A 72,089-nucleotide genomic window follows, 5' to 3' on the forward strand; every position below is an offset into this window, starting at 1 on the left:
GAGAATTCTGGCATGCACATGTACTTCAGAGACATAAAAGATCTCCTAATTAGAGACAGGATCATTTGTGGGACATGTGATTCCAGTTTATAGGAGGAATTGCTGAGAAAAAGACATCTAACCCTAAAGGAATGAATCAAAGAACAAGAGCAGCTGAACTGTCCAGGGAAAGGAGCAAAACGACGGCTGCTCTTGCAATACATAAGCTACGTTTAAACTGAATCCAGGAAACAGGGCAGAGACGGGCTCATGAAGGATGCCGCTGTGGTGGTGTGCTGGTACGCTCCTCTGAACACATACTGGAAGGAGCGTGGAAATCATCATTACTGAGGTCTCAGTGCTGCATTGCAGCCTCTTTTGTGAAAAAGCAGCTGTACTTAAAGTTACGGAGAAATTTCCAAGGTACGGGAGGAAATTTACAGCAAGGCTTAAGCAAATTCAACATCTTGTAGCGCGTGTCCGCTGCAGAAGGTGGTCGCCACATATGTTTTCAGCTACTGATAGCAACAACTGTACTTGCAGTGCAGTGGTGGATCAGCAGCCCCTCGGACGGCGGCGGGGCCGCTGGAGCCAGCAGCACTGCCGCGGGCAGTGACGGCAGCGCACTGCTGGGAGGCGGAGGGCAGGACTGCTGCGACCGGCTGGCGGGGAGGCAGCCACCCGGGACCGCCGTGAAATGAAGGCTGTGGGCAATGCACGAAAGCAAAGTAACATTAGGAGCTGGTGGGGAGGGGGTCACAAGGGTGTAATTCAATAGCGAGCAGCGGGACTGTGCAGCGTGTGTGTGTGGCAGACGCTTCGTGGGCTCTCCCGTCCTTGGCCAGAGAGAATGGCAGAAGGAAATCAACAGGCAGTACGGCGCGGCTTTGGCAAGGTGAAAGAAGTTCTGTTTTAGCCGAAGAGGAAACAAGAGGCTGTTCTGGAGCTCAGCATGTGTGAAGGAATATGAAATCTGGTCGAAGTGGGCTGGCGGGGAAGGCCAGCCTTTAGGTGTCGTTGGGTTAGCAGCCTCTGGTTAGTCGCCAGATGTTTGCGTGAAAAGCACAACAGCTGTCAGAAGGAGAGTCACGGTGGCCTGTCTGCGGTTCGGAGGAGAAGTAGGAAGATAACGTTTGAAAGAGGCACCAGGAAGTTAATCTATCTGAGCATGACCTCAATGTTACCCCCGTTTTTTGTGTTTCTGTACACCGTTCTCTAAAGAAAAGCCAATTCTATTTTAGAAGAATAGGGGCCTCTCATGTTGTTACTCATCACGTGGTACATGAAACACTAACTGAGAAATTGGGAATTAACCTTGTCCTTTCATCACATATGATCATCTCATCACTGGGCCGGTGACTGCTCAAAGCTGCCTGAAAATGGTTGGGCCCCAGACACTAAACTTTTATACATCAGTACAAAAGCAGCGAAGAAGATGAGAAGGAAAACTGATTGTCCCAAGGGACACAGCGTAGTGGTTTGGGTAGTTCTGCTTAGAGAGTCACTTGTGGCTTTTATAATGAGGAACTTAAGGTTTGAATTTTCAGACTTATTAGCTGTACATTTGTTTGTTTTTTATTAACTTAATATACTATGCGCCACATTTTCTTTGGGGTATTGAGTGAAGTGATGGATTCATCCAGTTTAGCTCTAAATGCATGGGCTTTCTTTTTCATAAAACTTTGAAAGGACTTGGGTCTCAAATTTCCTGAACTATTTTATTTTATGCCTGTGTATTTTTGGTACAGCAGCTAATGTTTTTCTGTCCGGTTTCCTTTCTGAGAATATTTGCTTCTGGCTAATGTAGAAAGGTAATGTAGTTTTTGTTTGTTCTCTTTCTTGACCCGTGAGAATTAGCGTTGTCGTCTTATATGAGCAGACACAGTTAAACCACAAAAGAATCACTGGAAGTTTCCAATCCCTTAGTGCTCTGCTCCAATAGAAAAGAAAAACAGGTTTTAAAAAGTCTGAGAAAGATACGGTTATTAAGCTAACACAGTATACTTCATCTAGCTGCTAAAATCTTGACTGTTACCAGTGATTAAATATAATTGCATCAGTAAAGGTAGTGTAAAAAAAAAAAAACACCACCCTGACTTTCAGTAGAAGCTATCTTTAGGAAACCCTGATTCCTTGAGTTAAAAAGTTTCATGTAACATTGCTGTTTTATTTTGGATAGTGCTTTGAAGGTTTCTTAAACCCAGGAATATGTAGAAAGAATAAATAAACCATAGCAGAATAAATACACAGTTCTGAAGTATTCTGCTAGGTTTCATTATATATCTGCAGTGCTGTGGTTTATTCAAAAAGAAAATTGGGTATAAAACTGAAAAGTTAGTGGAAAAATACTCAACCATCTTAAAGATCTGACCAAATAATAAAGATATTTGCAAGAAAAAACAAATTAACAAACCACCAGCTATGTGCCAGATAGAATTTTCATTGAATGGGATGGAAGGGCTCCCAGTGATTTCAGTTAAAGTTATTGAATTAATGGTTTTTAAATTTTTTTTTGCTACTTTTCAATTCAGAAGGGAATCTGTTCATTGTTTTAAGAGCTGAAAAACAAAGCTGCTAAACTTTTTCTCTTATTTTTATATAGTCAGAATCTGAGCTATGTCATGTCCTTGACACTACACAATCTTTATAGCGGTTGTAAAATTTCTCCGAGTTATGTGATCTGAAAAAGTTCTTCCTAGACAGTAAGATGTTAACAAATTAGGCCGTTTTGGTATAATGCAGAATACCACACGCTGTTCTGTATCCTTGGAGCTGAACTGGATATTTGCAGTTTTGGTTTTATTCTGTAGATTATGAGAAACGATGTAAACTTGAAAGAGGACTGTAAATCCTCCTTCAGTGAAATACTGAAAATTATGAAATAACCTAATTCTTCACTGCCAGTGTTAAATATTACTGCAAGTATTTATTGCAAAAGCCTCAGCTACTACTAAGACAAAAGTATAACAGTGAACCCTGTTTGCTTAGAGAAATTATACACTCCAAATGTGTTCCAGAGGAATAATCATTTATTTTTTGTGGGTATTCAAGAGAAGTGATAATTCTGAAGCAGAGAGTGCTATTGATAATGTTTCCACTGGGAAACATAGTAAAAACGTATTTAGCCGTTCCCCTAAACCAGCAAAGTTTAAGTCCAGATCTTGAGGTGGCCTGTGCTGAGGTGCTGAACTAAATGTAATGCTGATGCGTCTTCTCCACGTATAGGCGCTCTCTGCTTTTAGTTATTAAAGATACTAAAACCGTGAAAATGTGTTGATATTTAGGGCATTTAATGAACTCTTCAAAGAATGTAAGTGTGTAGATACAAGGTGGATATGCACTATACAAAGCAAAGATAGCGTGGATGATGAAAAATGAGTCCCTTGTGAGTTTATTATTCCTGTTCTGCTCAACTAATGGCCTTTCACTTTGAGAATCCCAGTGTGGCAAAATATTTTTATAATCTGTTTGGCATTTTTGGCCCTTACGCGATTTTGATTCATGAGTTGAAATCCTGTTTCCATGGAAATCAGCTGAATTGTTGATCAGCTTTGAATTTCTCCCACAAATTAAGGCAACTGGGGGACATCATCTAGGCTGATTCTGTCCATAATGTTGGCCATAGCATTTTCCCTTTTATGCCATATGAATGGGAGCTGTATTTTGGTGATGGTTTAAGTCGAGATTCCCAAGTGTTGCTGTGACAAATTCTCTTGTATCAAGAGAAAGACAAATTTACCAAGAACGCGAAAAAAATGGTATGACGTGTACACACCTGCTTGCCACCCTGGCAGCATACATGCGCTCAAAAAACCCCCGGGGACAGCTGTGGTCATCGTCACGATTACCTTTTAAGTTTCGACAACCAATCCACCTCGTTTTTAGTGAGGTTGAGTTGCAACTGTATAGCCTTCATTCACAGCCTGTTTCTCTTCCAGTTACTGCTAGGGTATTTGCCAGACATGTTTGAGTTGAAATGGACTGAGCATCGTCCACATAAATGCCCGCTGGTCATAAACCTCCCTCGTTACCTTCTGGACGTACTGGGCAGGAGGAGAAGCAAAATATGACCAAGACATGCTGAAGAGAATAGCAGGGGTTTTTTTCCAGCTTTCTAGAAGAGACAAAGCAAGTCAGCAACTCAAAGATGAGTAGAGGACAGGACAGTGTCCGCAGTGTCTCCTGATGACCGCTGTTAAAAGCTCATAGATGTGCTGCAATCACGTAATACCTGACCATCACAAGTTCTCAGGAGGGTACCAGGATAATGATAACAGAGCGCTGTGATCTCTCCGCGTCTGTCCTTTAAACAGCTTGGGCAAATAGAGCTACTGCGTTCAGATACTTGAGCCTGACAGCGTTCTCGGTAATTTTGTCTAAAAGTGGAAGTTGGGTCTGTGGGCAGTTACTGTCCAGTCGTCAGCATCAAGTGACTTCTTGTGGGACAGCTGTCAACAGCGTCCTCGGCAGGAGCCGGCAGATCTGCCCCGCTCCGGACTGTCACCACCCGTAATGGGTGTAGTTCTTCTCTGATGACTTTCAGAACGGCTGAAATAAAAAGAAACACTTTCTTTGTTAGAAGGTAAAAAAAAAAAAATAAAAAATCAGTGTTCGATGTAGGTTGGGGAGAGGGGTTTAAGCTAAAGTGACTTTAATTGGGTTGGTGTGGGGAAGTGAAGCTCAGAATGGCAGCTCTGTCGCTTCCTTCGCTCTAACTCATAGCTCAAAGAAATGGATGCGGTAGGAAGTGGCTGCGGTGCGGAGGGTGGGACAAGAATATGATTGTGTGCTGCTTTGAAAGTGTTTGTTCCTCGGGCATTCGGGTGGGAGGGTGACAGTGAAAACAGACCCTTCCCCGCACTGGAAATGCCAGGTGCTGTACTTCAGCAGCCTTCAGATTCTGAGGGTATTTCTGGCTTTCCTAATCTTTGATCCTGCCGTTGAATCCGCGGGGGTGCAAAAATCCACCCACACAGATCCGATTTTGAAATCCTGGCCTTAATTATTTATGGTTTGGTTTGGACAAATTACTGTTCTCTGTGCAATAACCACAGTCACTACCAGAAATACAGAACTATCTAAACCATACATATATACATTATGTATATATGTACGTATTTTTTTTTAAGATGTTGCCTTTATTAATGTGTTTGGAGGCTTAACTGAAATTCTCATTACTCAGTCTTGCCCTGAGCTGCTTTTCACCTGACCACACTGGCCTGGATCCATAGCAATTAATTTTCAGAAAAAACAGCTCATAATGTTTATAACCTGAAAGCAGTCCTAGAACTAAAAGAAGAACATCGAGCTTTATACACCTTGCAACAAGATCCTAGTGTGTTGTTAAACTGCAAATGGATCGTACTAATTTTTCTGCACAAAACAGGCCCCACTTTTTTTAATGTCCCTGGGCCCTATTCGTAAGACTAATCCAGCTCAAGTTAGATCATTTTCATCACCGTATAGATAGAAGGCGAATCTCTTAAGGAAAAACCCCTTTTAACCAGGGACAGCAAATTTCGTGAAACAGAAAGAAAATCAGAATTTTACAGCAAAATCAGCCACGCCAGTGCCATTACAGAGCCTGGAAATGGCAGCCAGGGCCGTTCTTTAATGAGAGTAAGGCAAACTTGGTGACTTTTATGTGTTACCCAAAGTCTTTTTTTTCCCGCTTCTTTTCACCATACTTTTTCCTGAATTTTTAATGATAAATTAATGCTGATATATTTGCTGTCACAATGCTTACAAATAGGTTCCCAGCACTTGAGTGTTGCTTTAAATTTGGATTTTTGTCTTCATTTTTGTGCCTTAATAGACCCAGGTCAAAGAAACGTACTCTCTTCAAATGTTCATAGATCGGGTATGGCGAGCTAGGGAATTTCAGCTGAAAGTCAACTGAAAATTAGCAGAAGCTCTCAGGTAGTTCCTGTGCCTGCTTTTAGAACTGTCTCAAACTTGAGTTTTACTTGAAGTTAGAAGTCTGCACCCCAGCTTTCAAAGCGCTGCTGTCCAGGGACTCTAAAAACCATTCCTAATTCTCAACCGGCTCGTCCAGTGTGAGATTGGCAGCCAAACCTGCTAACAGCTGCGCGTGGGTTTCTCTTCATAAGATTTCTAACAGTTGTCCTCCTAAAAGGTGGGGTAGAAGACTTCTCTATCACACCTCCTACGTGCTTCTCCGACCGGGGAGGCTAACCTCGTGCTTGAAGCAGAGGGTGCGGGCTGGGGCGGTGCGGGCTCTGCTCTCAGCTGTGCCACAGCCTTCCTCCACGGCCTCTGTGGGTCGCTTCCCTCTCTGCACCGTCCTTCCACCATCACGCAGTACACTGCTACTTCTGGAAGGTCTCTTGGTTAATGTTTGCTGAGCATGCAGATGTTCAGGTGGAAGACAACAGAAGTATAAAATACCATTCCTAAATGTTCTTCGCTGGCACGGAGAAATCACGTGCAAGAAGGCTGTTTGCATTTTATCTAATGAGATACTAGCACTATTTTTGATTTTCATCAAGTTCACATATGCTTTAGGATCTGAGATTTCAGTCCAGTGTGTTACGGATGTGGATTGCAATCCCGGTCTCAATGTCCAAAACAGTTGCTAGAGTCAGTAGCGGTATTTGTTTTGCACATGTTCTTGTTGAGGAAAACTCAATGGCAAGAAAAGTATTCAAGAATGGAAAAAAAACCCCTCTAGTAAAAATCAGGTTTGTACAAGTCACCTATCTGAAAATGACACAGCCTCACAAAGCACTGTATATTTGTCTCCTAGAAAATCGTATACTTGCCTTTCAATAAATAGTATTTATCATTTTAAAAAATAAAATACAGCATTCGCATTTTGCCAGGTTATTAAATAATGCAAAAGACTACTTCTAGTTTGGTACAGTTAGTTCATGCTTCCAAGTCATGGTTGTGTTCAGTGCTTCTTTAAAAAAAAAATTTCTCAAGCTTTTGGAATTGCCTGTTCCAGAGCTTTGGTATTCTGTTGCAGCCTGTGTTGGAACTAACTGGTTTCTAAGCCTGAAGTAAACCTCTTGAAGGGATCCTCAGTCTTCTCCTGGTGGAAAGTAATAGTAAGCTAAAGCAGAGGGTCTATTTAAGGCCTTTAAAGCCAATTGTACAAGGGGGAAGAATTTTGCCCGTAATATGTGTGTACAATGCGTTTTTCCCTACAGAATTGCCAGATTCTATCATGGATCGTATGGCTATTACAAAACAACTTTTTCAAGGTTGTGAGCCAAAGTTTAAAAATGACTTGTAATTCGGGAGATGTCCATGTTGGAGAACCAAACCTGAGACCTTCCCGAGGTTCCAAAGCCTTCAGCTCTGCGCGAGGGATCCGCCTGTACGGTGTCTCAGGTTGGGATACAAAAGTCCAAGCTCGGCACCTTTCAGCTTTTGACCTGCTTTAATTTATAAGAAAGTGCTATAAATATGTACTTGCCCATTAGTACAAAGTGATGCCTTCTATATTTAATAGTTCCCCACAGTAAAAAATTGTCTGCACGTATTTCTATATATAAAACTGTGGGGAACGTTATACAAACAAGAAATGTGTTTCATCTTTCAAGCTACGAGTAGATTATGGCTTTTCGAAATCTGCAGACTTTCTCTGAAAATTAATCTTCCACTGTCTTTTGTTGGTGTCTTTCAAGTTCTATCGGCTTCCAGCTAGAAAGCTAACGATAACGCGTCAGAATTGCACCCTTTTAAAAGAACAAAAGCAGGGTACACATCTGTAATAATAGCGTAATGACACCAAATCTGTGCATGTATGGTTTAGTATTATTTACCTAAATGCTCATTCATTGGCACGTAGACAATTTTTTTCGTTGCTTTATCTTCATATTATGTTTTGCAACACCAGTCTGGCATCATTAGACATCCACCCACAAGCATTTTAAAGATTTTTCCACACAGCCATAAAATTGCACCTTCCTCGTTGAATATAAAATCAAGTACACCTGTAATAACAAAGCAGTGGAATAGTATGCATCTCCTCCTGGATGTTTAACTGCATTGCAGTAGGGCTGTGGTGGTTTGCCTTCACAGACTCGGTAAAATGAAAGGTCGTCTCCGAATGTTACGTCTTCCTGTTTAAAATGAATAGCTTGTAAATGTTTATCTCAGCTAGAAGTGAGAACGTGGTCTACGTTTGTGCTCTCCGATTCCCATTTTGAGAAACCGTGCAGAAAAACAGCTGCATATCCTTTCGCGTCCTTCTGCTGCTGTTAAACGTTTACATCTTTGATTTTAGTTCTTTGCCAGGTTTCCCCCTCCTTCCATTTGGATTTCTGGTTGAAGCTTGCAGTAGTGCCGTCTAGATTTATAGTGGGTTACATTGTTTTCTGCAGAAAAGAGCGAGAGAAAGAAATAAATCCAGCGCAGAAGTACTGAGAATTCATGTACAGCGTCATACAGTATATAGTTTCTTTGTGTTCTGCCAATACGTATTTCAATTTAAAATGTCTTGAGGCTGGTTGGGGCTATTTCTATAGAGAGAGGACCAAAGTATACAGTGTATTGGCTTCCATTTTGCTGTTTTTGGACAGTCAGGGCTGCTTTCCATTTCCTACGATGTTCCAATATAACTAAATCACATCTACTCTGTAATGGAGGCTTCTGAGACCTGGGGCTTCTGTAAAATGTAAAAGAGCAAAGTAGTATTTATACAGTATAATATTTTGATTCGCTAATGAGCTGTGAGGTGGGTGTTATCATGAACTACTGTGCAGCAAGAAAGGTTCCTAAAACACGCATCAACTTACTCCATCTCCGAATCATTGCAGATAACACAGTGTTTAGTTTCTAATTAGACTTGTGTTGTGCTAATTCTCATGAGTAGTGTAAGTGATTGACGTTCTGCGTTTCACTGGCAAGTACCAGAGCAGCTGACTTCGGCTCGATGATGAAGCCCGCATACAGCTGCTGAGAAAAGCAAGCCCTTCGGAGAACCTGATTTGCAAGATTAACACACACGGATTGGTACGGCCTTGTTCTGAGGGGGAAGGGGGAAATAAGGCGCAGAGTCTTGATTTAGGCTAACGATATTCTAGTACTAAAAGGATTAGGAAAGAAATGTTTAACTGAAAAAAAACCCCAAACCTGTGCATAATGGTTCACAAATTATTTATTTACTTTGGATAGTCCTTTGCACTACTTCTTAGGAGGGGGTGAGCATTATTCTTCTTCCGTGGCTCAGTCCCCTGTATTTAAAATACAGACAGTTTGTCCTAACTCCTGTTTTCTGTACATGTGAGTAATAAGTGTAACCTTCAAGGCAGAATCTTGTGAACTATTTCTTGATGGAACATGCCAGAGCAGCATAGGCGTTTTACATGGCTAGAATTACTTCTGAATAATTTTTGCTAGCATGTTTTCTTTGTGACCATCTCAAGTCAGTATTTTTGGTAGTGCAGTTCCACTGTGGAAATAAAAATTGCAGTACGGATCTGATATAGACGGTCTCATTGAACTAGATTGGGTTATTGTAAGGTACGTCTTCTAACTTAAACTCTCCAGTCAGGTCCGAATCCCTTCGGTCGGTTTCTAAACGTTGAGTTCGGCTTTTCAGAATCATCGTAGTAATTGCATTCAGCACTAATAAAGACTGTGCCTGTGGCTCTTGGATGTTATTCCTGTAGCGTTTGAGTTTTTCACAGCCTGTAAAGCCTTACTCATTTCAACCATTGAAAGTACCCTGTGAGGTAAAGCAGTACTGTTATTCTGTTTTATGGACTGGAGACAAATGGCCACGGTTAGGTCCCAGGTACGTGCTACGGTTACAGGCAAGGGGCTGGCTTGGGAGTGGTGTTTTCTCAGGATGATCAAGCTGTGGCTTGCGGCAAATCCCATCTGCCCTCTCCGCGTGCGGTGTCAGAGGCCCTTCCAGGAACAGGCTCCTCGGGTGATTTATCTGCGTGAGGTTGCGGGTACCGGATCACTGGAAGGGCAGATGGGACACACGATGGCAGACTTGAACTAGCTGCCTTTGGCAGAGAACAGATCTATGGAGTATGATAGTCAACTTCAAGGGTCGGAATTTCTATTTAACTGGTATTCCTTGTGGATTTCATCAGCCAGTCTAGTGTAAATAGCAGTGGTACTCTGCAGCTGTTGGATTTTCAGAATTGCGAGGTGTGCGCTAGAGGCTGCAAAGGGTGTGTTTGTACAAATCATGAAACAAATAAAGGTATTTGCTTTTGTCTGTGTGCTTCGGCCTGCCAGCGATACTTTTTTTGCAGTCTGTGTAAATAAAGGTCTGATTTTGCTTTGTCAGTTGATGTTGGGGTGATTTAAGTTAGACTTGAAAGCCTCAACAATATCCCAGGTAATAAAACCTTAATCATGAAGTAAGAATGATCAAATTTCTCATCTGCTGGGTAAAGGAAGCAAACCTCCCATTTACTTCCCCTCTGACCCCCATTTCTTTTTTGTCTCTCTCAGAAAATGTAAAAAGAAGGCTCTGGACCTTGTGAGAGCATTAGGAAACTTGGAAAGAAAAAAATCATGTGGCATAACCTCTCACTTGACCCAACTATGGTCGACATGTTTTAAGTATATGAAATTGCAAACTGCTCACGCTTTATTATACTGAGTAAAGATCTGCTGCTGCTTTCTTTGAAGATGAAACTTGTCTTGGACTTCACTGGCAGTGGAATCAGGCTTGCTACAGATCCATGTTGTAGATTAGGTCATTTGCTTATGTTTCGGTTACGGTGTTTTTTCCAGTTTCTCTTCCACCGCTGTTCTGTTAAAGTAGTGCAGCTGGCTGCAGGGTGTAGGCATTGAAAGGGCTGGGGCATTAAAAATAGAAGCTTTGGGTCTTTTTCAATAGTCAAACAAATTTTTATATCCCAAGTGCAGTATTTCATGTTGCCCAAGGAAAAGGATATTGTTCGCTGCACTTTAAATAACGCAAAAGCTATTCCATCGCTCCTTGAAACCAGTGGCAAAACTCCACTTGCTTTCAGTGGGAATTTGCAAAAGACCCGTGATGCAGTTTCTGTCAGAGTAGAAGAAAGCTGTGAGTCCACAGTACCGTGCAAACGTAAAATGCATACGTTCCCTTTCGGTTTTAGTATCACTGATTCTTTGGTTACTTTCTTCAGAGAATATGGAAGTGGTTGGTCACAGAAGATAGCTGTAACAAGGATTGCTGAAACACCCCTGTTCCTCCAGACGGTTGAAGGGATGACCTGTAAAACAAGAATTTGCTGGCTGTAGAAAACTAACCTGATGACTGCGTAGGACATTGCAGTCAGGACTCGCTGTTAAAGCGCTTGCCCTGCCCGTTCAGCAAAACATTGATGCAAAAGGGGAGCAACTGTGGACATTAGGAAGAAGCAATCATATCATGTCTATTCTAGTTACCACCATGTCTTAAAAGAGAGGGACAATGAAACTCGGATTTTACAGCTAGAGATATATGATCCCTCTCAACTTGGTGTCATATTATGTGCATGTTTCGGAGAGAAACTGCTCTGTTTTTGGAGGAAGAATCCCATAAACCCGTTACTCAGGCACTTGGATGTCATCCAGAGAAAGGCGTGAAGTGTGTGACTGCATTCCTACCTGCTAGTATTTTGTCTGAGTTTGTATTAGAGCATAGGGAGGGAAGGACCACCTTCTTTTCCCGGGTGTTTCCTTCAATTTGGAAGGTGAAGTGTCAGCTACTGTTTGAATGTATAACAATCACCAATAAATCTCTAAATATTTGCCCTAATGAACTAATGTATCCTGAGTAAGGCAAAGCAGAGATTGAAATGCAAGAACTTCAAGGAAGAGGTCTCTCTCTTTAAAGTGAGTTTTCCATTGGGCTTCAGGACACGAGGTGACAGGCACAAACCTGGTCATAGGAAGTTCCATCTAAACATGAGGAGGACCTTCTTTCCTTTGAGGGTGGCAGAGCACTGGAACAGGCTGCCCAGGGGGGTTGTGGAGTCTCCTTCTCTGGAGGATACTCGCCTGGATGCATTCCTGCGCAACCTGCTCCAGGTGACACTGCTCTGGCGGGGTTGGACCAGATGATCTCCAGAGGTCCCTTCCAACCCCTGTCATTCTGTGAGTCTGGGATTCCCCGCCAGGAGACAGCAGAAGTTTGGCTGCCCCAGAGGCTGTTCTTTGTGCGCTTGCTGCTCCCTGTGCCTGAGCAGCCGTGCGAAGGAGAACCCAACAGCGAGCCTTCTCCATCGCTGTGGCTTCTGTGAAGGGAGGAACGTGTAGATAAACGTACCTTCCAGATACCCACCTCAGCAGCACGGCAGGAAAAAGAAATTTCTCATGTTCTCTCCACGTGAGATCGTCCTTAAAATTCTCCAGAACAATGAGGCTTCTCTGCAGCTGTGAAGAGCCCGAGGGCCTTGTCAGGCATTCTTGCACTTCTCAGCTTATTCTGTTGCACCTTGATAGAGATAAGGCTAATTATTAGATCCTCAGCTTTAGACTCCCTGCAGTTACTCGACGTACAGAGTCTTCTTTATCTATCCTTTTCCACTCTAGCCTTACAGTTTACTTTAATGAGATTATATACTTGCTGCTAATGGCAGAATTTGGCTACCAGGAAAGGACATGGTTTTGAACTCCGTGGGATGTTACTGATGTGTAAATCGTCTGATCTCTTCCAAATAGTGGCCGCTCCATCACTTGCCGCAATATACCTTGCCTTAAGATTTGAAAATAATTAGTGATTTTGGGTGGTCAGCTTCAGGAATCTTCAAAGGGACCCCAAATCCTCAGAAATTGCTGTTAGGGAAGATTGTATCTTCTAAAATCACATTGCCCCAAGTTTTGAAAGTTTCAGGCTTGCATCAATATTCATGAGAGATCTGAGCTCAGTGATATTTAATGAAAGAATACCTTTATGGCAAGTACTTTCCATGCACAATAGATGCATTTTAGAACCCATTTGAAACGTACATGTAGATCCTGATGTTACCAGAAAAGTAAAACTAAGCAAACAGCAGCATTTGAAACTGGGAACTAACATGTCAGTCTCCTGCTGCTGGAAGTGGATTCGAGTATGGTGCGTGCTGCTGTGTGAGCTTTGCCCACGTAACGCATCAGTCTGCCACGTGCTGCAATCGGGATCGGGTGATAAGGAGAGGTGGAGACAGAAGCAGGGGGTAGCGGAGCCTTGGACTGGTGCCCGTCACAGGCCCGTGGTAGTGCCTGGCTGGCAGGGCGGCTTATCTTCGATGACCGCTGACACTCATCCAGATGTTTTCTGAAGGTAGAAGAAACTTAAGGATTGTACACAACTACTAGTTGTAATTTGGAATATGTATTTTTTTAACAATCCAGTCACTTGCAGTAGATATGAGAGTAAGGAGTGTTAAAACTCAGATCATGCCAATTGTTATTTTTTAAGAGAAACGTGAACCTTAAAACGAGACGGCGTGTCGGCAGTAACTGCTGATGTAGGTCAGTTGGCGCAACCCGGCGAGAAGCAGTTACGATACACATGAGATGACTGTCCTAACCAGGTGACCTCCGGTGACAGAGTGTTCCGGTCCTGCACCGGGTATGTCTGCTGTGCACTCTGTACCGCAGGCTGGTGGGATTTGGAGGAAGCAGTGAGAAGGAGAATACATTTTATTTGATGTTCAGGATTTTGTTTTGAGGAGGCCATAGGCGAGTTGCTTCAGCCAGGGAAAGGCTCACAGTGGCCTGAGGTCTGAGGGTGTTAGAGGGGAAGACAGGTTTTGGTTTGGGTTTGCAAAAGGTGAGGGGGATGAAGGAAAATACAGAAGAACTACTGAGGTATACTTTGGATGTTCTGTGACATTTTCATTCTCATCCACATCTATGTGTAGTTGCAATATTTGTGTGTATTGATTTCTCTCTATGTGAACATCAGTGAACTGACTCACAAAAATAGAACAAACATTTTATTACTGGCCTGGAGTGAAGAGGGTTCTCTGGTGTTTATTCTAATGAACTTAAAGATACTTCACAGAGATTTTTAGACACGCAGCCACCAAATTCTCTGCATGTATGAACTGGCACAGCATCACTCTACTCAATGCAAGCTTATGCAAGTTTATGTGGCAGATGATTTGGCCTCAGTGTACAACAAATGGTTTGTTTCTCATTCTCCCAATTCCTGAGTAACCAATAGAGGGAAAGTTTTCATTAGGTTTTGAGGGTAGTTTTGCTATAATGTGTATACTCCGGGTGAGTAGTCCCAAGCCAGTGAGGTGTCTGTATATCGTAACGGCAATGTTGTTCTCAAACTAATAGGCTTTTCTGGTTCAGCTGAAGAAGGGGAGAAGGAGAGGGGTTGGCAAAGAAGCCGCTGAATCCAGCAAAGTGTCGAGCACTGCCAATAGCCGTGGGGGCAGCTCAGTTCAAAAAGTTCAAAACCACTGCTTAAAGGAACAGCGCAAATATTTTTCATCCTTTTCTATGAAATGACATGGTTTGTTTACTGTTTCTTGTTTATCTGCTCTGCATGATATGTCACATTTATCAGTAAAACAGACTGTAGGGGGTAACAGTACTTAAATGTTTATTTTATGATGTTTTGGCTTTTGCTGTGTTTGTTCTGCATTTTCTGACTAAATTCATACTCAGCTTTTTCCTCTGCTGTTACAGCGTAGCTGTCTCAGGCTGCCCCTAAAAAGATGAAGTAGTAGTCTGGCAAGATGAACTCAAGACACAAAGAAGACATTCGAGACTGATCTGCGAGGTGTTCAGGTATTTGCGCTTTCGTTATGTATCCCAGTAATTGGTGCACGATGTGGTGTACTCTGCGGTTTATGCACTTGAAGGAGAATGTTCTCGTTAACTCACGCAAGGTGGTGATAAAACGACATAAAATAAATGAAGTAGTAACAAGAAGGATTAAAGCTGTTTAGTCAAAATGCCACCATGCAACTTAAAGGTGAAGCTAGGGTTGAAAAGGTACTGTGTCAGAGTTACAGCTCAAAGTTCAATACACGCTCATGCTTCTGGATGTTCCATCACATCTGTCACCTAAGGCAGGTTTTACCGTCTGTTACTACCCAGAGCATCGATGGCCATCGGAGAAACGGTGGAGAAAGTGGATTCTTTCCTGACATTCACTGGAGCAAAGTGAACGGGCTCTCCTCTGCTGATAGTCTAAGGCACTATAGAACTCTCAGTGACCTCAGGAATTAGATCCTGGGAACTGTGTAAGCCCTGGGTTAGGCCTGCAGTGAGGGTGAAATTCATTTTGGTTCCTAGAGTTGACAGAAGGTCCTGTGTACCTTTTGCCAGGCCTCAAGGATTTCAGTGAGATTGAAATAGTGTGTATGTCCTGTATACAGTTGAAAGGAAATAAGGCATTTGTAGTTCTTCCCAGTGCAGAAATGGGACTTCCTAGTTGGATAGCAAGGGCAATCTAGAGAAAGACTGTAAATTTCTAGATTATAGGAAAATAGATTTTTGTTTTATGAGTACAGGGAAAAGTAGTACAGGTCTGTTCCGTCTATGTTACGTGTCTTTGAAGCAAAGAGAACAATTGTGTGATTACTTTTCAAAGCTCCTTCTGAGCAGGTGATGACAGACGTGCTATAGATGTGCAAACTGATAACTTAATAGCAACAAGTAATTACATACATTTTTGTATTATGATAACAGTGTAGAGATATTGACTGTACACAGCTAGGTCCCTTTATAGCTGATGAATTCAGTGAAGCAAATGGGATTGCTAACAGGTAAGAGTTGTGTTTGCAGAATGCATCAATACAAAGTGCATTCAGAGAAAACGTTTTACTCGTATAGTCATTACAATCTTACATTTTCTCATTACAATCATTAAATTGTTACAATTAACTTTGCAAATTATTGTTCGTAATTAAATATTTTAAACAAAACCACAAAAGCAGAGGTACCTCCTAAGGGTATATATTTAACCGTTATGTCACTAATATGTGAAAAACCACTCTTGTTAAATGTTACACTATATGTGACTGTCTGAAAAGCAAAGAGGAGTAAACAGCAGAGTCACTCTGAGTATTATTTTAATTCCTGAACCACACACTGTATCAGCTTCCAGATATTTATTCAAGTTCGTATTTTATTATGTGTGCATTCCCGTGGTTTTGGCAGTGTGTTCGTAGACAGTATTGATATACTCTTTCAGATTTTGCTACCAAACTGCTTCTTTGACAGTGCAGTTTGCTTCACCTGAGTGAGCCTCAGATAACTCATATGCAAAATTGATACTAAATCCCAGAGCACCAGGTTTTGCTACATGTAATACAGTTGTAACACATGGACCAGTGAATGATGGTGTAGCATAAAAGTAATAGTACTTTTCATTTCAGTATTTTGCCTTCACTGTCTGGGTTTTTGTAACATTGGTCCTCCGATGCAAGTAGTTGCTAAGCAGCGGCATTGCAAAATGCAGAGGCAGTGGTGGAAACTCTTGCTTTTCTTCCAAGTGTTTTTGAACCTTGAGTCAGATCATTGGCCTTCAGAAACATCCTCTCTTTGGAGCTACAGTTCTCTCCGTAAGACCAGGAAACTGCTGTCAGAATCTCCTAATGTAGATTTAGAAAAGGTTTCTCTTCAACTTTGAAGAGTGATACTATTTTCCTATAAGAAGATTAATTGCATCTAAATCATTTTAACTTTTAAGCCTTTTGAAAGTAAGTACGCTCATGATTAAAAAGTGTTTAACTACTCAGTTATGCAGTTCCTTCAGAGGAGTTAACACTCTAAGACAGGAGAAATGAGCCTTACACAAATTTTATTGACAATAGATAGGAAGAATAGTGCCTGAGAACATTCTGTAACCTGAAATTAAGCACTAATTCTGTACTCAAAGGTGATAGTCAAATCAAACATCCAGTACTGACCTTACTTAATATTCTAAAAACTCGTATTTATGAGGAAAATAGGCTTAACTTTGAATTTCAGGTTGTGATCGTTCCAGTACTTCTAATTCACTCAAAATAAGAAAAATCTGAAAGTCAGATTTTCTTCTTAGAAATTTCAAACTATGTATGATTTGAATAACTATGAGTAACAAGCTGCTTTAGAAAGGAAGATTTTTTTTTTCCTTCTTTGCAGAAAAAATTACACTTAATACTCGTTGCAAACCTTTCATGTTTCTAACTCTATCCCAATACACTATTTTCTAAATAAATTATGATTATAATATAACAAAGCTACTTACAAGTGTTGCTGTATTTGAGAGATGCAGGTTTTAATTCATTTTGCTTTTCACAGGAGTACTTTATTTCACAAATTTTCTGTAATTTTGGGACCTGAAAAACTTGAAATCAGTATATTATCACAGTCAGTATTTGTAGAAGATGATGGCGTTTTAAAAGGAACTTTTCCTAATTGGAAAACTTTGCAAAACTCTCAAAACCCTACTCCTCCTCATTCCAGAACACTCTGCACTGACTATAGGAAGAGTTAGTATCAAAATACTAATAGAGAATATGCTACGGGATTATTCCCGTTAATTGTGTTAACCACTTTCGTTCCTGTTTGCTGCATCTCGTAACCAAGGCAATGGTTTGAGAAAGTGCAGGCGTATTGGTTACTTTTTTTGAACATTGATTCTGTGTTGCGTGCTGACAGTGATGTCTGGCTGCTGTTAAGTTGATGGTGATGTTTGGATGCCTTTGTTTCAGAATGACGGCTTTGCCCCTGTTAAGCAGCCCAGGCATGAGCAGCTCCTACTGCAAAATGGAGACGAGGCAGCAGTGGTTAGTTGAGCGGCAGCTGTAAAATCTAAAATACAATGAAGACACAGGGGAGGAAGAAAATAAAAAATTAAGACGTGATGATGATTTAGTTGACAGCCTTCATGTTGGAAGTTCCTGAGCTCGTGGTCTGAAAGTTTGGTTTCCTTGATAACGTTCAAAAACATGAATTGATTTTTTTTTCTTCCTTTTTCTTTTTTCTTTTTACCTGGAGGCAGGGCATTCATTGGACATAAGTAGCATGTATTGAACAGTAATGTGGGGAGGGAAGAGGGTTGCAGATGTGAATTAAGCCGGAGTTACAATGACTCATAACTGACAACAAAACACCCAAGAAGAGACAAGAGACAGGCTGAGATGAAATGAGACAAGCTATGAAAGAAGGGGCAGATTTATGAGTTATCGGCCTACAGATGGAATGTGAAGATATATGAGTGGAGAATGAGATCATCACGGAGAAGTATGCTAGGGGAAAAGGAGGGGGTTCACAGGACAGATCCCAGTAGCCTCTTGCGGATAGTGGGAGGATTGATTTAAGCCACAGGAAAATTAGTATTAAAAATGATATAAAGATGGGTTAGATCCCAAACCTCAGAGGGGCTTGATTTTTCTCTCACTACACTTCAAAAAAACCAAGAAGCAACAGTTAAGATGACCCTGAGCTTCCAGCAGTATGTGGAGACCATGCGCCTTGATGGTAATCCCACCTAGCTAAAATCGCATAAACATGCTTTCAATGTTGGTAATGCAAGGCAATTTTCAGCATTTTAAGGAAACTGCTGCATTGCTTAGAATAAAGACAGGAGGCAAAATTCTCGCCTTCAATCTAAACAATGCGGTAGTTTTCTTAAAACGTTAAAATTTGCCTTTCATTTCTGAAACTGAAAGCATGTTTCCAAGTAACTATGTCCTTTGTGCTACACTGCAGCCAAAGCATTTCTTATGGATTGTAAGTGGTGGAATTGATTGTCAAGTCGATTTGAATGAAATTTCAGTTGGCACAATTATAATCCATTTCAAGGTTCAGCATCTGCAAATTTCCACCTAAAAGATGAAAATAAATACTTGGCTGCTCATGGAGTGTTAAATGGCACATACAGATCTGTGAAGTTTCTGTGTTACTTTAGTCGCGTCCCTCGCCCCTTATCTAATTTTGTTCTCATATCCTGTAAGGAGTGATTAGGAGGATCTGTTCAGAGAAGTGCACAGAAGTCTGGTTTTTAGCTGAATCTGCAGAATCAGTTGGCAGTCTCATGAGAACAACTTTTCTGGTGGAATTTCTTTTTACATCTGATGCTGGTAGGAATAGATAGGAATTGGGAAGAGACAAAAGAGTCTTTCTCACAGATTCAATCATTTTTGCTCCGTGTCTTAGCCAAGAATGGTAGGGAACATCTGTGCTGATGGTCAGATTGAATTAAAAGCCGTTAAACTCGGTAACTGGTGGGGAGAACTTGAGGTAATCAATAAAGCAGTTTCAATTTTGTTGAATGTCTTTAACTTTTTGTTTGAAATCTAATTTTGAATACAGAAGTGAACTACACTAAAAATTCATGAAACCGCTAATATTCTAAAACTGTATCTGGAGCTATTTAGTTTTGGGTGGAACTGGAAAAAAATAGATAGTTTTTTTTTTCCCTAAAACAGGAAAATTGAATAATGCTGAAACACTTCTGCTCAATTTGAGTCAGTAGGCTGCGACAGGATTTGGTTAAGCCTCCGTCTGTAATATTTTACATTTTGTTTAACTATTGCTGATCATTCACTCAACAGCAATGTGCAAGGAGCAGGACTTCCCTTTAGGAAGGGCTGGAACATCTAAGCGTCAGAACAAGCATGTGAGCTTGGTCCCAGGACTCATCCAGCTGCAAGTGGGTTGTCCAGCCGCTCGGACTGTCACCTGTCCTCGGCACTGGCCAAAACCAAATGCCTAAGGACGTGCGTAAGAACAAGGAAATTGTCTATCATGTTTCTACTAAGTAATGCCTTGGGTTTCAGCCATCCCAGAGACGTACGCAGCCAGGCATAGTTTTTTTCTATTTAGTAACCGCAGTGGATTTCTATTCTGTAAACTTGTGCGGTCTCCCTTTGAGCCCTGCAAACTCGGAGCATCCGCGTTGTTCTGTAGCAAGGAGTCCCACAGCTTAACACGCGTGTTATGAACAGCCACTTCCTTTTTGTTTGTTTTGCAACCACCTCCTGCTAGTTCGTGATGGAAGGATGCTTTATGGAATCTGACAGCAAAGCTGGAAAAGGATTACGGAGGTTATATTTTTGAAATGTGATTCATGTTTGGAAGTTAGATGAGTGTGGTAGATAGAACACAGTTAAGTAATCCAGGACAGGGTAGCCTTGTAAATGAAATAACTACTAACCTAAAAGGTCTGTACTTCAAGAGAAATTATGTCTTAGCAGCCATATCAGTTATAAGCATGGGCATATTTGGTAGCAGCAGAAAAACTCATGATAGGCTCCAGTTAAAGGAAGTATTTAAGCATATGTTTAAATCCACTGCCGTGTTTCATGCTAAGTATATGCTAGGGTATTTTTCTGAGTCTGGGTGTATTCTTGAGGTGCCTCTCTATTTCTAAAATGTAATGCTCCTGGAACGTGTTTCTTTTTTTTTTAATGTTTGCTTGATAATCACCATATGCTTTTAACTTTTTTATCATTTGATGTGTGTTGGATAGCCTTCGTTTTGTGTAGAGCACTGATCCTGATTGGGATTTCATTGCAATCGATGTGTTCAGTGATAAGAGAGAGAAGTGGGAAGAGGAGAGGAAAGGTGCATGATGAATCCTACCATTTAAAGACGATAGGAAGAACAAGAATCATCAGTCTGTTACATACTGAGACACAAGATCTCCTTGGAATGAGCTAATAAATGCTTAAATACTACTTAGCTAGACAAAGGCAATCAGAAAGACTTTAAGAGTTAAATTGTCAAATTTTCCACCCTGTTTGATGGTACCTTTTCTTTCCTGGTAGGACCAGTGTTTTATAAACACAGCCGTGGTTAATGAGTTAGGACATTGCCAGAAGTCACAAGGTGTGTTTAAGGTTAGACTGTTCTTAAACTCTTTTGGGCATAACACTAGAACTCATATAATGTACTACAGGTTCCACGTAGCTTCTGCCCATCACCGAACCCTCAGGTTATGGGTTAAAAAGAGGGAGCGGATTTATCTATCCTTCAGAACGGGCGTAGCGCAGAGTTGGAAATGAGCAAGTTGCAACTGCCTGAGCTGCTCTTTGTCCTCAGATGTGGTCACGCCTTTGTAGCATCTTCTGTTAAATAAAAAGAAGAGCTCTTTGCTGTCTTTGTAAAACACATTAAGAACTTCAAATGGAAAGCAATGGAAAGAGCAAAGTATTAAAATTACTATTTACCCACCGAGTTTTGCAGACTGCTAAGATTACGCTTACAAAACCAAATGACCAGCCGAACAAACATGCAAAATCATGATACTGAGAGACTGATTTTAACAAAATCACCATAAAGTCTTGCTGAGTGCGGGATTTCTTCTTACTAGATTTAATTTTGAGAAGGTTCCTTAATGCAAACAGACTTAGCACCTTTTAGTCCACTGAAACTGAGCCATCTTAAATGTCAAATCTTCTTTTTGGCCAATTATTATAGTAAATACAATGTATGACATTACGTTACGTAAAGTGGTATTCTTCAATGAGTCTTATAGTAGAGTTCCAGGTTAAAAGTCAAGACGAGCTGTGTGTAGTACAGTATTTGATCATCTATATCCTAAATTCCTTTTATGCAGAGATAAAGCCAGAACAGAAAGCTGGACTTTGAAAAATGCTCAGCTCTATTGGCCCTGAGCTATTCCAAGTATCTGATCATAAGAATTGAGGCAGGAACCAGTTGAAGCTGAGCTTGCTTGAAAATCTGACATCAGTGGTGGGCTTTTAGCACTGCAAAATAGAGAAGCTGTTCTGAAAATCTGTTTCAGTGCAGGAGATAAACCTGGATGCTCAAGCTTAATCCAGTGTTTTAAACACAACAAGTTTCTGGGGTTTTGGTAAGTTTTTTAAGAGGCAGACGGTAAAGGGGAAGGAAACAGAAAGAATAAAAAGCCATCATAACGATGGAGAGGAATAAAGACAACAGGAGGGAAGATGTAAGAAAATGCCATGGACAGTACATTGCAGGCAGTGGAAGACGGAACCCATGAAAAGAGATGTGAAAAGTAGCTTGAGATGCCAGAAGAGGTAAAAAATGGGAGTTATTATTCCTGCAGTGTGTTCCTGCTGAGCAGAAATCAGAAGGAAACTGTGAGGATCAATACATTCAGAAAATGGTACTGCCCATCAAGACATCATAAAAGGACACCTAAACCCCACCGTTACGGGATTGGCGTGGGCCGGCAATGACCAGCTTCGTTGTATTAGGAAGATCACCGATAGCTATATTTTTCAGAGAAGGTAGGAAATCAGTTTATTTCTAAATCGAATTGGCAGAATACTGTTATAATCAAAATAAATGCAGCCTGAGCAAAAAAATCTCAAATATCACCTTCTAAAATCAGTGACTTTATACATCTTCCAGAGGGCATGTATGTCTCGTGTATGCTCAGTGTTCGTACTGATACAGTGGAATTATCTTAACACGGAATACTTAAGTAATTCTGTTAATTTTCTTTCTTGAAGCTGTTTGCTGCATTTCAGACAGGTTAAAATGGCGTGTTTTTCTCACTCTTGGGACTGACATTCAGCTTTCCTATTATGTCTTATTAAAGGCTCTGTCAAGTTTGAAAATCAGTAATGTTAAAATAACAACAACGTCTAGAGAGAGAGGCACGATATGCTTTAGTTTTCCAGCCTGTTAGTAAGTGAAGAGTGGGAGGGAAGGCAGGGTTCACCACGGGACTGAAGGCTACTTTAGTCCCTTCTTTAACTGCAAAGGGGAAAAAAATGTTTATTTTTTAGAGAACAGCCTGTATTTGTATGTACTCAAAATACTGATTGATTTGCTGGTATTATTGACAGACACGGCATGCATTTCAAGGCATTGAACAACAATTGGCAGTAATTCTGTTTTCCTTTGTGCAGATAATTAAGGCACACAAACAGCTGTCTGGCAAACATTAGCGCTCTACTACCTGGTCCCAGGGGAGCAGAGGCAAGGCAGGAGTGATTTGACCAAGCACTGCAGTTACTAGATGGCAGAACTGGGGCTAGAAGCAAATCTTAACCAAGCCCTTTATGAGAAAGTGATGTATGTTATGACTGAGGAGGATGGATGCATAGTGGTTATACTTATGACATCTCATACAGTGTGCTACGCAAATGCAGACGAGAAAGTCGTTTTATGTGTAGAGAAAAAGGACACAGCTGTGCTAAATGCTTGACAAACATACAATAAGAGGAATCCTCAACTCGGCACTGCTCAGTCTTAACTAGCTAAAAGAGACGGAAGTCTCCTGTAAATTTCTTTTAAACCAAAAAACAAGGTAAGCACTGTTCCCACTGAGCAAGATTTAAGCACGTGTCTTGATTTTCTTCTTGAATCAAGACCATATGTATTAGTTAAAGAGGACACCTTTCAATTATAGGCGTACTTTAGTGCGATTTCTCAAAATGTGATGTACGTTGCATTATTTCACAGAATCACAGATTCGTTGAGAAGTCCAAGCTTCCTCAAACCTCATATGGTTTGTACAGTATCCTCCTCCTCTATAAATAAATAATATATGACCTTTGTACTGTAGAAGCCTAGTAAAGACCCTGGCAGGACATCACACAGTCTCTTAATATAACTTCCCAGCTATTTGTGGAACTCTGCCTCTGTGTCACTGAGAAACAGAGTTGGAGGTGACAGTTCAGATTTTGCATCCTCCTTCCGGAGGCCATTTCGATCACGCAGCCAGTTACGTATCTTACTCTGCGTTTATAGCTTAAGGAGTCATTTGCGGTTGAAAATAGTCCTGGGCACAGCGAAGATGGACATAGAGTGCAGGCAAAGGTACAGCTCTGTTACTGCTTTAAGGTACTGAAATTAAACATAAGTTCACTAGGTTTCTGATTCAGGGAAAATGATAGTAATAAATGTGATTACGTAGTTCAGTGAAGATGCAATTTAGAATGTTAAAATATTTATGTGAACTCTCAAATGCCACCCTAAGTAGGTGTTATTTTAAAATTGCATAGTCTACCAAAATAGGAATTTCCTTTCCCTACTTAGTGTCAGTTACTTGATTTTGATTACTGAAAATATTTTTCAGTTATTTTTCAATTTGCTGATTTCTCTCTGCTTAGATAAATAAACTTACAAGTTGAATGAATTTAAACTTAGAACCTTCAATACTTAAACTTCTTTCTGCTTTGATAATTAAAATGGAAAAAAACCCACAGAACAGAAATGTGTAAAATGGAGGCAGACCGTTTTCACATAGCCATGCTGTTTTCAGAGGTTCATCCACATTGCACTGTTCTGCAGTAACTTACTGATATTGGAGGAAAATACGTACCCCACTGTAGGAAGGCTTTCTTAAGTCTTTTTGTTGGGTGTCAGGGCTCAAGTAAGGTGTTTAGCCTGGGAGCATGAAGTGAGCAAACCTGAGCGTCCTATCGCACGTGCCAGTGGATTAGCTTTTGTGTGACGGAGCGGTTTTCAGACTTCATACAAATTCCGAAAGAAGAGTGGATATTTAGATCCTCTTCAGTCTTTAGAAAGACTGGCTTTCTGCCCCGCATGCGTGACCGTGCTCTCTGAGGCACCTGCCGCAGAGTTCATTCCTGTGTCCTCCTCGGGCCACCCGGCACGGCTAGCGAGCGGCGGATCTCACGCCACCCGGCTTTTTCAGCAGAGCGCGGATAATCCGCAGCCTTTGAGAGAAACGGAGGCGAAGAGGCTGCGGTCTTCTAGGCTCTTCCGTGCAGACCAGCACGTAGACCACCACAGCTAGCTTTCCTTGGTGATGGAAGTGGAAACTGGATTTGGGCGACAGACACACTCATCGCAAGGACGTTTGTTTTTCTCTTAACTGGGCTGCGGTGGTTTTTTGGTGACTGGTCAGCGTAGGCTTCTCTGAGCCGTGGGGAACCACTCGCATGCGTCATTTTAGTCGTTACGCCTAACCTTCTCAGGTCATTCCCGAATTGTGTTACTGGTGAAAAGTACAAAGTGCATTGCATTTGTCACATGCATTCTACTTCTTCAGGGCAGGAGTACGGTTCGGAAGCAGAGGTGAGACTCCAAGTTCTGTTTGCATTGCGCTATTCCAGTGACTCTTGCTGAAATAACACTAGTTCGAGTGCGGGTGGCAAAGCAGCCGCTTAATTCAATGTGGGATTCTGGAAAACGCAACAATATTTCAGGTGAAAGCAGCATATGCCATTAGCTAGTAAAAAGCAAAGATGGTGGTCATCTTGTAAACTAACTTTTCCTGGATTTTAGACAGAATTTGTGGTTTTTAAGGTTATACCTGCAGTAGCACTACGTATTAATTGGTACATTATTTAGTTTACATATTTCATCTACATCCTTGGAGCTAGAAACGGGTCTGTTAGCGTCTAGTAAGTGTCTACTCTGAGGATATTTTTGTCAATGATTAGACAAAGAAAATTGGAACTGAAGACTTCCTCTTAGACTTTGCGGTTCTTCCATCGTTTTGCTGTTGATTTAATGAACGCGCAGTGCAAAACTGCGACTGAAAACTTCGATGCCATTGAAAGGGAAACTCCGATAGGTTTTATGGATAGTTTGTTTTTCTTGCTTCCTTGTAATTACACAAACACTGTATCTTTTGGGAGAGTAAGCTAAAGTTCTAAGGGCAAATCTCCGAAACAGGACAGAGACGTGGTTTAGTCACCGGTCTTCGTGCAAATTGACTTCTCTTGTCTTCTCTCCTTCCCTGCTGCTGGAGCTGAAAATGGTTTGCAGCATTTTGGAGCCCCAGAGCTTGTGGCCTCAGTTATGAGGGTATATTCTGTGAGAATTCATAGTGCCGGTGGAATTCAGAGTTGATAAATGCTACTATTATTTTACAATTATATATTAAATGTTACCTGCATTACCCTCTCAGGACAACACACTGCACTTCCAGGGAAGAAACACATAACAGGACATGAAGAAAATGAGAACATATTTAAATAGACTGTCTCCGGGATAGTCTAGGGAGAGATTAAACTGGAATTCAGCTGAAGTCTTTTGTAGGTACATGCACTAGTGAAGAATTAACAAAATGGGGCAGCTAAAGGGATACGCTTAGCTTGCCATTTTTCCCCCAGCTGGTAAAATTTGGTATATAATTTCTAATATAATGTGTTTGAATATTGTGCCCTGTTTTGGTTTGCTTTTAGTTGCTTTGAGAAAATAATTCCAAGGCTTCTTTTCTTTTCCTGCTGTTGTTGGACAAGGTTTCTTTCAGCAATGTCTAACTGGTTGACTTACGATAGGAAAAAGTGCTGTGAAATACAGTGTATAAATAAACAAAACCAGAAAGGCTTTTTATATGTTTGTTCCCTGCTAACTTCTTTCTGTGATGATAATCTCAGTGATTATTTATAACTGTATGAAAACAGTGTCTATCTGCACGAATACCAAGAAGTCACGCCTGATTTAGTTGTGCATATGAAGAAAGGGAACTACATAAAATATTTTTTTATTCCTCTTGTTAATTCTTGATTGAAATCCATTGAGCGTTGTTAGTCTTTTGCTGGCAAGGCACAGACAAAAGAGCAGACTGTCACCAAAGACAATTCCTTAATTCATATTTCAGAGGATAAAAACGCAGAACATATTATTTTATGGATATATATGTGCATAGATAAATGTACTTTGATTATAATGGGTAGTGATACAGTAAAACTCCGGCTAGAGTAAAGCGGAGAGAAATCCCTAGTGGCTTTGCAATGCATAGATTGTGGTTGCAGTTAGAGAAAACCTGTTTAATCTGCCAAATTAGCACTTGCTGTCTGTAGGCATACAACGTACGATGTAAGCGCTGGCACTGCCTTTTCTCGGGGAGGCAAGAGGCTGAGGTGCTTTCCGTGCTGTAGGACACATATGGCATGTGAAGGAGGTAACCAGAACATAGCTGGCTTTGGGAGTTTGGAGGAAAGGCAAGGCAGTTTATGTGCGAAGGACCAGCCTCATGTTGGATTCTCAGTACTGGTGGCATAAAACTTTAATTTCCTTAAAGAAGCAGAGCAGTTTGAAGTTATAGGTTTGACGGTGAAAGCTGAGTATTGGTTTTCTTTTTAATTTATTATTTACAAATTAGAAAGTTGTTATTATTTTTTTTATCTTACATTATATTTTTAAAGTAACTCTTATTATTTAAAATGAGTAATGTTCGCAGTACAGATTGACACATATATGTATATATCCATTGTAGAAAAAAATCTGTGAAGAGAAGAAAGTAGATTAGATTTTGATCTGTGCAATTTGACAACGTATGTATAAGAACACAATCTATTCTTGGGAGCCTAATTTGTACCGATGATCGTAAAAATAATTTTGGGGAGGGAAAGAATGTATCTGAAGCAGTTTCTGGAAAATGTCATTAGCAAGACTAAATACTACTCCTCCCTTAGAAATAAAATCACAGTGAAGCACCCTGCAGAGAGTTTTGCTCTTTGTAGCCAAACCGTAACTGTGCACAGGCAACTGTTGGAGTCCAGGCGAGGAACACACTAATCTCTCGCTGCAGGGGGGCCAGCCTAGTTAGGCACACGCACAGCTCTCTCTGATTCTTTAATTCCTATGTGCGTTTTCAGTGCCGTGCTTTGAGGAGGAACAAATGGTGGGCCGAGCCAGTACCTGCGGCCGCAGGTGCTTCGCGGAAACCGTACCATGAATTATACCTTAGGACGCAGCTTCCTGGTCTGCTGCCTTTGACTTGCAGGACACAATCAGGCTAATTGCGAATGGGTTTAATACGTTTTAAGCTGTATCAGAACATGGTTTTTTTCTGGTGTTTTGGGGAATAACTATAGCAGCTGCTATTTTATTAATTTTTAGTATTTATTTAGTATTAATTTAGTATTTTATTAATACTACTTTATGTCTTTAGAAATGCAGAAATAGGAGAGAAGTTATCTTTTGTTACCTTTTTCTTCAAGATAGCAAGCCCCATCAAAACTTCTTTTTAAGGAGCCATACCCTGGGAGAGGTGAAAGAGTATGTGAATAATACAGCGATTACCACCGGCTGATGATATGTTAAAAAGCTGCACTTCCTTACCAAAATGGTAGGCACATCATTACTTGGAATTAGTAAGTTGTGAAGTTTTAGAAGCGGTGAAACACAAATCGGATTCCATCATGGGTGTGCTTTCCTTCTTAATTAAAAGATATTTTGCCAATGACATCTGCAGGCTTTTTCACCCCTGGATATGCTGCTGCTTGTGTCAGCAGGGGATTGTTGCGCAGCTCTCACACGGGAAGAATGAGAAAACGTATTTCTGCATAACGTTCTGAAGAGGTATAAAGTGAGAGCTCAGCCACTGAAAAGGGAAGGTATCATATCCTGAGTATAATTTAATCTGTACAGAAGATGGTTAGAATTTTTCAGTGTAGGTTTTGGCACTAGGTCTTCCTTAAAGCAAGGTTTGTGGAGGTTTTTTTCCTAACAGGTTTACAGACCTGAGTATGACCTGAGAAAAGACCATGATTATAATGTGTCCTACTTAGCAAGAGTGGTCCTAGTCTCCTGAAGCTGAAACTGCCTCCTCCACAACTTTCTAGCAGAGGAAGGTGGTGTATTTTTGCTTTTGGTACCGGGATGCTTGGAGTAGTTACAGACGTAGCAAACATGATTATCTCCATGATTGGATTTTGCAGCTCAGTGATGTAGTGTTAAATGCACTGAACAGTTCTGGTAGAACCCTTGACCAGTCCTGAGGGCGAATGTGGGATTGTTCCTAGGCAAAAAAGCATAGCGTAAAAGGTAGATGATTTTTTTTCCACCAGTTAGTTCCTCGCATCCAATGCAACAGGATTTCTTTGCTTCACATACTTTTGCCAGATCTTATGGCAACTGAGAAAACAGTTGATGATCAAAACCAGAAAGTCTAAGTTACAGAATTGTTGCAGAGATCATCAGAATACTGTGTTCTTCCTATACAGTCTGACATTGCCATGCAGTGACGGAGATTCATTATTCCATTATCAACTCATACGGATTCTTTCTTGATTTTGATAAAAATAGTGATCAGATTATTAATGTATAAAATCAAGGCCATGGAGATTAATTAGATTGATAGTTTGGGTTGCTGCCTTGCATGGTCACAAGATTCAGCTACAAAAAGCTAAAGCTTTTTGCTTTCATTAAAGTATTCCAATTAGTATGAAAATGCATGAGCCATGCTGTTCATAAATGCGACTGTGGCATTCTTCCACAAGGGAGAGGTTTTGAAATGGTCATAGTGAAAATCTGAGACTCAGAAATAGAAAATTTTCCAATTTGTTTAAGCAGTGGTCATATTTTGAACAGCATGCCACTGAAAACAGAGAAAATTAAGTGAGCTTCAGACTTACTCTTGGACATCAGCTGAAAAATAAGTGTTATGGATAAGAAGCTTTTGTAGATGAGACCTAATTTTTAAATTGCCTTCACTTAGATCCATCTTGTATGGAATCATTTGGTCTACTGGCTTCTGATGAGTTGGGATGTTGTCTTTGACAGCTCAGTGGGATTTTCAGATATGTTGGTACTGAAGTTTGACAGTGCTTGTGTTCCTTGAGGCATAGAGAATAAAAGTAATTCTGAACAAAATTCTTTTCTTTATTTCAGATTCATTGATAACATGCAAACCAGAGTCTGCTTACCGTTGTCTGTTCCAGATACGATGTCAAAGCAAACGAGGGAGACTTAGAAGCAGTGTGACTTAAAAAAGAAGTACTTTGGTAAGTCACCGACTGTGCGTTAAGAAGTTGAGAAAGTGATCTTTCATTTGAACAAATTTTTTTCTGCTCCTTTGTAGTTCAAGTATGCTTTTAAGAAACATTGCTACAAACACAGCTCACATTTTGGAAAATGTTTATTCTTTCAGAAGGCTACCGAATCAAAACCAGTACCTTCCTGTAAGGTATGCTTAGTTAGAACATCCTGCCACAGCCTAAACGTCTGGAAAACTTCGCATTCCCTCAGCGTTGCATTCTGGTTTTGGTCAAGTGTAACACAGTGCTCTTCCTATCTATGCAGCTTCCACATTCTTTCAGAGTTAATTATTCATATGTTTCAGTCAGAACATCTTTCTTGATAAGCCTACATTCCCTCAGCATGTGAGAAGGAATATTCTCATATTCAGACTCCATTGAATAACATCATCTGCTTGCAGAGTTTCTCATTGCCTTCCAAAATAAGTATAGATTACAGCAGGATTTAAATAAAACAAATCCCAACGCACACCTATTTCTTGTGTTTTCACTATCTAAATATGTTTTACAGGCTTTTAATCTCCTTCCTAAACTCTCAAAAGCTTGGTTTTTAATGTGATAACCATATGGCTTTAATACTATTAGTTCTTAAATTTACTGATGCTCTCATTCTAGCGTGCACAGTTCTCTTATACCTCAAGGACTGTTTAGTTGTGCTAATATAGCTAAAAATACTGCTTGACTGTATTAAAGCCTACTAATGTGTTTAAATGGGATTGAGAGGTCACACAGTTTCCCTTCACACCAGTAGCAATCAGTTCTGATCTGTATTTGCACATACTTACACTGATGTATATTACAGAATATCTATGCAGGTGATTAAAAGAAAAAGCTGTGTAGCTCTTTTTTTTGTCACTGGAAAGCAGGGTACAGGTATGTACCCTATCAGGTCAGGCTGCATATGAACACATAGATACCACGTAAAGATGAATTGCATATACATCTACAAGACAATTTCTGAAGAGGCAATTATTTTATATTGCCATGGGCTCCTGTCCCATTTTTATTAATGTCCCAAATTTGAGAATCCTAACTGAAACGGAAGATAGTTTCTTACTATAATGGCTGGGCGTGAGACAGAGAACACCCTTCCGAAGCAAAATAGCACTGTCTAAAAATAATTTGCATAAATTCTTCCTTATTTTCCTACTCTGTAGAACTCTTGTATCTACACCCCTCCCCCTTTTTTCCCCAGTGTTTCTTACAATCTGCTGTTTCAGTAACTGCTGCATGTTCTTGGTCTTCTTTATCCCAATTTGGCCCAAGTAATAAGTATAGACTAGAGAATTTCCCGTAATCATTGTATCTTACTGCTGACATCTTTGTAAGTAAGGAACAGATTATCACAGAATCACAGAATCATTAAGGTTGGAAAAGGCCTATAAGATCATCAAGTCCAACCATCAACCCAACACCACCATGCCCACTAAACCATGTCCCGCAGTGCCACGTCTACATGTTTTTTGAACACCTCCAGTGACGGTGACTCCACCACCTCCCTGGGCAGCCTGTTCCAGTGTTTCACCACCTGTAAAGAAATTTTTCCTAATATCGAGTCTAAACCTCCCCTGGTGCAACTTGAGGCCATTTCCTCTTGTCCTGTCGCTAGTCACTTGGGAGAAGAGACCAACACCCACCTCTCTGCAACCCCCTTTCAGGTAATTGTAGAGAGCAGTAAGGTCTCCCCTCAGCCTCTTAGTGTTGTACCACTGTTAAGGCATGGGAGTCTCTTCCATCACTTTCTAGCCTCCTTGATGTTCTTCTAGTCCCACTGTTCCCTAACCAATTCTAGTTGACGTTATGTGTCCTCTGGACTGGTGTGCACACGCTGTTCCCTGCCTGTATACGCTTTATCTGTTCAATTAGAGCCACAAAAGACATCTTGTGCACTTCAAAATAATGCTTCTTGGCACGAGAGTTGGAGGAACATTCATGACATCTACCATCGTCTGGGATATGACTAGAAGAGCAGAGGCTAGCTAAAAGCAGGGATTCCTAAAAACTTGGTGTATTTCTCATGGTACGCACAGAAAAGACATCTGAAAAACGCATCCAAATGCATTTCTCTTCTGCAAATGCAGAGCCTGGGACAGAATTGGAAACAGCTGTAACCCCTGCCTCAGTGAGCTACAGTGCAGCTCTGTTTCTATAGGGATGCTATCCCAGCAAAATAAATTGGGAAACTCCTGATCTAAGGTGTTAGTATTTTAGATGTTCTTCTGACACCCCCACATGACCATTTACATTACCAGTGCATCGAGAAAGGTCTTACTTGGTTAAATAAATAACATTGGTATTTTGCAAATGAGCAATTAAGTTACGAAAGAAGCCTCTCTTCATACAGCTGCTGGCTTTGATCTTTCTTTGCATTATTTAACACTTAAGGCTCTGGAGTGAATTGCTTTTGTCAGTTATGGAGCATAGCTTTGCTGTGGTAACATCTCGCGTGACCTCCTCAAGCAGGGACGGAGCAGACCGCAGGCTGATAGGAGTAGGTGCTGTGCTTCCCGATGGTGGAACTGCCTTGGTTGTCTTCACAGCCTCTCTGTTCGCTCGCTCCCATCCTTTCCCGCACCATTCCTTTAGCACTGGTTTCCTCTGGTTCCTGGCACAGAAGTCTGTGGTCTCAGCACAACATGTGCCCTCTGCAGTAGCTGATTTCTGTCTCGATTGGCTTTTCCGAGGCTCTCAAAATGTTTGCTGCCTTCCCCACACCTCCGCATTTGTACCTCTAAGTCAGAACAGTGCCTGCACAAAATACTTGGCTTGATGTAGGTGCCATGACGTAAGTCACGACGGAGAGGAGAGTGGTAAGCCTAACTTCTGAGGCTGTAAAAGCCGATTGACAAGTGGTAATGTCCCTTTACATTGCAGTTTATCAGAAGGTATTTCAGGAGGGAAAAAGTTAAAGAAGAATTCCTGTGAAATTCATAACTACTTTTTTTTTTTTAAATGAGTTAATGTTTACTGTAAAGTTCTTTTTTGACTACAGACTGAACAAGGAAGGAAACACAACATTTGAGTTCTCTCTGTAAGGCAGCTACTTTCTCTGTGCCTTTTTCTTTCCTCTGTTTCAGTCCCAATACCCTAGAGACACAGTTTCCTCCCTTAGCAGGGACTGTGACCTTAAAAATAGCCGGCTCCAAAATAAACACAGAAAAAAACCACTTCAATTGTTTCAAATACGTTGTGAGTAACCAAAACTGCGTCCATGCTAAAGCTGAAATTCATAATCTTTTGGAACGGCAACTGGGACTTTTGTTTCTCTGAGAGTTAGCATTCATTATTTTGTGTTCACGCTGCATGCCTGTCTCTCTCTCTCTCCAAAGAAATTTGTTCAAACTTAGGATGCCATTTGTAAGTAATTTCTCACTACTTTAACCACTCTTGCGAAATTTTTAGAGGGGACACTTTCACTTTGGACGAGGGCCAGGTGGGGCAGCAAACACCTAAGGAGGTGGTGATCCCAGGCTGTTTTCATGCCTTCTCCCGACGGGCTCTTTTTGTGCTCCTAGACATCACAGCTGCCTGGGGGCAGCTGGTAGAGTTGATGATTTATCAAACAGAAAGCTTGTTCTGTCACTTTTGCTTCTGGTTTTAAGACTCCATTCTCTGATTCAGCTGCATGAAGGAGGAGGCAGTCCAGCCTGGACCTCCCCTCCGTGCTGAGGCCACGGTATAACCCCATCCATAGGCTGTCTCATTGCCACTGCTGCCTTCACCTCCGTCCACAGCTGGACCAGAGTTCGCAGTTTCTACAAAAGCTTTTTCCAAGAAAAGGACTTGCCATCAAACAGATTGAATGGGGGCAGCGAACCAAGCCCCAGCCTATTACGTTAACAGAAGGCTCATGTGTCCAGATGTTAAAGCAGTTGTTAACAGCTGTACTGTACATTTCATGGAGGAGCCCTTGGTCATATATAACCAGTAAGGACAGAAGGACAGGAGAAAGGACATTCAAGTCGGCAAATTAAATCCCCTCTGACAAGCAAGTATTGTAGAGGAGTATTTTCAGAGTCTGGCCAATGCCCTTGCATGGAAAAGTTAGGCAGGTCTTACAAATCCCTCTCGCTGGGCAGAAGTGTCTTCTGCCCTTGCTTAGGAAGGCTTAAAACTGGTACAGATTCAAGAGTAACAGTCCATTGGGTCTCCAGACACATTTCAAACTCTTTTCCTGCAAACAGACACTAAATAGTGCCTGCGCAGACTGTCACAAAACACAGGGATTCCCTCGGCTTTTCGAGGGCTGAGTTCATGTTGCAGGAGGGAATTTTCTCTCTCTTCCCACATGAATATGCCAGCTGTATCTGTGTGCTGTAGCAAATATTTAGGCACTTGAGTATTTTCCTCTGAATATAGTCTAAAATCCTTCATTTATTTAGAAAAATACGTGTTACAGTGTTTTGAAGTCCCAGAATAGGACTATGGAACTTTTTTGATTAACGGAGACAGCTTGGTCTTTAGGTGTAGGGGAAAGAGGAACCAGCTAGAAAATGAGCAGGGGGAAATAGCAAAAGAACATTTTGTGTACTTTTCCATCTAAGATACAGCAGGGTTTGGGAAGGTTTTTTTAATCCGTCGTGTTAGCCTAATCCACAGGGAACTCATTTTGAAATTAAATATACCAAAGCATTTCTGATTTACAAAGAGGGAAAAAATAAAAGCCTGAAAAATATCTTGTGTTTGATCTATTTGTCACTATGAAAATATTGACAAAAGTAGAAAGAATGGCCTTCATTTAGCTTATTATTGTTGGCTTGATTTAATGCTTTCTTATTAAGGGCATTAAGATGTGAGATTAACTCTTTCACAGTTGCAAAGGAATAAAAGATGGAAACTTTGAATGTAAAACTCCTGTAAACAATGATTCTAAACTAGGTAATCTGTGATTCCTACTCAAAAGTATGTAATGTGGCAGAGGGAAGCTTTTAAAAGTAAAATATGTATATGGAATAGTTTGTGCAGAATTTATGCTTCAAAATATCTTCAAAAAGCAGCCTCCCATGTAAAATCAGAAACATGGTATTAATTACACTGTTCTAAAAGTATTTCAGAAAATAAATACTTTATGGGGAAAAAAAAGAGCATAAAAATCTTACAAACTCTTTGAGCGTGCATGTGTAAAATAAGGATCTGTCTTCACTGAAGTGTTAACTACAGATCCAACTCAAGTGCTACTAGGACCTTAACTTCATTCACCCACAAAACCCTCTAGTTTTGTGGAGTGGTGCTTTTCACTTGAGTCAGCTAGTCCTTCGGGAGCCTGTTTTGAAGAACAAGCGCTACTGATGTTTAAATTGGTAATGCAATAGAGAAGCGGTGAGAGACTTCAAACTTGAGTTAACACAGTGCATCAGCTGCTAATCCAGTCGTGCTGTGCTGCTAATCAAATCATCCTGGTAGTCCAAGCGCTGTTTTTCGGTGTAGTCGCTGTCACAGGAGTAAGAAGTAGGTTGAAGCCCGTGCCAGAACTGCATCTTAGCAGGACGTACCCAAACCAGCTGCTGGCTGGCCGGTCTGTGTCCCGGGTGCTGCGTGGATGTGGCACTACAGGAGATAAGCTTCTAAGGCAGATAAACCAGTCCCTTGCGAACACCATGCTGCAGTGGCTACGCTGCTGCTAATACGACCTGTGCTTGTTAGTTTGAAGCCCTCTTAGGTAGCTGAAAACTCATTAAGGTTGGCAGGAGAATGATTACCTAGCTCCGAGTTAGTAATGCGATGCCTAATGTTGCAGAGGAGGCAAACCTGAAGTTTAAGCTGTCTGTTGTCGTGGTACAGAGAGACAGATGTTACTGTTGCCAGCCCAGAATTCCTAAAAGAAATTGCAAATTTGAACTATTTATTCCATTAAATTCCCATTGAATTAGCATTAATAATGAAACTAATTGTATTGTTATCACTGTAGTATCTGAGGAAGCCTGTTGGCCAGAATGTCATATGAACAAGAATGTCTGTTGGGATATTTAATTTCATCTCCCTTGACAATGTGCGATTGTTCTCTTTTGTACATTTTCTGTTAACTATTAGTGGTCTGGATAACTTTGTGGAATAGGTAGAAGTCACTCCAGCCCAGCACAAAGCATACAGGAGTCCCTGTTTGAAAAACGCCAACATGCAGGGAGAATTAGAGTTGGCATTTCACTCCGGTGAACCACCTTGTTCGCATTTTCCTTCCCAGAATTTCCCACCAGGCTCTGGTTATTTGTACTGACCAATACACTTCCACATCTCTGTAATTAAGAGTAAACTTTAGGATTGCTACTTACACTGCAAGGACCTGATCCTGCAAAGCCATACCTCCTTTGGGCCATCTGTGTAGTCTTGTTTGAAGACTGTTTGCTCAGATGTGCACGATCTGCTCTCCCTTGGCACTTGACGAGCCTTTCATCACTGCCTCACATCAGATTTTAACTGTTGCCTTGGTCTCAGTAGATACAGAGCTCTTACCGTTTAAGACTGTATCCTCGCGCTACTTGCATGGTGCGTTGTGTTACGCTTATTTTATTGGAGTCCAATTAAGAGACACAGGTTTTGGTTAGTTTGCCGTGGGGACTCAGAAGGAAGCTGTGGATGTAGGAGGTATCGGTAATAAAGCTTATAATAATCAGTAAGCTCGTGCCTGGAGTTGTGGACCAGAAATACCGCTTCCATGCAAAATTAATTCGATGTGCAGGGTTCTCCTTTTTATTTTCCCTTGGCTTCTTTTTGTGTTGTATTATTTTGTATCTTTGGAGTTGTGGGGTGGGTTTCTTTGTCTCAGGAACCTGCGGTATTTAAAATATAGGGGGACATGGCTTTATTAAAACAATTCTTTTAGTTGTCACGGCAACTGGTCTTACATAAATGATGAAGAGAAGAGTAATGTATATAAAGAGATACATTAGGTCATAATGGTAAATCCAGTACTTTTTAAACAAGAAAGCACTCCGGGGTTTGTTGTTGCTGTAGTTCATTTTATTCCAGATGATTTTTATAACTTTAGTATTATCCGGGTTCACTGTCAAAAACCACAGCACTTGTATGCTCACAGCTATATCGCTTTGACTCTCTCTTGTCTCTATAACTATTAAGCTCCTCCATTAGGAAATAGATTTGTCAAAAACGGACTATATAATAAAAAGCCAGATGCAATACTTTGTGATTCTTCACAAAATATTTTTCTGCTCTTCTTTTCCAAAACTTCACTCAGTCAGATAGGCAGAAACGACAACGTTAGAGAGAATGCTGCAGTGACCCTGAGGTGATCTGATTAACCATTTAATACAAATGGTTAATTTTCTTGCAGCTTTGCTGTGTTAAAGGGTAATTGGAGACTTGGGGGGGCAGGGGTTATTATTCTAGGATCAGCATATATAATTTCCAGCATTTACAAGTGGTTAAGGAATAGTTCACCGAAGAAGTGGAACCCCAAAGACCAAAACTGTCCTGACAAAATTTAGGATTTTTCCTCTTTCTCTAGTGATTTAACAGTAGAATAAAAATTAATACTAACATTTCTTTACTGCTCAAAAGGTTTACTACACTTAAGAAAAAATGTGTCAAAGAAATGTGCCGTAATTAACACTCTTAGTCTTTTTATCCCCGTTACCTGATTTTCAGTATGATTTCTAAACCTTTCTCCCAATTTTTGCTGTTTTTTTTTTTAATCTTTATTCTCATCTGTCTGTAATCATCTCACTTTTCCTTTCCTATTTTACCTTTCTCTTTTTTCTGCTTACAGTCCTTTTCTTTTGTTTCCTGCATGCCTAAATTAATGTTTACTTTTTCCCTTACAACTGTATGCGCTGCATGTAGATTCTCCTGTTTTCAGTGCTATTAAGAAAAGCCCTTTCAAAATACAAAATATTATAAATTCCCTATAGGGTACGATTATTCCTATTCGAACATACAGCAAACCAGAGCTGCTGAGTTATATGGCTGTAGACCACTGGTGCCCATGCGAATGGTATTCTTCCACGCTGGTTTCCCTCTCTTGCTTAGAAGCTGCTCTTTATTGTGACCAGAAGACTGGGGATGCTCAAAGTATTCTGCATCAGCTCGCTAACAGACACCAAGTAGCACAGAGATCCACACCGTCGTGAACGAATATAATACCCCTCATGGAAGTGACTCCAAGCCAGTTGTTTCATCAGCCTTGAAAGGTCGCAGTTGTAGAGCAGATGACTGAAAAGTGCTATTTGAAGCAAAATACTGCTTCAGACCTTAACCCCACGTGCTTGTTTTGTCTTTTTAATTCCAGTTCTCCAAATTTAAGGACTAGAACCAACTTCTCTTTCATTCTCCTCCTGGTTGTTGAAAGTAAGCCTTGGTAGCTTTGGTGGTTCTAGAAAAGGGGCTGTGATACAGCCTGTGGGGATGGCACTGCGTAACTTCTAGAAATCAGTGTGAGTAGTTGCAAGAAGAGCAGTGGGCAGCGATCTTAACAGGGACTCCGCAGTCCACCCACAGGTACCTCACTGGGTAAGTCAAAAGTGTAACGCAGCTGTGCCTCTATCATACCTCCCTAATGTTTTTATTTAAATTGAACTGTAGGGTCTGTAGACTTTTGCGTTTTCAAATGTCAGCAGGTGAAACTCAGTATATTCTTCCCAGGAGCTCATGCGAACATTTTTTTCTTAATCTTTGTCTTGCTGTGTTTAAGTTTGCAGCTGCTGGATTCTGCTTTGAGTTTCAAGTTCAAAGGCACCCAGACACTCTTTGTGAAATATCACAGAAACCACTGAACTTCACCTGGCTTTGCAAGGAAATCTTGTCAAACCACGAGTTTCCCACGTTTCCAGTGTGAAACCTTGTGTTTACTCAGAGCTTTTTTCTCCCAGCTCGGCTTGGAGTTAGCTTAACTCTGGAGGATGACGACCGTTAGGGAACTTCTTCATGAACTTTGGCCTGTGTTCAGGGTTGTACAAAACTCGGAATTCTTCCCGCGATTTTGGGGTTTTGTAACAAAAGCAAGGGACAACTGTAATCAACGTTGCTTTTGAATCGGTTTTAGAGATGGGCCGTAACCTTTGCACATAGCGTCTGTGTAGTACGGATTTTGGCAGGTTTGTTGAAGTTTGGAAAGAGCTGTCCCACCTGTTGTCACAGCAGTGCGGCAGATTGCTGGCCCCACCGCGAAGATACGGGACGCTGCAAAATATGTTGTGGAGGAATAACGTCTCCCGAAAAACACAGAGGGCTATATTGTGTTGTAAGAGACAGCTTTCACGCGAGCGCTGAAGGGGGTCGTGTAGCAGCTGGAATCTTCAGACGCCTCTCTCTCAGGGCTTGCTGTAGCACGGTCTGGAGAGGGACCCCCACCATATGTTAACAGCATTGCACGTGTGCCCGTCCCGGGCAGCTCTGGCTCCGCCAAGGGTACAGATTGTTGTAATAATTCTCCTCCTGCCCTTTCATGTATGTACAGGTCTAGGTGGTCCAAACAAATCGCCTTTCACTCGCTGTGTCTCTTACTTGCTTGTAAGGGAAGGGTCGGTGTGTAGCTTGGAAATTTCTCATGTAAAAGCACAGAGAGGTACAGTGTTACTGGCAGATGTGTCCCAGTCATACGTAAACTATAGGCTAAATTCTTCCCTTTTCTGAGGACGTTTTACCCTGCTCTCTCTGGGGGCTCAGAGGAGTTTTCTTTCAAGGCAGTCAAGCACACCAGCTTTCTTCCATTTACCACCAAGAGATAAAGTTCCAGAATAAGCTTCTCCAGGCTGTTTTTCCAGGTAGCTCGTTCACTCTGCCGCCTGCGCTCCGGGAAGGGTTACCTAACGTTGGCTGTTGAGTGCCAGCCATTTCGTCCCGTTCAGTTGCCTGTTTCATGACCTGGTTTGTTGAATACCAAGTAGCAGCGTCACACTGGAGTGCGAGTCTGTAAGAAAAGAGAAGCAGGAACAGAGATGCGTTGCCTTAGCCTAATCTCTTCTAACGTCAATGTATCTGTGTGATGCCTGGGTTTTCAGCATGCCTATGACATTATTCCTTACCTGTTTTGTTGGTTTAAGTTCTATATTACAAGTCCCTCAAAATCAGCGATGCATTAGAATTAATTATTTTTATAATTTTTTTTTTAAATAATTCCAGGGTGGTTTTTTTTAAACATACATCTTCGTTTTCAAATATAACATTAGCCCAGCCTCTTTGGTCATTTTGTATCATTAAACAATGTAAGCAAACTTCCCTCAGCCATTTTTTATTTATAGGAGGGTAACAAAACCAGGTTTTCTGTGTTAAAAGTTGTTGTAGGTTTGTTTTTTGGTTTTTTTTGGTTTTGTTCTTTTTTCCTCAGGGAACAGTGTAAAAAATGTCTGAATCTTTAAACCTGAAATTTGGCAGGTACCTAAATCTTTAATGAGTAGTATGTACTTTGCAGTTTGTTCTAAAGATTTGCATATTTGCTTCTTAGGAGACATCGGTTGCCAATACTTCTAGGAGCAGGCTGGTGGGCGCACAATTAAAAAAAAGGAACGTGCTTATTAATTCTTGGGGTTTTTTGCTTTTATCAGCTACAGTATTACTTCGTTCTGCTTTTGCAGAGCTTTTCCCCAGCTTACTTCACATTAGATAGTTAAATGTGAATGAAAAGTTATCTGCAGAGATGGAGGTAGGCTCCATTCTTTAAATGCTCGTCTGCTGATTTTGTTGCAAGTGCTGTAAAAGCTGTGCTGAAGACTGTAAAGTTCCTGGAGCTGTAATAGAAAACATTAGTGTCTGGACTTTCAAGGGAAGAATGTGGTTAAGATTATAGTGACTGAGTCACTGTCAATGGGTGGTCTTGAGTCCATATGGCACACAGTAGACAGGGGCACAGAAGAGCCTTTGCTCAGATAGGTGACGAGCTGCACTCGCCGAAGTGAAAGTGTTTGCAAAGGGCCGTGCTAGACTATATTTTGCTTGCACGGGGGTAAAATACGGTCAGGTTGCTTCTCAGTGCGGCTTTGTTTTCACTTTGCTACGAAACGAGATAAAGGATTTGCTTAAAAGCTCAGTCGTCGCAATGCTCCGTGCTCCTTTTGGCTCCTCGGATGGCTTCTTTTCATTCGGCGCGTTTTCATTGTTCTGCTGGGCTTTTAATGAGACAGTTACAAAATGTCTGCCTCACTCGGACCGCCATTTTGTAGCCTGATTGTTGGATAATGAAGACTGTGAGAAATAGAAAATAAACAGCGTGGCATGGAGGAGATTTCAAAAGGAGTACAAAATCTGCATGTTTTATTTAGACACTTAATTGTTGCCGACTGGCTGCATTTAAACAAGCGACTTTACAGTGTCTGGAAGAAAACCAGCTCCCGAATTTGAGGAGCTGACCTTGGGTAGATGCCATCAACTGTTCTTTTCTATTGGCACGAACGTGCTGCTGGCAGGGTCTCCTGTAGCTGCAGTCGCTCACCCAGCTCTGAATCAGAACCTGCTTACACTGTACTGGGCCACCAAATTACGCCATTTATTCCAGATATGATTTGCAGCCCCTTCGATAACCAAGATTTGATCTAGAATATATAGCATATTTAAAAATCAGAACCTTCAAAACGGCTATGATTAAGCTTCTCCTATAGAGCAACACATAATGTTGTTCGGAAAAAAAGGAGGGGAGGCTACAAGTTTGTTGAAAGCAAACTGAAAATGCACGACAGGAGTTGAAAGGACTCTACGGAGTTGTTACTGTGGTCCTATGGATACAGTACTCACAGTGTGAGGAGTGAAGTTAGTGGCATTTACTTACGTCCTTTATGAAGAACTCTTTTGTGTATATAACGTGGGCAAGGGGGGATGGGGAAGGACGCTTTACATTCACAGTAGGGTGCAGCTTCGAAGCTGTTTTAAATTCCACCATATCTTAATGATAATAGTTAATCCCAGTATCAGAACAGTACTTCTATTTTTAAGATGCAATCAATCAATCATTTTAATACATTGCGCCCTTAGTGCCAAACACCTCAGAAAACGGTGTGTACGGCAGTAAAAATAAAGCATCTGAAACTCCTTCTGTAGAGTCGTTCTTCCTTTCTTCCTCACCCGTGCCCGTACAGCGAAATCTCAAAGCTGCAAGAAAAATCTGGAATTGCCTAACAGGGAGTAAGTCCTCCAAACAAGACTGATTGCCGGGTGGGGATTGCTGTTATGGACTGAGCGAGGAGGGACAGAGAAATTGCCACACCTGACTAGAGTCCTCTCCAGCATGTGCTGTTTTGTTCTTGGGTTTTGTTGGGTTTTGCTTTTGGCTTTTGTGGTGGGAGTTGCATACAGATGCTAGATTTTCTTTTAAGAGGATTGCACTGAAAATTGCTTCTTCCTGTTTTCTTCTCAGGACAGCTTCCTATGTCTACCATGGTCTTTCAGAAAGCTGTTCATGTAGGTGTAGTAGAGGTTGTAGGTAATTCAAGTTCCGTTTCTGCCCGTGTCCCAGGGATTCACACAAAAGCACAGAAGTGTCTTGTACATACATTCTTCACCTGCAAGATAAGGATTAATGCTTCCTTATCGTTACTGCTTATAAATTACTTTGAAGTTCCTCCAATATGCTGCAAATATACCTATCTCTGTTGTTAGTGATAAAAACGTGAGCTACATGACTCAGCCATGTTAACAATGTATTAACTGGGAAGATTCTTAACACAACTTGAATATAAAAGTATCAGCACCATATTCCAGCAAATAACCAACTACAGTGAGAGCATAGCTCTGTAAGTATATTACCTATCTTCCACGTGGATTTCCTCATGAGTGAGCTTTTTCTTGGGTCACTCATTTTATGAGACTGACCCTCACCCATTGTATTGATCAAAGGCTTTACTTTTTTTAAAGGATCAACAAGAAATAGTGGTGTTTTCAGTTGTCAAACTGGTGGGACCATCACATTGGACCAAAAATGTTCAAAATCATCTCATGTGAATTACGAATTAATTTCAAACATTCTTGTTGCCCCAACAATAAAGAAAGGGGGAAGTTCTCAAAGAGATTTTTGGTTTGAGTTGAACAGTAGCCTCCACAAATAGGTATTTATGTGTCAAAAAATAACTCTATGCAAAGCAAGTTTAGTTGAGGTGAAATTGGAGACAAAGGCGCAAATGATCTGGACTAAGATCATAAGTTACAGAGATAAGACATCTGGATTTCCAGTTTTCTGAAGGTGTAACTAGGAGTTAATAAGGTTTGCTTTCCTCTTACAGAAGACACATTTTCAGTGTCTGGAATCTAGGTTCCTTGGGGGATCAATAAGTGTTTTTCCATTAATTCAAAATAACCACCTTGGAACTACAAGGCAGCTTATGATAGTACTTTCTAGCCTCATGCGTTCGTAACTGTAATAGCATATTTTTGTGATTTTTATGTATAAACACATCCTTGTAGGGACAGCTGCCTCAGCAAGCGGAATACAAACATTCATGCCAAGACTTCTTTAAAATGTTTACTGCTTTGATAAGCCATATCTAAGGCAGTATCTCAAAGGATTGTTTTTAAAGTAGCAATAACGAGGGCTTATATTTTGTGTTTGTCTGGTCCGCCAAGTCCCTTCCCATTACATGTTTCATTTTAACAGGCAGCAAGCATATTCGCTGCTTCCTTGAGATGCATCTGCATTGCTGACATCTGGAAAGCAGCCATACAGGGTTCCACACATAGTTTTTGGAAACACCATTTGCTGGTGGAACGATCCAGAGCAGACACCTCTTTTGGCAGAACTTTATTGCCATCTATTTTTAGTTGAACTCTTGTACATCAGATTACTCTGTGTGAGCCACAAGAGTGTGGCTTGTAGACAGACGCTCCAAGAAGAAAGGAAGACTTCTCTGTGTGGTAAAGTGCTTGGGGGTGAGTTATCTGCACGTATCTTCCGTGACCTGCCTCCCTCTCGTTAGTGTAATGTCACAAACTGTATTCAGAGTTGACAAACTGAAAGGAAAGCGGGACTTGCACTGCCCTTTCTGTTATCCTCATGGCATGCGGGCGCATATCATGAACTTTGGAGGACAATGCTGTCCGGAATACTCCAGTTCTAAAATAGCAGACATGATGTACTCCACCAGCAGAGCACACATACGAACAATTCATCCTACAACCGAATAGATTAATAACTCTCTTTTGGGATCTCTCAGCTCAGGTCTGCAGCTTTCCCAGAATTCTAAGAAGGCCGTTGACTGTTGTTCTGCCCAAAGCCAGGGAAAGGCCTAGAGTTTCCCTAAATGCTGGGGCAGTGGAGAGGATGAAAAACCGTGTAGATGCCCTGCAACATTTTGCAGTCTCCGTTTCTGTACGAAACTGCCTTTCTCAGAGGTTTGCGGAAGCAGCTTGTTTTTAGTGATGTTGATACTCATGCTTTTGTAACTTCTTGCATGTTTATATGTCAGGTGAATTTATATGTTTTTAGTTCATCATACTTAAATACCTATGGCATAAATCAAAGCCTTAATAGGCCTCTTAGGGTACGTTGGTAGCGTATGTTTTGGAATTCATCCTACAGGTCCATGCATTGCTTGTTTGAATGGTAGAGGACAGACTATCACAGTGGAATATATCGAGTGTCTGATTCTTTCCTGAGCCTTTTCTGAAGAGGAGATGTTTTATATAGGAAGGGCATGGCACTCAAAAACGTAAGTTGTATTTGAATATTTGAAGTGCCATTTGTGCAAAACGTATCCTGTATTTACCACACAATTGTTTTAAGCTCCAAAACACATAAAGAACCTCCATGAAAAATCTCATTTTCTTTCATGAAGATGCTTGGGCTTATTTTGTAATTGATTTTTTTTATTATTATTTTTAAGTAAGACCTTTCTCCTCTGAACGTAGATTGCAAGTTTTTGCAAGTAGTTTGCAAGCAATTAGTTTGCACAGTGTTTGGACACTCGAAAGGACTTTACAGATCAGCAGTGGCTAGGAATGTAAGCTAGTGCCAGGTGAATGGCCAGCTTTCATTCCTTTCCCATAGTTAATGTCAAAGGGTCAGAAATGATCAGATCAGTTTTTTTAAAGAAAATTGTAAAAATTGCAGTGCCCATGTTTCCAGAAGCGAAGAGGCTTGCTAACGTTCAGCATCAGCTGTGTTAGGCTTCTTGTGGTGATGATTCTTTACTTGGGTATTTTTTGTCTGATTATTGCTTCTTGACATTACTTGACCAGAGTCATTCATTTAAAAGATCTCAGGGAGAAAACCTCAAAGAAATGCCAGTATTTAAAGGTCATCACCATTGTTTCCTTTTGATATTAGACACCTGTTTTCATGTAGCAGGAAGCTTTTTTGCTTCTACTTATCAGATCCCAGTTATAACAACATGTGTAGCTTGAGCAGATATACTTACGATCTAGTCTGGTACCCAGATACAGCTATAAACCTTTAAAAATGACATTGCGTGCTATACCAGTCTTCCTGTCTACGTTGTTCATTTTTGGATAACAGACCATTCTGGGAGCGTTTGTGTTATTAGAGAAGATACAAATGAGTTTTTTGCGTATTCTCATCTGTCTTACCAAAGCTATCCTATGTGTTGTGTTCCAGTCTTACTCTAGATATTGCAAAATACTTAGTTTACTTTATCATTTGTCATGCAGTGTGGATAGTTGAAGTCATGACAATCCTATTCATCCTTTCTACTTTAATACTTGGTAGTAGGTTATGTTTACGTTAGAAAGATCATAGTTTTTCTTCCATGAATTACCAAGTAGGTGAGTGTTATAATTGTTATTCAGAGCTTAGATGATTCATTATTGATAGAAAGTGGTGTTCCTTTCTTAAATGAATGCGCTGTTTATTTGGAACGTTTAGCGTTACAGTTGTCGTTCCAATGACGATGATTTGGGGTTTGGTTTCTTTTTTAGTGACTAAGGATCATTCTAGCCAAAAATATTGGTAATCCACCACCAAACTGCACGTTCCTGGTTTTCTACCAGCCCAACCTTTTGCATAGACAATCAGCTATCTCTGGAGGAGACAGGTTAGCATGCTGGAAAAGGCAAAAGACCAAAATGTCATTAAAGAATTCAGCAAGTCTGAGAGACTTTTGTGCTGAATCTTTGCATTTGCAAATTCTTGTTCACCTGACAATTTTCTGTGAAAGTTTGTTTAAATTTGTACTTAAAGTATTGTACATTCAAAGTGTCTCGTAGTGGACAGGCTCATTCTGCCTTCACTGAAATAAATCAGCCACACAGTCCAGCTGACAACGGTGCACTTCCAGTATCCAGCAACTAGATTAGAGTGTGTTCTGGGATTATCGTACCCCAGTGCATTGATGCTAATGTTCGTAGAAGGAAAATTACTCCACTGTAGACTTGTTGTGTCCTAGTTTATCATCCACATTTTATTTAAGAGCGTGTGGCTTTTTTGTTTGTTTTTGTAAAGGTACTTTCTATGCACCGTTGATGCTGCAAGACATGGAAATTGGGAAACTTGCCTATCAACATTTCCACAGCACCATAAAAGATTGTGGGAAATGTGCGTTTGCCAACATAACTAGTATCCAAAAATGATGCGTGTACAATATATAGGCAAGGAAATATTTAAATATTAGTAGGGAAAGTTAAGCTTTTAGATAGCTTAGGTATTTAAATAGTCGACTTTGATGTTGTATAAATTCTAGATTTTTTTGTTGTTTCTTTTCTTCTTCCTTGCTTATGTATTTTACAGGCTCTGATTTTCTGGCCACAATAGAGCAGACAGAATTACTTCATGTTGAGAACCTTGTTAATTTTATGGCCCATTTTCACATGGAGATCAGCTTTTATTTCCCCTCTCACTCTTTATTCTTGATTCAATTGTTAGTAAGGTTTACTGAGCAAAAACACTGGATGTATTATGGGAAGAAATCTAATCAATGCAGCACCAAGGGACAGTCCTTCAGAGTCCTCCCCAGTGGCTGTGAGCCAGACTAGAGGTTACTACGAGGTTACTCTGTCTGACTTTAACCAAAATACCCATCGACTTCTGAAAAGGCTGCCGGCAGCCTTGTACATGTGTAACAGAAGCCTCATTAATACAGGCTCCCAATATGTATACACCTGTTAGAGTAGCCCCCAGCACAGAGCCTGTGTTTCCTATTTTAAACACTTTGCATGTCTGTCTACATTCCCTTCTGTCTGCAGTTGCTCTAGTGTGGTACTGCAGAGCAACTCGTATGCAGTACCTCCAGGGAATGTAGAAGGCTAAATAAAGTTGTGGCAGATGTCAGCGGACTTTGCCAAACGCTATTTTTCAAGTTAGATAGTTTGAAAGATTCATTGGCTAATTCAGACTTGGTGATACAGAAGTAACCTCATTAGTAGCCTCTTAAAGTGTGCGTTTCTTTGGTGCCTGCTGCCTTTCCAGGTATCGATGCAGAGAATTGCATTGACGTGTGTGGGAAATCATTTGATTGGCAAAACTCTGCTCCTCACCTTCCTCCCAAACCCCAACCCTCCTGTTCGTGTATAGAATTTAACTCCTCTTAGAGTTGAATTATTTGGAAGATACAGCACTTCCTTAGGGCTCTTACCTGTTTTGGCTCTGAGTTCTAATAAATCATTTGACAGTAAAGTAACTCTAAGAGAAACTTTCCTCTTTTTATGAAATATTTGTTCAGCACATTCCAGAATATGGGTTTACCTCAAAACTTACATATCTTCTTTGTTCAAGACAAAAAAAGGATCAAAAGCAGTATCAGATACAAATGCTGATTCAGCACAGGAACAAAACCTTAGCATACCCACTGAGCCGTGTACATTCTGGCTACCTAGCTTGGTTTTCCTGACCAATGCGTTGGAAATCACGTGTGTCAATACTTCTTCTAGGCCCTTGCCATATTTTCCGTAAAAGTACAGTAGGTTTGCTTCACATAGCTCTCAAGGAGAGTGTATTATTCCCCCAGGCAGGTCCAAAGATGCCGCAAAGCGGTGATGTTCTGAGGCTCTCGCCCAGAAGCCGCCAGCGCGCTCTTAGCCGCACACACAGGTCGGTCCCGGGGGACACCCTTCTGGTAGTTGTGTGGCTCCTGTTACACCATGCCTGGAGCGAAATTTCTGTAAGCAGGCACATCTGCTATTGCATTCACAGTTTCCATAATTCTTTTCACCATGCACAGTTGATAATGTCTGTGTTTTATTTTTGTTTCCAAAGCTTTTTCCATGGAAATGTTCAGTAAAGTATGAATCTTAGCACTAGATATCGATGGCTAACAGTAGCCAGCAGTTCTACTGTGAAATGTGCTGCAGTGAATCAGAGAGACTGGAGGAACTGAATTAGCTGTGCTTCAGTTTCAGCACTTCCCCATCTGCAGTGATGTTCTTCCTGCTCACACTGTGTTGCAGCATTTGATTGTGAAATATTAGAGCCTGAGAAGTATATGGCAATTTCCATATGCATGTATATTAAACGAAACTTCGAGAAACGCAGTCTCCTCGGTTAAAAATCCTAAGAACTTCAGAATTAACAGTCTGGACCAGACCAGGGGTCTGTCTAGCCTACTGTTTTGTTTCTAGCAGTGATTAGTAGACTGTAGTTATGGAAAAAGGACAAGAGGTGTATATATATATATATGGCATAAAAAGGCAAAAGTGCTGTGGATATTGAAGTTAGTCACGGTGCATGTAGAAAATGGCCTTGGACTATAGTTGCCATAGGCCAGAGCATTCTTATGCTAAAACCTGCAATTTGTCTGATTGGATTCACTATACCATATTTTAGCATACGGGCCTGTACAGTGCATCTTGTCAAACACCAGACAAGTCTGGGGTTAAGTCCACATATTCTAGCCATTTGCAAATGATCTAATTGTATGAGCGTTCATCTTCAATGACAGTAAATACAAGATTGTTCAAATACAATCAATAACTAACTTTTAATTATTTTTAGTAACCTGCTTCTTGACATAATGGTTTTGATTTGCCTTGATTGTTTCCATATTACTTCAGCATAAACCCCATTCTTTTGGTCTTTGCAGGTGTTTTGAGGACTTTGACTATAGAAGCCATTTTCTGTTGCTGGTTGAAGTGGCATATCACAGAAATTTGCATTTTGCATAGAAGCGTTTTAGTAAAGTTGCACAGTCAGGCTGTGGAGCTTATGGGCATAGGAAGTAGCTGTAGTTACCACACCTAGGTTGTCTTTTGGCAAATAGGAGATTATTCAAAAAAAGATTCACAGTCAACACTTGCCTAAAATGGAATTAGTGGTGCCACTTCATGGAGATCCTACATCAGCCTTATCCATTGTGTTTTAGTCGGGTTCACCTCTGAAGTGTCAGTCATGTAACTGCATTCAACCACAAATGCTATTTTATGCTTCTCGTTTGTTCTCTTACTTCCACCAAGATTATCTTGAACAGGTGAAGCAGAAATGAGTTAGTTTTCCAATAAATACTTAGGAGATACTCACTTCCTTTCTTGAAAGTTGAATGAAGTTCCATAAAGTTAAAAAACGAAAGTATCGGACCCAGCAAGCTAACACGGAGGACACAAGGACCATTTAGAGCTCAAATCAGTTTTTGTTAAATCAGATTCCTATTTCAAGATAGCAAGTATTAGTCAACCATTTTAAAGGAATAAAACTCTAGTCTGGTCATGATGGTAGAGGTGATACCTCCGTAATGGGCAGCATAGGCCTGTACTTCCAGTTGTGGTTAGGCAGCTTTTTAACAGTATGGCCGGAACAAGTGCAAGTGCTTTAGTCCACGTGAAACAGAAGTGAGCGTTTGATTCTTTTACATGAGTGCTATTAGTTGGGTAAGTTCAGGAATTTTTTTTAGTATTCTTAGTAATGGTTGGAGCAAGACTTTTTCTGTGGGAAGACAATCAACAGGGAAGAGAGTCTGAAAGCTTCATGTGATGTATTAGATTACTGAAACCTGGTTGCTGTAAGCTGTGTTAGTATTGTGAGTATGTTTCTGAAAGGAAACATTTCCCTCAAGAGAACCACTCAGAGCAAGTGCTTCTAATTCTTCGTAGGAATTTGCTGCTAGTTTCAGATCTCGGATTTTCCAATTAAGAAAAGCAAATATTTTCAGTCCATGAATCAGGTGGCATACAGAGGGATCTTTGAGTATCGGAGAGGAAAAATGTTAGAACTCCTCAAGAAAGATTAGTCAGCGGTCTGACCGGTACTGGGAGGAGGAGGAGGGAAGGAGAACCTGTAAAAGTTGTGAAAATTAGCACAATAGTCTAGTTAAGGTTCATTGTAAATTACAGCTCACTGATGTTTTGCTGCATGGAGGAAATAATTCATGTAGAAGTGGGGCAGTGGAGTTCCGCTTTCTCGAAGTCAGCTAAGAGGTAATGTAGATTCAAACCTAGTGCTCTTAGTGGCAAATCCTCAAAAAAAATACTTGCATGCTATTGTTCAAGTGTTCAAAAAAAACCAGCAATGGGATTCCAGCCAGTCATGTTGTTTTGGGGGTTTTTAATCAATTGGAAGGATAATTTCTCCTTTCTTTCCATAAAGGAAACGTCTTGCATTGCTATACAGTGAACTGTGGCTTTTCCATTATTAGTGGACATTACGTGTCAGTTATACAACGTTTGGCATTTTGCATAGCACTACTGCCGTTACGTGTAAGAATTAAATTTTAAAAATCATGAGTTAAAAGAGCAATCCTGTTGTATTGAAACCTGCCATGGTAAAAGGGTGGCTTACCCCATTGGCCTTCAAAAAAGTATACTCAGGTTGAGCTAAAACAGGTACATTGATTTCCGCTGTCAGCCATTAATCCCCGGATTATCCTTAGCACCCTTTTTTGGTGCGTTGGATTAGCGAGGAACCACCAGCTCTGTGACTTCGGCTAAAACTAGATGTAGACTTGCTTAACCATCTCAGTGTGTGGATATGAAGTACAAAGGACAATTTTACTCGCTGGTCTAGGGATGCATTGTCGTTAGTTCTCTGGCTCTCAGGCTGTATCACTTTGCTGTTCTCAAATACTGTAGTTAACACACTCCTGCTTGTCTTCTCTTTTTGCTTTTACTCACAACGTTAAAATACAATTCTTGCCAAAGAAGGTCATGTTTGTTGCTTGGGGAACAATATATCTCATGTTCAATAATGTCCCAATTCAGAACAATACATCAGCACATCTTTAATTTGAATTCCGTATTAAATAAGTCCTTGAAGCATGGGCATAGTGCATTTCAGAAAACGGACACAAGTTTAATGTGGTGTTTCTTGTTGTACATTCTCATGTTTCAGCAGAAATATATCTGGCGACTGCTGCTCTTCTATGGTAAATCTAAGAGTGAGGGTTTTCTTATTAACTCTGTGGAGAAGGAATTTAAGACCCAGCCATGAAAACACTGACATGACTGAGTAAAGTTCTTCATGTCTAAACATCTGCAGGATCGTAGCCTACTGTAATAATGGAATAGTCTGAAAACCATGTCTATAAAATCTCAATATGGCACTGTATCAACACATACTCTTTATACAGCTTTAAGGCAGGCAGGTTTGAAGAGTTTCTTTATCTGTAGCATTTCTATCCCATCTTGTGTCTGGACTTTTTTCTGCCTGTGGGTTCCCATTGGCCACATGTTTGACTGAGGCTAAAGATTATTTTGGTGTACATTTTTGTACAGTACCTATATTCTATTTTAAGGGAAAATATACACATGCATTTTTCTTCTTTATTAATAAACTGAGTGACAATTTAAAATAAATTGTTTCAGCTGTTCAGAATGGTACACAGATGTACTGGCACATTTCAGAGTAAGTTAAAGAGAGAGCAAAGTATTGTGTCACCAAATGAGCAGAAGAAAAGGAGCTGGTCTCTGACCGCTAAGGCAAAATAAAACGGTACTAAGATGATGGTTTTGAGAAAAATAAGCCAGACTATTCTCGTACTTAGGTCAACTATGGAAGCAGCAAAAGAGCTAGAGAGAAAAATCTTACCAAAGGAAAAATGTGGGAAAATTACAAAGGTACACTGTGGAGTGAAAGAGCAATACTGAAACAGGTGGGAAAAAAATAGAAAATCCCTTCAGGACATAAAGCGAAAAAGGGAGGGAGGAAAAAAAAGCTTATAAAAGCCATAACGTTAACACGATTGATACCTTCACAGAAAAAGAGGATCGGAATGAGGAGTGAATAGGCATTGCTGTGAAGACCTGTCTGATATCCAAGCATGAGAATACCAGTCTGAAGTCTTTAGCTCTCCTTGTAGATTGCGTGGGGAACTCGGTGACGCCTTACTGTATTTCATTCCAAGGCCAGGTATCTCAGTGGGTAACCCAAACCTAATTTTTAGGATGCTTAAGTCTTTATAGGACTTTGCTCTTGGACTTGGTAGTGAAGAGAATATTCGCTTGCATTTAGATTTAATTCAGGTGCATGTATAGGTAGTTATTATTCCTGAGCTGCTGCTATGGAGAGAGAAAAAGAGAGACTCTTGAGGGGTTGGTTTGGGGTACCTATGTTAGATATGTACTACAGATATCTCTCTGAAGGACCCTGTATCTACTGAGACTATATATGATTCTATCATCTTAATTTAGACAGTTAAAGTGAGCTGTATCCTCTTTCTGTCTCTTTATCTTCCTATTCTATAAATGAAGGGAATAATTTTTCCACTGTGAGGTTGTGAGGGTAGCGTTTAACAGGAGTTGTGAAGCACTTGCACATTATGGTGGTCGCAGATTGACAGATGCCAAAATGGGAGGTGTCCTTTGTTGGAGGAAAACAGTATTCCAAGGAGATTTGATGGGCTGTTGCATATATACAAATTTTAAGGATGTTGTGGAGAAAAGTAACCTTTCTTCAAAAAACAGCAGCAGAATTAGCTGAAGAAAACTAGAAGCAGTAAGGAGTGAATAGATTTAGCATGCAGTCTGATGAATAGGCAGAGAACAGTCAGAGCATCACTTCTTTCGGATGACCCAGAATAATTTATCTGGAGTGTTGTTTCACGTTCCCCATAGTTCTATCACTACCACAATAGAAGAAAACAAAAATCGTTATTTCACCATACTGTACCTATTTTTATATGTAATTAGTGGTTTCTATGTTTGACTGTGATTACAAAGCATATGCAAAGGTATCACTGACACAAATGCATTATCAAAAAATGTTAGTATCACTGGCTACTGAGACTAAACTGCCGAATGCTACATTTTATTTAATTTGTACCTGATGTACTGATGTCCATGCTTGGTTGATTAGTCTGAGCACAGTTAATCTTTCTACTACCAATTGGTATGGTAATTTTAAAGGACTGAAAACAAGGCTGGTGTGCAGGAGTAAAAGTTGAAATATTTTTATCTGGTAACTTTTCTTTAAAATTGCTTGGCTGTGAAAGTAGAGGAGACTTTTTTACTTGAAGCTTTCAAGGTTTGCGGCAGCTAAATGGAGTAGCCTCAGAAATCTTAAGTCATAGTGCTTCCCTGAGGGTAAAGTCATCCCTCTACAAAGTGCCATTCATGCCCCACTTACCCTCGATTAAGGCTTTCAAAATAAGTTTGAAGTGGGATACTGGCCTTCTACTGAAGCACATTCTGCACCTGCAGAAAAGACTTTGGAAGGCCTGCATTTAATATCTGTGTGTCTGTTTCTCACTTATTTCCCCTCATAACGATAACATATAAATTTTATTATTTTTTTGTCTTTCTTTTTTGAAACAGAAAGATGACTTACTGGGGAACTGAGTTAGAAGATGAAAGAAGTGAAGATTGGTCATCTGTGCAGAGGAAATGACAAGGTATGCATAGCCATCACACTGGAGATTCATTTCTTGCTGGTGCTTAGGTCTTCATGGTAGATTACTTCTGGCAATAAAGTTTAAAAATAGTCCTCAGAAACCTTGAAAAAGATGTTTTGAAAAGAACTTTTTTCTTCTGTTTGATTGCCAGAGTAAGCAAAGTAAGTATATCTTTATAAATATCTTTAAGATACACCTCTAAACTCATTGCTATGCTGAATTGTAGCTGTATTTCTCCAGGTAAATGGCACTCACATTCATGAATTGTTTTTTTGGCAAAGGCCAGTAAAAACAGCCCTTCTCAACACCAAACTGAAATCCCGCCAGACACTGTCAATGGTCATTCTTGAGACTTTAAAATAGTCATTTCATGGATTCATTTAAATCACTGTACACTTAGTGCAGGAGTTGTAGCATTTTCTCTTTTCTTTGTCATTTATAGCCATGACAAGGAGTAGTACCTGTTTTGCACTGCATTTAAAGAATATGTTCTTTTACATTTTGTCATCCTGTAGATTTGTAACGCGAGGAATGTAAAAGCAGCACTACTGACAACTCATGTCTCTCAAATATTTTCAGTAATGTGAATGTATAATATTTATCCAGTGACTGCTGAGAGACTGGCACAAGGCTATATGCCACTTAAATTCTGAGGTTAAATGTTACTTCAGTGATGCATAAAATTTGTATTGACCATCTGCCCAGCACTGAATTGAACCCATTAATGAATAAGCCTCACAGTGTCACTGTGAGATAGGGAATTATGATCTCCATTTAACAAGTGATAAAACAGCTTCAAAGGGCTTGTGTAATCATTTGAAATCATACAGGAAGTATATAATAGAGCCAGCAGTGAAAGACAGCTCACCTGACCTGCCATCCTTCCTATTCGGACATCCCTGCCTTTGGTATCCTTTTCACTATGTTCTGTCACGTGTGGCATGTGTACATCAGCAGCTATACATTCTTTATGCACAGTTTTAACCATCAGATTCTCTTGCAAAATAACTTAACGCACACAGTTAATGTGAACTGTGAATCATGCTCGTCCATAAAGAACAACATGAGACACAATGCAAAAAGGCCAGCATAAACAGCACCAGATGGCCTTCGTAAATCGAGCAAGTTAGCACAAAATGCCAAAAGGGAGATCTGTTATTGTGACCTCTCTTTCTATTTTTTTGCATAATATTGAGAGGAAGGCTATGCAGATCTTTCTGGAGTACAGAGAGGAGCTGCTGGTATAGGACGATTAATGCTTTTCCTTTTGTAGTCTTGCTGAACGTCTCTTTGATTTCCTTTAGTAAATGTCAGGTCACATGTTGGCTGCTTGCATTCTAAAACTGAAGTATAAATCATCTTCTCAAGTGACAGAAACTGTCATTTTTTCCTTGCAAAATATTTTTTCTAACTATATCTTATGTAACTGTTACAGTTGTTGACATTTTCCTTAAAAGCCCTGTTCATTTGACACTCAAGATTCAGTATAAAGCTATAGAGTGGAATAGAGAATTCTTTTGCCTTTGCTTGTACCTGTTTCCTTTACCATGAGTTGAAGAAAGGAGTATTATGCATTTCTGAGTCATGCTGTACAAAGGTATTTTATTTTTAATATCATTAGAATTTTAAAGAAGGAGAAGGATAAACCTTAGCATAGGTGAAACCAAGAGTTAATACGCTTCAATTACAGAAAGTGGCTATTAAATTTTGATGGGATGCTATCACTGATACTTCAAATAAAACGTTGATGTGGTGATGTGGGGAGTGTGGATAATGAGCTGAATGCTAGAGAAAGGCTGTTGATTTTTATGGAAAATGTATATAAAAAATATATGATCCTCAATCAAAGACATTCATGTGGATATAACCATAGGAAAAAATGAGAGTGTAGACTTCTTATTTCTGTCTTGGGTTGTGTCTACAAGAGTGCAGCCCTATATAGCTGTGTCTTGGCATAAAGACTGAAAGTACTTGCCCACACCTTATGTTTTATTGTGCCTGATTCCTGCCCAGCTTAAGGGTGATACTCTAGCATTAATAATCTGCTCTCCCTCTACTCTTACATGTCTGCAGAAAACTATTGATATGTCTTCCTGATGGGTCTTTTAAATCAAACTTATCAAATGTAACAATTTCTTAGAAAAAATGGCTGCAGAATGTGGAGTCAGTTGGTGTGAAATTCCTACTGCAAGGCCTTTGACTTGTGGCTTCCGCTGGACCCAGCTGAGGGATGAAAGAGAGAACTTTTGCAGGTATTTCAGGTCATTACCTGTGCCATTCTCACCCTAATGAGCAGTGAATTAAAGTGTTTTCAAGTGGTTCTAGAAAAACAAGTTCAAGAAACACTGTGTTCCTTCTGAGGGAATGCTACAAAGGTGATCTGGAATGCTGGAATTTTGGTCTTGAGAGTGGGTCCATTAATCCTAATGTCTCCAAGTCCAAATGTTTTAGTTAAATTTTAAGCAAGCTAGAGACCTTTATGGTAGATGCAGGGTATTTTAACGACACCTTTAGGAGTTTGAAGATATTATTAAGATGTCCGTATCGACATAGTCTTAATCTCTCAAAACCATGATCTGAATTGTTTGGTTAAGTATCCTGTTGCTGTCAAAGAACATTGCTGAGTTCAGGAAGGGAAGTCAGATCATGATGTATATTATAATTATATACATTATATATATTATATTGTATATAATGTATATACATTATATATAATATAATGTATATTATATATTATATATATAATGTATATTATATACATTATATACATTATAAAGCTCTGCTTTATAATGAGATACTGTATAATACTAATAACCTGCACAGGGAACAGTTGAACTCAACGCAGACACATGTTAGAGAGGGCACTTGCCTCGGTTAAAGAAAGGAGTGAAAAGTGCCCTCTTCATTCCCGTGACTGGCCTGAAGGCCAAATTCCCCGCAGAGTTTAGAGCAACCTACCCTGGCATTTGTGTCATCTCATGATCATGAGTTTGGGGGTTGCAGAACCACAGTTCCCTTCTTGTCAAAGCCAGAAGTAGGAGATGGGTCCCCAGGAAACAGATTCCCTGTATCTGTCTACATACTTACATGGTCTTATCACTGAAGATTCTCAAAGCTGGTTCGTGGACATTACAAATTTGTTCTCCTCAGCTCATGGGGGTAGGAACGTAATATTTTACAGGTGTGGAAGTGAAGCACAGATGTGAATACTTTTAAGATGTATAGCCTTGACAGTTGAGGCCGGATATTTAAAAGCGTTCAGCATGGGTCAGCTCATCTTGTAACGTTTTCAGGGAGACCAACAGCCGGGTTGCAGTTTGCCTTTGAAAGTCTGACTAGTTATTTTAGTGTCTAAAGAAGCCAGGGGAACTGAACGTATTTTTCTGAAAACCTGACCCAAGTATTTGCCCAAGATGATGAAGGAAATACATGGTACAGTTGTGAAATGAATCTAGCTCTCTCAAATTTGTGCATACCCAAAGGACCTTCCTCCCCTCCCACCTCCCACCTCCCACCTTCTCTGTTGCAAAGACTACTTCTGCTGAGTTTTTGGAAGACCATGCAGCTCTTCTGTGAAGAATCTTCCTTTCTCTTGCTGCAAGCTGTAGTAAGAGGGGGACTCCCAACAGTACTCTCAGGAAGTCCCATAGTGCGCATTAGACAATACTGTGTCCTGAACCCTAAAGTCTCCAAAGGCGTAGTGGATGATCTCCTTTTAAGACCTCTGTTGGTACCAGTTATCTCAAATTACAAACCATTGGCAGGTCTCAGAAATCTGCAAGAGTAGGTCTCCCCAGTTGTTATATATCCCAGGAGATCTGCAAAGAAAAGGAGGATGATTAAAGTTTATGGCTTGAGCAGGAAGAAGTCAGAGGGAACATTTCCCAGTGTTCTTTTTATGAGGTTTTTTAAAGGAAAAATACTTTTCACTGACAGGCCTTTCTAATGATTGAATGCACTGTGAGTTCTGTATTTGCAAGAAGGCCTAGAGGAACACACTTTTATTTTCTGCTGGAAGACTGCAGTCTTTAGCACTCTCAATATTAAGATCATTGGAGCCAGGCTTCCCTGCTGATGTTACTAAAATGAACTTTAATCAATCTTGAAAAAAGACTTTAATAACCTGAATTATGGCCCCCAGTGCTAGATCTTTGATAGGAGAGTGAGCCTAGCAGTATTGATTTTCTCATGCTCAGCATTGCCACTTGTTAGCAATGTATATTTTAATAAAACCTCAGTTTATGAAGTGCCTTTTCCCAGCAATCTTTCTACGTTTTAAGTGGAAGGTTTTTACATCAGTCACGTATATTTTTCCTCATTTTGAAGAAAATGCATTTTCTGAGGAAGATTCTGGATTCCAAAACTAATCTAAAAATGGAAACTTCCTTCGCTCTCTAATTATGACACAACTCTTGTCAGTCCCACCAGCTGGGGAAGATGAGCCAGAAAGCAGCATGGATAGTCAACCAATTTTTTTCTTTCATTTTCACTTTTGCTATGAGGAGGCAAATGCTTTTTTTGACTCAGTACGACATTTTAAGTCCTGGCCTGTGTGTTTAGAAGAACTTAGAGTTGGTTTTAATGAAACGGCCTGCAGAGGTTTAGAGAATTCAGAGCTTTCCTGAGAGAACTGCAAGTATCTGAAAGGGGCTGCCTTCATTTTTGGCCAGGAAATCCGACGGGGAGTGCACAGGAGCAGCTTACTGTTCATATGTGAAGAAAGATGGGGGGGGGGAAAGCTGAAACTAATAATGTTGCTAATACTTCTCTAGGTTGGTGTTCTAACAATGTAAATTACAGCAAAGTCAATAGGTGGCATCTTGTATGTAGCCTGCAGCCTTCTGACCTCCTTCTGGAAGGTGACCTTGTGGTCTGAGAGGTTGGCTCTCCATGAGTAAGTTGTTATTGAGCAGACCACTAATGCTTCTCCACAGCACTATTGCAGTACCTTTACAGGGACTGCTAAATGATGTGGTATGTACCACAGAGACCACTGTCCAGAGGAAAGTGCTGTCAAAGAGCGAGAGGGGGTTAACCACAAAATATTTACCATTTTAGTGTGCATTGAAAAAAAAAAAAACATAGCTGAAACCAGGATTTTCCTTCAGTGCTCTTTGTGCGTTGTGGTTTTACATAGGCTGCAGAAAAGGTTCTGTACAGTGTTGATTCTCCAAAGCAGATGGCAAACAGTGATTAACCAGTTCCTTCCAACTGCTCACTAATGAGCAGGAACCAAGTTGAACCAGTTATTCATATTGAATTAAGCTTAAAAAAAATCATGTAGTTATGAGCATAAATGTTCTCATCTAAATCTAAACTTTCCCAGCATAGTGCACTTGGGGCTGGATGTGTTTTTTCAAGCTTATTTCTAGTGGCAGAGGATATGAAAAAGAAAATGATAGTAGAATATGATTATAGTTCTTAATGTAATTTAAAATTATTCCATTGTAAGTGAAATAGTGATGCACATGGGCAGGACCTCTGAACCACATGCATTTACAAGCCTGTCCTATGCAAAAGTAAGTGTCTTGTATGCTGCTGTTGAGACTTACTATCTTGTCTAAAGCTTCTTTAAGATTTGAGTGGAAGCGCTGCTCTAGCAGTAGTATCAAGGATTTTAGATTTATGGCATTAAGAGCTAATGGGAAGCACATTTGCTGTACATTCACATTCCTAAGCTGTTTTACTCGTGGCACTTCAAGGCCAAGCGAGGCCTAGGGTAGATGAGCTTTCAAATAAAAAAAAAATAAAAACAACTTCTAATATTGATAATTTGAGAAATGGTGTATATACTGCTGTCAGTGAGATGATAATGAAACAGGCTGGGAGCCAAGTGCGTATGAAGCAGCTCTGTAGAAAAGGATCTGGGGGTCCTGGTGCACAAGTTGACGTCAGCCAGCCCTGCGCCCTTCCGGCAAAGAGCCAACTGCATCAGCAAAACTACAGCCAGCAGCTCTAGAGGAGTGATCCTTCCCTCTTTATAGCACTTGTGAGACTGTGTTTAGAGTATTGTGTCCAGTTTTGGGCACCCAAGTAGAAGAAAGATACTGCCATACTGGCATGAGCCCAATGGAGAACCACCAATCTAGTCAGGGCTGGAGCACATGGAGAAACTGAGAGAGCTGGGTCTGTCCAGGCTGGAAAAAGAAAAGCAAAGGGGAGACCTTATTGCTGTCTGCATCTGCCTGATCGCAGGCTAAGGAGAAGATGGAGCCCGACTCTTCTCAGAGGGGCACGGCAATAGAACGAGGGCCAACAGCCACAAGTCGGCACACGAGATTCCAGTCAGATACAAGGAAAAGCTTTTTACCAAAGAATGGTCAAACACTGGGACAGGTGCCCGGAGAGGTTGTGGGTTCTCCATCCTTGGAGGTGTCCAAGATTCAGTTGGATACTAGCCTGAGCAACCTGATCTAATTAGACCTGCTTTGAGCAGGAGGTTGGACTAGATGCTTCCAGAGGTCCATTCCAACCTGAATTATTCTGTGCTTCTTTGATTCTATCATAAGAAGGACTAAAACAAGAATGATATTGTAAACTTTTGGACCACTGGAAGATCAAAAAGGAACAACTTGTTGAAAATCGGAGTGGAATTAATAATATTGTACATGGGATCAATTCACCTTCTGGCATCAAAAGAGTCAGGGATTTATGTAATGAATAGTTACCTCAGCATTTCTTCTGTATGGTTCTGCCCAAAGTGAAATCACAGCTTCACTGAAGTCAGATAACAAAATTCTCATTGGCTTCACGAGGCTCTGAATTCTGTCAGCTTAAATGGAGATCATAGGAGGGTTCTTTAAAGTCCGATAACGGTTTTAATATGGGGAGAACTTCAGAGAATAATTTTTAGTTTTTCTGAAAGCATTATTTCACAACTACCAGATTCCTTTAGCATATACGGATAAAGTTATGCTAGTATTGGAAGCAAAAAAACAGTATTTCTCTCTCAGCTTTGTACCTGTGTTCCTGTAAGCACAAGTATTTACTGAGTTGCTCAAAAAAGGAGGGAAAATCAGAGGGAAGAAAAGCTTCCTTCCTGTGATCCCCAAGTTAGAAAGTATTCCAAAGCTTTGGAAACTGCTGGCCAGCTCTGACATTTAGAAAGCACATCTTGTAAAGAAAAACTATGTAAAAAGCCTAAACCTTATCATGTGAGCTTAATTACACCCTGAAAATGCTTGCTTTTTACAACCGTGATAAAACATATAAAATGCAGTGTAAACATATAGTGCGGTATTAGGGCATATGTTCCTTCACTGCATTTCTGAAAGGGGGGAAGGATTTTTAACATTGCTTAGACTGGCTTTATGAAATGGCACTTGTCAGCAGAGTGTATATAGCCCTGTTACTGTTACAATAAAAAAAGTCGAGGCTATATTTCCTCCTCTTATCTAACTGACCTATTCTACTTTATAATGTTGCATTACAATATTTATAATAGTACTTTATAATATTGATTACAATATTTTTAATTGTCTGGATTTTGTCTGAGTACAGATAATGATAAATTCACACTGGAGTCTACTTGGCCCATAAACATTTTATGCAACTCTGAGGAAAAGTTACTGTTACTCAAGAACCATTTTGGAAACCAAAGTGCCTGTTTCAGCAGCCCAGCCTTGATCCTTTAACGCACTCACTGTTTTGAATGAGCGCAGGTGTACATGTAATTATGAATTTAGAATGGTCCAGGAATATTAAAGAATAAAAATATCTCCAATGTAGAGGTTAATTTCTCGTGAATAATGGCTGCAGAACGATTTGGTAATTTTCTACCCTAACCTTTGTAATATACCCTTCCATAAGAAGATTCTGGATCTAAAGAGTGTATACCAACATGTTATTGCCAATTCCAATGTTTGGCATTTGTTGTGATTTTATAGTAATATTAATAACACATTTCTGTTTCTTTTCCTCATACATTTGAGCCTTCAGAACTTAATTTCTTTGCAGCGTTTTCCCTGTAGTCATGAGGGTTTTTTACATAATTGTAAAGAAACCTAACATAATACATTAGTCCAGTAGCTGGAGCATTAAAAAGCAAGAAACATAAGACTTGCGATTCTGAGAACTGGTAATACCGCTTTTGGGATTTAGGAAGATTTTTTTTTAATGGAACATTTATATGCTTGTATGTGAATCCATTACATGACATACACTGTGGTTAGCAACAGCTTTTGTGTATCATGGCTCAGGTTCTCATACACTCCTGACAGTATGTATATTCATGAGATTCATGACATTTTCCTGCATCTGCTCTTATACCAGATTTTGTTTCAAAGCAGCACTTCATTGATGTAGTACCCTGACACGTTTTACGTATAATTGCTTTTCATCTGGTTGTGTGATTATTTTGTGACACCTAGTGGATAAATTGATGATAGTGCCGATTTGAATTTCTTTGGGTTTTTTTAGATGCTCTTGATAGACATTCTGGCCTGGAAATTCAATTCACATTACAAACACATAGACTCTTGCTTTCTTAATTTCTCTCTTTCTCTCCTTTTCTTTCCTCTTTAACTTTGCTCATGGTATACCTTGCTCATAGCCAGGTGAACAAATACCCAACACCAGTCTTGAGGAAATTCCAAGAGTCCCAAAATAATACAAGGTAGTAAAAGTTTGAAAACTTCATTATATTGGTTAGTCAGGATGCCTATGTGTGCAGCGTGTGATCTTCACACATCAACTTTTTCTACTCTTATCAACTTTTCTGTGGTGTGCTTCAAGCATGCAATTCCCGTAGGGATTGAGTATACACTACATAAAGTTATAAAAGGTTACAAAGAAGTATTTATACTTATTACCCTATGAGGACTCCTAGAAATACCCGTTCCTTTACTGTTCTTAGAGAATGAAATCTGATAAATAATTAAAATATTATTCTATACACACAAGAATGTTTTCAGAATATTTACATCAAGAAACAGAGTCTAGAAATGCCTTAAATGCATGACCTACTTTCACAACTAAGATATATCTTGTGAAGTATATCTTAATTTACATGTCATGGATTCTGTGCCTGAAGCTTGTTGCAAAGTCATTTCTCCTACAGGAAAATGTTGAAATCCTGTCCAGTACGTTTGCTATAAATGCTGAAAAGTAGGTATTTTTATAAGACGATTTTTTATGTTGGTAAGGGGAGGGGAATTAATTATTTCAGTTGTGCCAAGTCTGCTCACTGTATTGCTGGGTTGATACTATTAGTGTGCACGTTTCTATCTTCAGAGGAGGTATAATATGCTCCTTGCCCGACAGATTTTAAATTCTGAAATCTTCCAGCTTCCCAGAGCAGGCGCAAAACAATAGCTTGCATGATAGCTAAGATAAGATTTTAGTAGTTTTTAAGTAGGAGCTAAAAGGAACTGTAAGGCACATGAATTTGGAGATAAGAGGTTATGTATTTTTCATATGTGGGGAATAGGAGTGGAGTTGTGCAGAGGACATGAAGAAACTGATGTTAAAGACTGTCTTCAAGATTCTAGGTTTCAGCTTGTCGCTCTTAAGAGAAAATGCGTTACATATTTCCACTCCCAAGAGGCTTCAAAATCAGAAAATGCAGTACTAAACTGTGTCTTTAATACCAACTGACGAGGCGTTCTTTTCCCGTGCTCTTCCTAGTTGTTCATCCTAACGGTTCTCTTGTGACTTTCATTTATGGAAAATTAGGGCCTGTAGCAACAGCATCATGAATAATGGACACAAAGAGCCTATAACACGCCGTCGAGCTCTGTCAAAGATCTGCTCGCTCTCTACCACCTGAAGCCCTGCTTTAAGTCCGTTAATGAATGTTTAACCAGTGAAAGCTTTAGTCTCAGGTAAAAAGACTTACACGGGAGTAAATCTACGGAGAGCCCTGGTCACCTGAGAAAACAAAAGGTTGTACGGAGGGAGCCGAAACAGGCAGCACTGTGTGTCTGGCCGCCCGAGCTTCTCGCCTGTAATCCGTGAGGAGCACTCCCTGTGCCAGCGAGCGCCGTATCGGTGTCACCGCCCCGGTCACCCCCGGCACTCCAAAAGCCTTCACCCCCCTCGGCACGGGGGTGCAGATGGTTAAACTGAGCCCTTGGGGTGAAAACGGCACTTTTCGGTGGTTCCCCCCTCGCTTTTTTAAGACTTGTGTTGTGTAAACCTGGTCTGGGTCTCGGACTGGGCTTTGCATTAGGTGGCTAATGAGGCTGGTAATCTCATTAGCTCGTGCAGCGAGTTGTGTGTATAAGCCTTCTTTTTGGTGTCTTTGTTGCGCCCGCAGCGTGGAGTACTCTGGATGGAAAATAACTGATGAGAGCAGAGGCAAAGTAATCGTGGCAAAAGCACACGTGTGTATTTTTTTAATCATAACACAACTTGCGACAATATCAAAGGGCGGTAACAAAGCTGTTCCTGTGCATAGAGATCATCTGCTGGTAACCAAAGAAAAACAGTAATTAAAAGGAAAAAGGGATCTCAATAATTAGCGGTGTTGTTAGCGGCAAATCCAGGGAGGTCCCTGGGAGTTGGAGGCGTGCAAGAGGCAGGGCCCAGCTCAGGCTCCAGAAGGGTGGCCGAGGAAGGGGACGCAGGGCAGGACGCGAAGCAGGGAGGCACCGCACCCCCAGGGGCGGGCAGGCCGCCCCGGCCGCGCTCGGCGGAGGCCTTCACTGCAGCCTGTCCCTTGGCTGGTGGAGGCCCCTCGCCGTCAGCTGGCGTGCCAGGGCCTGCTACAGGGACGTGAAAGCGTCTGACAGGGTCAATGAAAATACTCGCTCTTGCGAAAGGGCTTTTCTGAGCAGGTCCATAGCCTCTCCTCCGCCCCCAGAAATGTAACCGGAGATAAACAGCCCGCTGCAGTCTTGGTTTGCAAGGCCTGTGCAAGTGTTTTCCCTCTGTTAATGCGCGTGGACTTCCAGGCTTCTGCCTCTTGACTGTCGGGTTGAACCAAGCCCAGTGGCTTGAGGCAAAATACAGGCCAGATCTCAGAACATCCTTCTAAAATGGAAATGAATCTTGGGCTTTTAACAATATTTTAAAACAAACGTCCTACGTAGGCTGGTGACTTTAAGGCAGCTTTTCATAGGATGCTAGGAATGATTTCAACTGCTACAGGTCTAAAGTGATCATGACAAATGTAACTGTTTGTAAAGGATGGATTTTGCTTGGCTGCCATAATAGAAAGCGTATTCTTCGTGAGCACACTCGAGTAACTTTATCCTGTTTGTGGTGATGGCAAATGGAAGTGTGCGTTGATGTAAATACGGAATTTTAGGCTAAATCCATGTAACACTGGGTTATTCAGACCCTTGGTCTAATCCTGGGTCCCAGACTACTAATTTCCTCGCTCCTACTTGTCAGCTGCTTGGTCTCACTAAAGGCTAAAATTTAAAATGAAAGCCTCATGGGGCAAAGGGCAGAAGGCATTTTTCTACCAACTAGAGTTATTAGCACAGCTGCATTTCTGCAAAATGAATTTTAGTTTCTTGTTGAGGCTTAGAACATACCCTGACAGACATTCCCTCTTGGTGCTTAATTAAGCTAGGACTTGCACATAGTGGTTTATTGCATGTCTTCTAAAAAGGAAAACAATTCCCAAGAATTTGAATCCATTTCAGAGTGAAAATTCAGTTTTTCAAAAAAGGAATTCGTGGGTTGAGATTGGAGATGGCAATTTTTGAGAAGATGTCAGATGAATGTTGTTTTCACAATCTTGTGGCTCTGGTTAATGTTATTTTCCTAGCTTAGATAAGGAACTGAAGTAAAGAACACTTCTGATCAGTGGTATCATATAGGTTAGGTGTGGCACTCTATGAATTGCACATATTAAAAAGCCAAACCTGGTTGACTTAAAAGTCAAATGGCTTCCTTAAGATTCTCTGTGTAGTAGGGAGTTTTTCCATCCAAAAATGCTTGAAAACATTACTCAAATAATTGCTTGAGGGATGGCTGAGTATCTAGTTAGGGAGACTGGAAGACTGTGATCCTGACTGTTCTCTGCATCAGTGACTGTGCTGAGCTGCATTTTTGATTTTCATGGGGCTTGAGGGGAAGCGGGAAAGACACAGTTTGGAAGGGTTGGACATGACGTATCCAATCAAAGATAAGGGTGCTCAATTGAAGTGTCCAATTTTGCGTTCAAAGATGTTAAGCAAACCCAGGTAATGTCAGCTGAGTTATGCCAGTTCACCTCTTCCAAAAATAAGGTCCAATATTCAACATCTTCAAATAAGCGGATATCTGGGGGGGGGGTGTCATTAATATTTCATTTTTGTGTCATCTGCATGAACACAATCTGCATTAGAGCGTGGAGATAAATTATGAATGTTTAGGAAGTGCTTACTGTAAGAAAGGTGTTATATGCCCCTTTTATTCTTAGCTGTCTCTGACAAGAGAAAATAAAACTGACACATTTTCTTAGCTCTTAACAGGAGACAATCCCTCATTTGTCACAGCTTCGTCTCCTCTTACTGCAGACACTCATCTCGCAGTTAATCCAGCCCTTGCTTTTTTGCTTTTAGGCATGGTAGGGTATCAAGAGTACCCGCAACATTTCTTTTTCGTAAGACTTACCTCACTTGCCCCCGCTGGATTTGCCATCTCCACACAGGTTCCATCTCCCCTGGATGCTGGCCTCACCCTGATTTCTGGGCATTAGGATCTGGTAATCATCGTTCCTGCCATGGAGAGCTCAGAAACGCAGCCCTGCGTGAGTTCCTGCTGCTGCTGCTGCTCTCGCAGCCGTCTGTGTCGCGCCTGGCAGCCATCTTACACCCGGGCAGAAAGCCCGTCGGGGCGAACACAGCAACTCGACTGGGAAGTAAGTAGACGGAAAGATTACGCTAGGAAAACACGGAAGATAAATATTTAAGTCCGACAACACAAATAGCTCGGAATACACTGAACAGTGCTGCGTTCCTTTTGGAGTTTATTTTTTAAAAGATCTATCTCCTTACGTACTTTTTTCTTAAGAATACAAGTGCAACAAACAGAGCAGCCAGTGATTAGCCCTGGTTTAATTTCTCTTTTTGTGGAAGCTTTGAGAGATTCTGAGTGTTTTCATCATTCTCTCGAATACTCGCTTTGATGGCTTTTTAGCCTTCAGAGTATTACATAAGCAAACCTCATAAATAAATGCAATAGAAAAAGTAGGTACTGCAGTTTGCATAAGCAGAAGACATGATCCCACATCCGAGAAAAATGAGGTGGTGTTTTGATGGAAAACTGTCTTTTTCCTAATGCATTCCGTTTTGAAGCATCTGTTTGACATTCAAGGCATTGTACAGCAGTAAGGCTATGAAATGCCTAACATACATGTATAGAACATGTCTGTGAAGGTGCAGGGCGCCTTTGATGTATACCCAGCCCTGGTTCCTTGTCTTTTCTTCTAGTCAGATCTCTACACACCCATTCAGTAGGTTAAAGCAGCTATCATTAAGTACATCCCATTTTTTGATACCATTGTAAACCTTTTCTGAAACATGCTACATGAGCCGTCACTTCTATGGAGGAATTTCCTTGACTTTTGCATGGATCCACATGAGCGTAAGGAAGCTCCTGTGCAGGTCTGGGCTGGTAGTCAGGCTACACTGTGTGAGATGAAATCATTTAAGCTAATGTATTTGTATGTTTTTATGTTCTGTTGCCTTTTTTTTTTCCTCACACATAAAATGTTCAAGCTTTTAGGTACCTACATGAACTATTGCAGTGCTCAGAGACATTTAGCCACAGAGTTCTGACTCATTTCACAGCTGCTCCTTTTTCCCAAGTATTTGCAAATAGTTGGATGAAGACAATCGTTTCAGTAAATATGTAAAATTATTTATTAAATAGAACCATGTTACAGTACTTACGATGTAATAAAAAGTAGACAAAGGTGAACAACAATTATATAACTGTTTTTAATAGAATTACTGCTCAATGTAAGTAGTCATTGGCTCCTAAATTCTTCTCTGATATGTAAGATTTCCAAGGATCCAGAAGTGTTGACTCACTGATGAGCAAACATCACAACCAAAGTTGATCACCCATTTGGATGTTATCACAAAGGTAGAGAGTGATAAATTTGATCTCCTAGTTACAGTCTGGCTATACTAATGCCTGGTTAAAGAGACTAAAGAGCTAGTGTACGCAGGCTAGTGTTCTTCTGTAGCCAGCTGAGAAAGACAAACGCTTGTACAGAGAACTGTCTAGAGCGGGAGCCTAACTGAATTGAATTTTAGAAAAACCTGTGCCTGTCCACTGAATGTAGGAGGAGGCTGTGGAGGGTTGGTCCTGGGAGTATTTCCCGTTGTGCCTGCCTGAAGTTCCGGCAGAATCTGTCCTGTATTACTAAATTACAGTGAAGTTTCACAACTGGGGAAAGAGCTGTCGTTTGCCATTTCAGAAGCAGCTGTATTTCAGTAGTGGGTAAGATCACGATACATGTCGTATGTACTTCACAGGAGTCACAGAATCTGTGTTTGTAGAATACTTTTTACTTCTTGCAGGATGCAAGCTGTATGAAGGCAGTGTGTCATTTTTGTTACATTTATTTAAAAATATATTTGAAAATACTGTGTGTCAGGTTTGTCATATGTAGGTCACAGGAAACTGAATCCTTCCCTCCACCAAGTAATTTGTCTGAAATCTCCAAAAAAGTTACCTGCCATGGTACTGCTCTGTCACAGCCCTCTCCTGGAAGGATGGTGCAGCAGTTCAGATTCCTGCCCAGGGCCTGCTGAATTCAGTCGGAAAGCTTCCCTTGGCCTTAGTATCCACCATAGCAGGACCTCAGCCATTTACCCCACAGCAGCTCTTTTGTGCCATTTTTAATGGTGAATAAATAGTCTGTAGGAGCAGAGCGGTGACTGTATACCACTTTGGAAGCCAGAAGGTGATCGTTGTATGGAGACACGTTGGAAACTGCTGATCTGGCCTACATCCAGACCCTCAAATTTCCTGGGGAATATCCTTACCTTGTCACCAGCCTCTGAGCCCTCTCTTTCCCCGGAGCAGTCACTGTGCACCACCTCAAGCCTGTACCCGGGGCATTTACCTTCCTCCTGGGAGTCCAGTGAGGTTTTGCATTTGTAAATCATTCTGGGGTTTTGGGTAGAAGGTGCTGTGAAGGTCTGTGTTGTCCCAGAGTCTGTTAATTAGTAAAGCTTTTAATTATATAGCAACCCTACTTTAAAACTGTCCTCTTTCTTATTACATCATAGAAACAGCAGACTTGGCCCTGTGCCTTTTTAAAAGCGACTGCTGAGATATTTATTAACATCAGTTCTAAAACATTTTTCAGTGAGCAGTGAGATTTGGAATATGGAAATGTCATATTTTTCCAAGTATTAAACAGTTGTTAAACTAGAAACATAACTCTTGCCAGATAGTTAATTTTGTATGCATGTCTTCTTCATAGAAGGAAGATGAACATGCGTTTTTCTTTCATTAAGTATTTTAAAGTTCATCCTTGTTTGGTGATCTAGTCAATTAAAATAAGTTTATGAGCAGCTTGTGAGAGCAGAAGACTAATTAATTTTAGGTGTTGGATAAAGCACATTCTTTTCCATTTTTGTCTGCTAATGAGTACGACTAATACCCATAATAACAGATTTTATAGAAAATAGTATTACACAAAGTTTATGGTACTTTACAAATAATGATCTCAATATCTTTGTGAATTAACAAACTACTCCTATTTTTGTGGGAAAATACACAATAAGGCAACAGTGTATCAGAACTGCACGTAGGGAGAAGATTCTTTAATACGTTATCATTGTAGAAAATAAGAGAATCCTTTTGAAATGGTTAATAAAAGCTCACCATTTTTTCAACAAGGGTGAACATTTCCCAATCTCCCACCCAGCATTGCACCTAAAAGTGCGAGTGAAGTCAAGATGTGTTAAAGAAAGCTGGCAGTGTAAATCCCTACAACATGTTCAGGCTTTCCAAAATATCACCATTGTTTGGATCTGTATTTTCACTTCTCTCTCTTAGAGTCACTGGAATGAGCCGTAAGTGTAGGATCTGCATCCAAAATTTCCAGTGGATGGAGGTGTTTGGGTCTGTGTGTTGTTTTGGGCTTTTCACTACTGTGGACACATCCTTTTAATGCCAGATTGGTCCTTTGAACTGTTTTCACTGGACCATGCAGCAGAAAGAGCTGCAACACTGAAAGGTTACATTGGTTTTATTCTTCCACTATAAAGCAAATGCTTATGCAAAAGTCCCACTTTGAAGTAAATCACACAATACACAGCTTTCCTCCAATTACGCTATGTAACGCTGTTATATAAGGATAGGGTTTATTCTACACTGAAAGCACTTTCTGTGAGGTGACTGCACAATACACAGGTATCCATCCAGCACTGCTAAAATTCACTGACTTCTGCGCAGAATTTTAGCCAAAGTTCCAATACAAGTTCTTGGCTCTTAGGAAAAATACTGAGATCTTGGACTGCACGCATAAAGAAGATAACTTGATTTTAAATATTTTATCTAAAAACCAGAGGTACAGGGTAGGGGTTTTTTTCCAGATAATTATTCAGAGAGTAATTGACCTTGCCAAAAAGCTGACATTCAGAAAATGCAGATATTTAGAACCCCTAAGTACAACCCCTAAGTACATAGAGAAAACGATCATGCTTTCTGCTGCAGAGCTTTCCCCGTGGGTTTCTTTGATAGTGGTTAGAGAGTGGCTTCTGCTACCGGTTTTTACCAATTTATGTTAACGAGATGTTGAAATGTTTCATGCTATTCCTTCTGTATAGTATACAAAGAATATTTTAATGTATATCCTTTTTGGCCTACAAGGGCATTGGTGTTACAAGATGGGAAATCTGGGGTTGTACGGTATTTCCTCCAATATAGTGGTCTCAGAATGGACAGAGTTGCACCATTCCTGTTTTGTGCAACAAATACACACCACGTACGGCTCACAGCGACCAGTAACCTCTTCCTACACGTGGTCTGAGCCCACGACAGTGAAATGATCTTTGAAGTTGAGAGTATAGCATTGCCTTTTACAGATTAACATATTGCTATCTAATTTGATTAGACATCTGCCGTTTTCCTTCTCTGCTTTGTTTAAAAGTGTGTTTGTTCCTTGAAGGTGAAGTAGCTGATACCTCTCTCTGCCTGTCTCTGCAATGCTCTTAGCATTTAAGTCAGCATAAAAAAATACATTTTCTTTTTTTCCCTATACTTTGTCTCTTGCCTGTCTCTGTCAAATTGGTGCTCCCTGTGGGCCGTGGTATAATTGTGGTAGTAACAACTGAATGAGAAAGCCAGTGCTGTGTGTGCATGGTTCTCCTTGAGAAAACGTATAGGGAAGCTGCTCTCTGCTTTTGCACATGCTCTCACTCACCTTATAATTGTTTCAGTATGCAGTGAAATGAAATTGCTATGTATGTGTTTTCTCTTGCTTCCCTCTCTTTAGGTCCCCATATCAATTATGCTGAAAGCTGTGGCAGATCACATCAGTTACCCTGAAATGTGACCTACCGCCTTCGGGGTGAGATCTGCTTTATAGGGAAACATCACTTTCGTTTATCTGTGGGTGGCTGATGTATGTATCATTTATTGTTTTCTTTAGTTAACTGTTAACAAAAAGTAAGTTAGCTGATTAAGTTAGGGTATTTGCTTTAAACGTTTGCTTATTTATTAAAGCAGTATTTATGTTACAGTATGGACTGGTATCGCAGTTATTTCCCCTTCTTTAGATCTGTTCTGAATGCGAAGTGTCGTGGTCCATCAGACCAGGTGGTGGGGAATAACAGCCCCCTCAAACTCTAGCATAAGTGTGAGGTTAGAGTAGATTATGCTGTAGTGGCAATTTTGCTAGTCATATTAATCAAAGTTTGTGTAGTAGGGCAGGGTGTGTTTAGTTTGGCCATTGATTCAGAGTTACTGTCCATTGCGGAGTAGCATATTGTTTAAATAGGCCATAACATTTCCTCACAGTCTTGACAAATTCTTTGTTCAATCTTATGGATTTACCCATGCAGAACTTCAGAAATTCAGTTAGAGAAGCTCAGCTGTTCCCTGTTAGGATAATAGAGGAATATCTAGAAGCATGTTGAACAATCCCTCTAAGTCAGCATCCACTCTCTAAATAGTAGCGATGCCTTTCTTGAAGTGACAAAACTGGTTTGATAAGATGCAGTCATGTCAGAGCTGGAAGTACAAAAGTGCGTTTATTAAAAATGAATGCTGTATCCTCTTTCCCCTCGTGTATCTTGTCACTGACATGACTTCACAAGTTGCGAATCTATTAAATGTTTCAAACGTAAAACTAGAGCTCATTAAGCAAAACATTGACTGGTATATAGCAAACTGTTTCAGCCTCAAGACTGTTAATATTTGTCTCCAGAGTTTTTTGTCTTCTAGGTTGTCACCAAGCAATCCAGCTGCTTGGGAATACAGCTTGTGTTTCATCTGATCAGAGTCTGACTGTCCTTTGGGGTGAGGTAGTAGGTTGTATAGTTTTAGGGTTATGCCCTGCCTGTCAGATAACTATACAATCTACTGTCTTTCCTGAAGTGGCTGTGATATCATCGCTGGATACGTCTTCAAAAGACAAAGCAAGTATTTTTCAACCATAACATTCTCTGGCTCTCTCTACATGTTGGATGTGGTTCTTGTAGCAGGGTTATGAAAGAACACAAATGTCCTTATAGTGTTTAGAACCTGAATGATCAATACAGGAATCAAAAGTGATTTCCTTTTTTGCCATCTTCTCAGAGAAGGTGGGGTGTTAACTGACAGGGCACAGAGGTACAACCCAGTCTGCAATGGGCTTGCTCACACTCAGCTTTCCCGGACTGCCGTAAGAATGGCCATTTGGAAACAACCGACCCATTTCTCCATTACTTTGTGGCACTTGTGTTTATAGTGAATGGAAAATGCCACTCCTGATTCAACAGGCATTTAAATCCAC

At 40.5% G+C, this 72,089-nt stretch overlaps 1 long non-coding RNA gene across 1 annotated transcript; it reads left to right on the forward strand.

Moving 5' to 3' along the window:
- Nucleotides 1-14,576: 14,576 nt before the first annotated feature.
- Nucleotides 14,577-53,185, forward strand: LOC132316974 (uncharacterized). Its single transcript, XR_009483968.1, has 3 exons — nt 14,577-14,673; nt 29,416-29,528; nt 53,121-53,185. It is a non-coding gene; the product is annotated as an uncharacterized LOC132316974 (long non-coding RNA).
- Nucleotides 53,186-72,089: the final 18,904 nt, after the last annotated feature.

This window comes from Gavia stellata, chromosome 4 (assembly GCF_030936135.1).
Source record: "Gavia stellata isolate bGavSte3 chromosome 4, bGavSte3.hap2, whole genome shotgun sequence".
In the NCBI taxonomy this organism is placed as follows: domain Eukaryota; kingdom Metazoa; phylum Chordata; class Aves; order Gaviiformes; family Gaviidae; genus Gavia; species Gavia stellata.